This window comes from Coptis chinensis, chromosome 1 (assembly GCF_015680905.1).
Source record: "Coptis chinensis isolate HL-2020 chromosome 1, ASM1568090v1, whole genome shotgun sequence".
Taxonomy (NCBI): domain Eukaryota; kingdom Viridiplantae; phylum Streptophyta; class Magnoliopsida; order Ranunculales; family Ranunculaceae; genus Coptis; species Coptis chinensis.
Genome location: NC_141456.1, coordinates 87962612 through 88034700, shown reverse-complemented (window position 1 = coordinate 88034700; position 72089 = coordinate 87962612). Strand labels below are relative to the sequence as shown.

General features: G+C 36.8%; 2 protein-coding genes, 1 long non-coding RNA gene and 1 pseudogene across 7 annotated transcripts; 2 read left to right on the top strand and 2 right to left on the bottom strand.

Annotated features, from left to right (window-relative positions):
• The first annotated feature begins 23822 nt into the window (after window positions 1–23822).
• Window positions 23823–48491, top strand: LOC147525675 (F-box family protein). 2 transcript variants are annotated; one of them, XR_015192992.1, is made up of 10 exons: window positions 23845–24027; window positions 24124–24318; window positions 24405–24478; window positions 40392–40467; window positions 43252–43362; window positions 43666–43840; window positions 43942–44060; window positions 47635–47795; window positions 48114–48168; window positions 48250–48491. XR_015192992.1 is itself a non-coding variant. In XM_086557223.1 (9 exons), exons 1-9 carry the CDS (start codon window positions 23830–23832, stop codon window positions 48318–48320), a joined length of 1074 nt encoding a protein of 357 aa, XP_086413349.1. In that variant the 5' UTR covers window positions 23823–23829; the 3' UTR covers window positions 48321–48491. The 2 variants fall into 2 exon arrangements, 1 of the variants encoding a protein (XP_086413349.1); XM_086557223.1 differs by lacking the exon at window positions 47635–47795 and having other exon boundaries at window positions 23823–24027.
• A 687-nt stretch (window positions 48492–49178) lies between these two features.
• Window positions 49179–55312, bottom strand: LOC147525674 (DNA glycosylase superfamily protein). Of its 4 annotated transcripts, none has more exons than XR_015192977.1 (3): window positions 53639–55312; window positions 49638–49902; window positions 49179–49554 (listed from the first exon to the last, which is right to left on the bottom strand). XR_015192977.1 is itself a non-coding variant. In XM_086557203.1 (3 exons), exons 1-3 carry the CDS (start codon window positions 55211–55213, stop codon window positions 49449–49451), a joined length of 1878 nt encoding a protein of 625 aa, XP_086413329.1. In that variant the 5' UTR covers window positions 55214–55312; the 3' UTR covers window positions 49179–49448. The 4 variants fall into 4 exon arrangements, 2 of the variants coding, with proteins under 2 accessions (XP_086413329.1, XP_086413337.1); XR_015192988.1 differs by having other exon boundaries at window positions 49638–49895; XM_086557203.1 differs by having other exon boundaries at window positions 49638–49834.
• Window positions 55313–58883: 3571 nt separating this feature from the next.
• On the bottom strand, window positions 58884–59792 carry LOC147525673 (uncharacterized). The gene is made up of 4 exons (XR_015198390.1): window positions 59718–59792; window positions 59420–59614; window positions 59228–59320; window positions 58884–59091 (listed from the first exon to the last, which is right to left on the bottom strand). It is a non-coding gene; the product is annotated as an uncharacterized LOC147525673 (long non-coding RNA).
• A 9105-nt stretch (window positions 59793–68897) lies between these two features.
• LOC147525672 (U5 spliceosomal RNA) lies at window positions 68898–68986 on the top strand (annotated as a pseudogene).
• The last annotated feature ends 3103 nt before the right edge of the window (window positions 68987–72089 follow it).

Sequence of the window (72089 nt, the reverse complement as noted above, 5' to 3'; positions counted from 1 at the left end):
TCTTGTGTAACATGGAGACACTCCTTCAAAACCACGATGATCGATCGCATTATCTGAGATGAAAGCAAAGAATGGAAGCACAACGCCTGTTCCAAGTAGAGATTCTACAACGCATGCCACCCCTGGGGGGTTCTGTTTCAGATGAGTCTGAGAGGCATGAGCGTCGTCGTCAAAGGACGGATGGCTCGGGCCCATCTTCATCCCAGGCCCAATCTCCATCTCAGGGTCCATCTTCATCACATGGCTAGGTGTTTCGAAAAATTTGTTGTTTTGATGTTATTTAGTTGTTTTCTTTAGTTGTTTTTATTAGTTCGGATGTTAAGTTTTTTGAATTTAGTACTTAGATTTGTATTCGTTAGTTAATTGTATTTGAATTTGAATTTTAATATAATTTGGTTCTTTTCAAATTATGCATTAATTTTAGTGTCAATCCCACCTTTCCGAATTGTTTGGGGGTGGTATTGTTTCTTTTAGCATGGTTTTTTATATGATCCAAAAATTTATTATGTAATTTTGCAATGATTGTTGGGAATGTTGCCGATATTGCATTGGCATAGCTATGAGTAGATATTATGGTGGGATGAAATCTCAATGAGTTAGGTAGTTACTATCCTAAATTCAGCCTAAAAGATATTGGGTTTGTTTTAGAATAGAGAATATGGGTTGTTTCCGTTTTCGGTTTCGGAAATATTTTGTTTCCGGCAATTGCCTTAAAACTTTTTGGCAACTTGCCGATTTGTTTTGGATACTCAAAACCTATATAAACTTCCTTCATTCTACACTCACAACCCACACTACATCTCACTTTCATCTCTCACCTTTCACTCCCAAGTTTCCTTTTTTTTCTTCTTCACTTTAGCACTTCAGCTGCACGGAGCGCGCCTACACCTCAGTTGAGCGCCACCTGCGCTTGCCCACCTGTAACTCGAAATTCACCTGAGCGCGACCTGCGCCCATCCCAGGCAAAAAGTGAGCGCGCCCTGCGCCTATGTGCCTGGAACTCGAACATAGCCTGAGCGCACCCTGCACCCTACCCAGGCATAGTTTGAGCGCCCCCTGCGCTCTGACATCCGTAGTCCAATTTTTTGTGGGTTGTTCCAGGATCGGTTGCAGCTGTTCTAGAGAGTAGTTTGGTGATGGCATCCCCTCATATCATACTGGAACAGTCTTTTGAAGACTTGTTCCAAAGTGACGCTTATGGTGCTTGGTTTCGCGAGGTTATCATACACGTGAGCATTACGGGGTAGAAATCCTGTGAGAATAGAGGACCAAGGGGATTATAACGTCGCCCTTGGTAGCCTGTCTATGAACGTGGGCACTTTTATGTTTTGGATCATGCTAAACATTAGATGGGAATGGCGTTATTTTTCTGTGAATGACGAAACTTGTGACATTTCCTTTGCTTTAGCTGAGGGACGTACACTCTATGATATTCCCCAGACCCTAATGTCTAGTTTAGCTCGAGCCCATAGCAAGAGGCATAAGTACCTTCTTATGCCTGTTTTAATTTGTCGTATTATGCTATGTTTCTTCCCTGTTTTTTGTGCCCGCTTCACGGATTGGGTTGGGGTCGACATTGTGAGCCAACCAATTATATTATTCGATCTTTCCGTGCAATGACTTGGCAAGGGTCCAGGATACAACCTCATCAGGTTGAACCTTACACCCCATCCGACCAAGTGGTGATTGACAGGTTAGCTATAGTAGATGATAAGTGGGGTGAAGCCTGGCAAATTATCATGGCATGGCAGGACGCGAAGGAACCTCATTTCTTTATTGATGAGGAGAAGGATGATTAAACGGGAGTTAAGGTAAGTTTTTATTTTCAGTTAGTGTCTGCTTATGTCCCAAGCAATTTGATTCTTGTTATCCCCATAACGGGTGGAACTCATATAAAGTTGTGTCTATTTTTCTTTTTCTATATTAGTATGTTTTAACCTTGTTTTGTAGATGTTCCAGAATTTCACACGTTTCCATGGTATGTCTCTACCCTTTTTATTTAAATACTTTGAAGACAAAGCATGCTTCTTGTTTAGGGGGCATAGAAACACGTGTAATTAAGGCATATGTTAGGATATAGATATGTACAGTATGCACTTATTTTCTAGTAAAAATTCAAAAATTTCAAAAATATAAATAAAAAGTTATGCTATACACTTAGGAATATTGGTATTGTTTTCTTTCTCTATGCTCTGAATAATCTAGAAGTCTCACGTAGCTTTTGCATTAGAATAATTTTTAGAAACTTAGGTTAATATGTAGGTAATAATCTTTGCATCTATCTATAAATATATTACATGAGTATCTATGATTGTTTGGCAGTAAGTTTCTAAAATCTAGGGTAGAGTACTTATTCTACAAATCCTGTGAGAATATAGCCTAAAGCCTTATATAAGTGAAACATTTGAGAAATAACACAAGGGAGAAGTAAAATCCGGATAGAGAAATCACACGTCCACTTGCTTGATCACTATACCATATCCTAAGCGAGAATTTAGGCCCTCTTTGGATCGATATAGCCAGAAATTCAAACCTTATGAAATTATTTTCCGCTAGTCGCCCCTCTAAGCCTTTATTTAGCCTTTCATAAACCGCAAATCCTTTACCCTATTACAAAAACAAAACAAAATAAAATAAAATAAAAAAAATCAGCCTACCCATTCTTTGAATGAGTCTGAGAATAGAGATGAAGAATAGAAAAGAGAAAGACTTTTGAAATCAAGAATTTGTTAGTCGCTTCAGATAAGAAAAGAAGGTTTCCATCCAAATAAAAATAAATAAATAAATAAAGAGTTAGAACTCCAAAAAATAGAATCAAAGGAGTCAAAAGCCAAATAAAAAGAAAAAAAATATGGCTAAGGATGGAAACAAAGTGTAGAAGCAAAAGTAAAGAACAAGGTTTTCTCTAGTTACATAATATGAAGAATCTATTATCTCATACTTGTCCGTTTTGAATATCCCTTTCCTTCCTTCTTAAACCATCTCCTAATCCCCACAACACCTAATAAACACCTCTAGCTCAATTAGAAATAGGTTAGTATGATAGTAAGTGGTAGATGTGTTTGATCGACTCCGGCTTCCTTGTGTGTCATTAAGATTGTAATGTAGAGTGTGCCCAATCGCACATTGAGTAAATAAACTTGACTTGAGAAAAAAATCGAGTGGTTTTGTCTTGACATTTATGTGAGGACCTACTTAAGGACGCTATTCCGAGTTTTCATAAACGAACCTGCTAGTGAATTTCATAGTATTACTCATTGTATATATGTTTATTCATAGATGATTGATTATTATGCATATATTAGTTTAGGTTTTGACTTGATTATTCTATATTCATTGCTAGTGAGATATATAGAAAATTGGGAACATAAAGAAAGAAACAATAGTTTTATTTCTTAGTCGTTGTAGTATAGATGAAGTTTGTGAGTACCTTCACTGGAAAACTCTCACGAGGCTATAACTCGTTCACTAGGGAATTCTTAGTGGTTTAAGGCCTTATTGCATATGGTCAATGCAATCGCACTCGACGAAATGAGAGTAGTTAGAACTCCATTTTTTGTCACTTATTCTAATTTCTCATATTTGCTTGAGGACAAGCAAAATGCTGTTTGGGGGTGGTTTGATAAGAGCCCAAAACTGTAGTTTTAACCCCCTAACAATAACACTTGTAGACCAATTATGCGAGTAATAAATAAGAGTTAATGTTGATTATGTGCTTTTATGTATTTCAGACATTTGAGTCAATTATGTGCAGAAATGTGTCACTTTGGCGAGATAAAAGAGCAAGGGTCAAAGTTATGTGACAAAGATTCAAGGAGAAAAAGCCTTTTTAAAGCCCGGTCAAAGTTGAAAAGTCAAAGTCACGCGGGCAGAAACAGAGCACAAAAGTCAGCAGAACTTCCGAAGGCCGTATCTTTGGACTCAAACCTCGGAATTGGGCCTACCTTATGTCAAAATGATTGGATCGGAAATAGCTTTCCAATGGTCCAAACCTTGACCCAATCAGAGGAGCAAAAGTGGATGAAAAGTCTGTTGAAGGAAAATCCAGCTGAAAAGGCCTCTATGGACTAAAGAAATTAGGTTTTAGGCTCGATTTTCCGGCCCAAAACATGGCTCCTCAGCCCATGCACGAAAATGTGGATCTTGTCTCCTCCATTTCAGCATACAAGACTTAACTCTAAAGAAAGTAGAAAATTAGGTAGCCATTAGCCAATAATTCTAGATCTAGATTTAGACTCCATTAATTAATTAGTTTTTTATCTTGTTTTAAATTCAGTTATTGAATTATTGTTATTGATATTCATTAGATCAATAAAGTTAATTAGTTCTTCATAATCTAGTTTCATTTTCATTAAATCATTGTAGTTTTAATTCATAAATTTAGTTATTTATCATTATTAGTTTCAATTAAATCTTGCATGAGTAGATTTTCATTTAATTCAAATAAGCAAATTTAGAATCTTTATATCATGTCTTGTTTAAATTCAATGAGGAATAAAAGTTTGATGACTCAAGGCTAAACCTCCATTAGAGGGGTTTGATGAAAACTTGATTGTGTAGTGTAGAAATAGTTGTAAGAGTCTATTCCACTCTAGAAGGTAGTTGATTCGCCATGAGAATGGGTTGAACTTCCTCACATGCTAGTCATTAGTTGGTAGAGATTGCCATGAATGATTAGGGATTAGAACGACCAATTCTTATCGTAAGAACGTAAGAATTGGATTACAACAATCTATGCTAGTTTATTAAGTTGGATTCAAGGTGGATTCAATCCCCCCTAATTCTTTATCTATCATCAATTTAGCATTTCGTAGTTGAGTTATTCGTATCTTGTTAGCATAATTTGCATTGTAGCATAAATTCCATCATACTCTCGTTTACTTTGGTAGGACCGATAATCTTAGAAACATTGAATACTAAAGAACTAGGAGTGGAACGAACTTTCTACTCCAACTCTACTGCGATAGCATTCAAGAGTAGAAAACTTTGATAATTAGCATCGTAAATAGCTTTAGTTTTAGTTACGTTTGAGTCTCGTTACTTATTCGTAGGTAAAACTATCGTTTTACTTATATCAGTAGCCATGGCATCAGTGTATGAATCAGCGGAGGCCGCAAAGATGGGGTCTTTCATAGCCAAAAAGTTATTCACTAACTGGAGAAGAATATAGGGTGTGTAAGTAACACAGTGAGAGAAACCGAACATTTAACAAAGAAGAAAGTCTTACCTTGGCAAGGTGAACAGCAGAGCGACTATAGGACAGGTCCAAGGTCTCAGCTATATTGGCTTCAGCCTTGTCAAGTGGAAGTCGCACAGCTTCCAAAACTCCAAGTGCGATATCAACATCTTTAACATAATGTTTGTTGGTAACAGGTTGTTCATCAGTTCGTCCCCAATGCCTCATCTCCCTTTCAGGGGAATCTGGAAATCGAGGCGAGAAAGGGATGTCATCACTCTCCCTCCTCCTATCACTAAATCGAGGAGGGGGGAGAGCGATAATCACAACAGTGGTTTCAGCAATACTCTTCCCCTTGCGATTATCAGAGAGGGGAGGGTCAACAGTCAAAAGGACATTATCATCAGTTTGTTCAGAACTTGTAGAAGGAACTAGAACTGGTGGAGGTACAGCTACATTCTTACAAGACTTAACAGGTGGGGGAATACTAGCAAGAACTTTAAGAAGTGTATCTTCACTAACAGAGAGAAGGCAAAACTTCATTTTCTTACCAGAGGGGGCAACATCAGAAGCAGTATCAGACCTCTTCCAATTTGAACGGTTGGACGCACGCACTCTCTTTTTAAGATTGTTGGCCGCCAGCAGTTCATGAGGCAGTTCAGGGCCCCTCCCGCCAGTGATCACACAATCACTACCAGTAGGCTCCTAAACTGAACCCGACATCGCAGCACCACTGGAGACGGCCTCCGAACTCTTCTCCTTGCGGTTTCCTCTTCTTCTAGTAATCAGAGAGGATTCATCTTGAACTAGAAGAGGAAGAAGTCCGGCATCCTGATCAACAGGAGGAGGAAGTGTTGTGCGCCCAGAATTCACAGTATTTATCCCAAAGGGGGAAAAGCTAGGAATAAGTTGCAGCAATTCTTCAGTAGACATGTTGAGATATTCAAAAAGACGAGTAGGATTAGGAACTATCACCTAAGGCATCCTCTTTTCCTTGGGGATCTTCTTGATAATGTCCACCGTATCAGCATCAGTTGCAGTTAGTTGATTCCAGGGGGAAGAGTCATCTAAGGAATAATAACAAAAGATACTCAGGCAAAAGACTCCTATATCAAGTTATAAAGTACCTAAGTAGGAAGACTTACTGGTTGGAGCATGGGTGTGCTTTCTGGGCACAGGAATTCCCATGGGATCACCATCATCATCAGAGGGGCGAATATCCCAAGCATCACCCAATACACGAAGGTGGTGATCAGCCTAGCCTTCGTCACTTGGCTTCTCCTCAAAAAAGACGATCGAAGAATTCTTGTCTCTAGTCATGAGATAATAGTACGATTGGTCTCAAATACGCCAAACCTTATAAAAGTAACCGAACACCCAACGGTTGAGAGCAAATCCATGTCTCTTGGCGAGAAGGGTAGAGTACATAACAGTTCTGTGAAATAGGGGTGCTGCCTGACTAAGAGCAAGATTAAAGTGAATCAGACACTCTCATAGCAATGGGTAGAGGGGAAGAGTGAGTCCGGCCCTAAGTTGACCAATGGTGATGAGCGCCACCTCCTTGTAGGCCAACTCATCAGATAACCTCCCCCACTCCAGGCCAACATCTTCAGGGATGTGAAATTTTGCGCGGATTAGTTCTAGGGAGGAAAGATCTTCGAAGTTTACAAGTGACCAGTTGGGATTCATGGTCAAGAAAGATGAAAAGTTTCAAGCTTTGGATAAACCCTAACGGGAGATCAAAAGGTTCAGTATGCAGAAAAAAGTAGCAGAAGAGATAATGCAAGTTCTCTCACCATATCTCTTACATATAGATAAGATGGACGGTTAGGATGAACCCAAGCGGTGCGTCTTTTCGGGATTGAACTGCTATCATTACCTTTTTCAGGAAACGGCATGTCTGTTCGAGCCGTCTTTTCAGAGCTTAATTAGTTGGGTACGTCAACAGTTCCCAACAACAGTTTTGGAAAAGGATTCTCGCGCCAAAAGCAGCGTCGCTTCAAGCGCCCACGTGCTAGATGGCACAAGAGGGGGCAGCTGTAGGGGGGATTTCCCGTCACTGAACAGATGACACATGTATGGGAAATAACCTAAGACTATAGATGTCCAGAATGAGATGAGGACCATCGGATCAGTTCTGTGAGTAAGTGATCTCGTGCGTAGCACGAGTGTTTAGTAGACATGTGCCAGGCACATGACTGACCGCCTTCCAACATAACAGTTACCCTAGTTGTTAGGAATTGATGTAGACAATTCCTGAACAAAAGGAAGCTGAAGATGGCGATCTTTGATGATAAGGAAGGAATCCTGAAGACATATCTTAGGAGTTACCTTGTAGATATAATCTTCCCATACACGATGGGACATTATAATCAGCAAGGAAACTTACCTCTCATAAAGATATGGTCTAGATTCAGATTTCCATAAAGAGGGAATTCCTAATAGGAAGATAGAGTCCAAAGATGGAAGGGAACTCACAAGCGGTGAAGACAGCCCTAACCCTAGGACTCTCAAAGCTCTTCCTATATAAACCATAGGGATTTTGCTCTTAGGAACTACGCAAGATAGGGTTTGATTCTCCATAATAAACATGGAAATACGTAGGCAGCCATCAAACAGTTCAACCCTAAATTCACAATCATCTCATCCCATCTCCATTCATTCAAAGGTTCCAAGATCACAAGGCACAGAGGAAGATCAGGGAAAACTTGAAAAACCCCCTACACTGATTATGAGGATTAATTTTGATTTGAACTAATTGTATTTGATTTTCTCTATTTTGTGAGCTTAACCTTTATATGACAGAGAAAGATCAAACTATTAATATTCGGCATCAATGGTAATTTCCTACCTTTTTCTCATCCATTTCATTTACTTCTTTATACATTGAGGTCAATGCCTGCATAAGTAGGATGAAGGTGTACTTGAGAAATGAATTTCGAAAATTAGTTTTCAAAAACAAAAATATTTTTGTTTCTATATTAGTAGCATGAGAAAAATGAATTTTAAAGATGAGTTTGGGATAAAGATTTTATACTGCTTAGTGTTGAGTTTGATAGATAGTTGATATTATTGATTTCATTACCGCTTAGACTATTTATTATGCTCAGAGATAGTTCTTGTTGATAGAATTCTTTATCAAGACACCACCATAGTACTTGGTCAGTTTTGTGTACTTTTGCTAGAAGAGAGATTTAACCCCTAGTAAACTGGAAGTAGATTTTTTAGACTTAGCCCGTAAGACTTGAGCTTTATACCCATTCTTTGGAGAGTTCTTACGAAAAATCTGAGTCTTAGTGACTCAACATCTTTCAGTTCTTTATGTCCTTGTAATATAGTCTCATTATTCGTTGATTTGGTTAATCACGAAGTGACATCAACTGGGAAGATAGCTATTAGGTCTTATAATATATTCAAAACAGATTATCATACTGATAAGTCAAGTAGTGAACCCATCCAGCCTTTATCCCACCTAGTATGACCATCATGTTAAACCCTTTTAAGCATTACAATAAGTCATTTTCTTTCAAAACCCTTTATCCTTTGCCCAACTCCAGACAAGGAGTACAACCCAAAATCTTTATCAGTCATACCCATATGTTTATGAGAATACGAGGAGCACAAAGAGGAAGAAAGAGCAAAAAAGTAAGATTACAAGGAAATATCATAGAGATACAATGAAAACCATTATTCTGTTCGAAGTGAAAGAAGCTAGTGGAAAATAAGCATATCCAATACTAATCAAGGATATACCAATGAGCTAAAGAAAAAGAAAAAAATAATAATAAAAAGAAAAAGAAAAAGAAAAAGAAGAAGTTGAACATAATGGATGGAAAAGCTAAGACAAAGGAAGAATTTCCTCTACAATACAGAATTTGAAGAAATCTTCCAAAGAAAGAAGCAAAACCCTTAGTGTTTTCAGAAACAACCTTTGAATCCTTTTTACCTTTCCTTCATAAACCAATACCCAAGCCAAGTTATAACCCATGACTTATCACTACAGTATGGTACGAAGTCTAAAATAGGTGAGAGAATGCTAAAGCGAAGGACCCGACACTTCATATGTGATTGACATTCTTTCCATGAGACTACTTTCATTCAGAAGTCCATTTTCAAGGTAGTATGTGGGATGTTCATATTCATTATTCTTTTCCCCGCATACATGAGGTAAAATAGTAGTCCCTCTTCTGAGAGATTCTTTTCTGAGAGTATGACCGGTAAGGATTGAAAGTTGAGATTATCTATCTAAAGATAAACTAGGGATTCCATTTCTTGGATAGGAGAGTATAGGAGATTGACTGAGTACACACATAAGCCTTGATTGAGAATTTTGTCAATATTTACTATCTCCCATCATAATCTATGAGTATTTGCAACAATGTAGTTAGCAATAGAGACCGCCTGTTGGAGTAAGCACTAAGTGGGTAAGGAATTTCTCTCTCTGAAAAATATTATCATTCTTGAATATGCTATTGATTGATTTTGTAGGTATATCACCGGAAAACCCTCACGAGACTATAACTCGTCCTTTTTGGGGAACTTAAAGGGTTAAAGCCTTGTTGCATATGGTAAATGCAATCGCAATGCCTGTGAAAGTGAGTTAGGATTTTATTTTTGTTATTAAGATGTGATTTTGATCACTTATCTCTTTTTATCTTATTTGCTAAGAGACTAACAAAAGGCTAGTTGGGGGTTGTGATAAGTGCTCAAAAAGTGCATTTTAACCCTCGATTATACCTTTTATTTAGCCATCTTAGTGGATTAACAGTGCTTGTAAGTCATGTTTTATGATTTCACAGGTGAAAAAGAGAGTTTTGAAGAATATTAGAGAAAAAGGTATAAAACGGAGCAATTCGGAGCATTAAGAATCACATGAGAAGCCCGTGGACAATCATGGAGAAGGCCAAGGAATTGAAGCTATGAAATATGCAACTTGGACTTGTTGTAAAGCCTATTTGAAATCCCAAGGAAAAATGATTTATTGCTTGGACCAAAGCCCGCAAAAGAGGAAAGAATAATAGAGCAAAAGAGGAAAAATAGACTCTTGTGTCTGGGACGCAAGGTCCATGCATCCAGAGCGACCTTTGCATCTGGGACACAAGGATCGTGCCTCCAGACGCGACCCTTGCGTCTGAGACACAAGGCCCATGCGTCCAGATGCGAGAACCGACACTGTATCCCACCTCTTTTACTATTTCAGAAACGAAGTTGGACTCTGAAAGAAGTCGATTTGTAATAGGAAACAAACCACGATTTAGGATGTTTCTAGAACTCATTGTAACCCCTATAAATAGAGGACCTAAGTGCCTCATGAAACTCGCCAATTCAATTACATTCTTGTCTCTAGAACTTGAGGCAGAGAGAGATTAATAATAAAATATTCGATTTTCACTAGTCGAGTCTTAATAAATTAGTCTTTCTAGTCTTATGTTCTTCGACTCTTCTTCTTCTCGTTCTTCATGTTCTTCCTTCTTTATGGAAGGCTAATCTTCTCCTTCAAGGGAGAAGATGAAGCTGGTGCCTAGGGTTTGATTCTTCTGGTTTATGGTGTTCTCCAATCAAGTTAGTTCTTTATGTTTTTAGTTATTAATTCCATTGCTCACACCAGGGGATGGAAGTATAGAATAGGGTTTATGTTTTGCAATATTAATATCATGCTAGTGTTCTTTACTTTTCTTCTAGTAGTGCAGTTCTTTAGAGTTAGAGAAGTATTCTTTGTGTTGCCCTAGAAGGGGTAGCTCAGGGAGTGGCTACCTAGGGAAAGTATTATTTGTGTTTGCCTTAAGTGGTGATTCATTGAATGGCCGCCCTATTAGGAAGTACTCCTTGATGTTGCTCCCGGTAATACATTGAATGGCTGCCCGAGCTTACATAAAAGGAAAGAAGATATTAATAGCATAAATATAGGAACAATCTTAAGTAGAGTTAATTGTTAACGATGTTTCGTCCAAGAGGGCATTGGCACTAGCTTAATTGCCTAAGTGTAGTCTACTTGTGAGAACAACCACAGCAGAAGGTCGCAAATTAAAGGTAGCGGTGGATTCTAATATCTTAAATTCCCTCACTTATAAATTCTCAATAGTTTAGTTTAGTTTAGTTAAGCAATTCACAATATCTATAATCATAGTTTTTAATCCCTCAAACCCCCTTTTCCAGTTCTGTCTTTCACATAACATACACTTAAAAGTGGAACGATATCTGTAACGCTCGTATTTAAAATACGTATTTAGTTATTAATTTATTAATTAAATTATTTATTTAAAAATCGGCTGTATTGGGTTTGGGATATGTGGGCCTGGTTTTTGGGCCCGAGTCTGTTTTGGGCTTGGGTTTCAAACCCAAGTATATAATCACATTGTTCTAGATAATAGGGTTTTAGAAAATAAAAAAAATAATAAAAATGGAGGCAGAGATAAAAGTTGTATTGCTAGAGGGTGGAGCGCGACGATTCGGATTAGGAGGGATTCGTCAAGCTGTTCATTAAGGTGAGTAGTGCACATTCTTGGACATCCTTTTTTGTAGTAATTAGAGAACACAATGTTAATTTATCTTATTCTCTCTCCTTTTATATATTGATTATTGTGATCAAAAGGGCTTTTGATTTCGTTGTACCCTGATACTATGTTTTCCTGAATTTGCATTTGACTTGTTCATAGAAAATTCATGTATAATACAAAGCAATTCACTTCTTTTTATGATCCGGATTTCATTTTTCAAGACTGTGAAGATCAGGGATTTTTGGGTGGAATATATAGAACTCAATTTAGTCATAAGATGTTCCAAGCATGGGGAGAAGACATCGGCACATCCACTTCAACCAGGCTTGACCGTTATCTCACTAGTCAAGACCTCGTCCCCTTTGAGAACTGGATGGATGATCGATATCTTAATACCAATGTTGTTTATAGCCTCCAAATGATGACAAAAGTCTGTGTGAGTGGGTCAAGGAATCGACCCATTCTTTATTGGTTAGCATGGAATATACATTTCTAGTCCTGTTTCTAGTTTTATGTCTAAAAGGTGAAACATCACATTCACAAACTCTAGCTGATAAGTAATCTTCTTCACTAGTATAGAGATGTACTGTTGGAAGCTTGAACCGTTGTTAATGGCGGCCAGAGAATCCCCCAGGGGATTTGATTAAATGAACTGTGGTAGTGTTGGGTTGGACGATGTGGGTGGCTAATGTAGCTAGTGTAGGGTGTGAGGGGTGTGAGTGCTGTTGAAAGCTCCAAGAAACTGTTAATGGCGATCCGAAATTGTTTCCAGATCTAGTTTTGGGTGAGGTTTGGATTAAATGATTTGGGGTTTTTGTTTTCATTAAGGTTGTTTGGGTTTTTATGGGGATCAAAACCGATTTGATGAAGTGAGGAGTGGGTGGCCGGCGCGATTTGGTGGCTGGTGGTGGAGGAGAGAAGCTTGAAGAAGATGACACTGTTTGGTCAGTTAGGCCTTGGGCCGAAAAGTTTGTTCTGTTGGGCCGGGCCGAAATATTTAATTTCAGTTTTTGGGCCGAAATCTAATTTCAGCTTTTGGGCCTTAGCTTGTTAGTTGGGCCAGTTTATTTTGTTTTGTTTGGGCCCGATTTTATTTTAGTTTTTGGGCCGGTTTCAGTTCAATTTTTAGACCGAACCACTTAACTGTTTTGGGACCAGTTTCTAATATTGTTCGGGGCCAGTCCATAGGACTTAATAGAGATCCAAATGGGTCTTTCAACATTTAGACTTTTGGGTTCTAAGGTTTGGGCTTGGCCAGTTGGGTCCAAACCATTACCTTGGTCATGCGCCCATGAGCCATGCACCTTAACCTTAGCCATGAACCATGACTATGACCACGCACCTGTTGAACATAGAAACGACAGTTTGACTTCGACCATGATGCGTTGACTTTGACCATTGACTTTGACCGTTGACCATTGACCATTGACTTTGACCGTTGACTGTGGAATGTTGACTTTTTCCAGTTTTTCTCATATTTAAGAATATGGACAAATATAATAATAAAATATTGTCGAAAATTATATAACGTTGTTTGTCATTATTTAATTAAGATTTGACGTGAGTAGTATGTAAAGCATATATATATTGGGCTTTGATTGCGGACTGTGGACTGTTTAATTGTGCTACATTTTATGTTGTAAATTGTATGGACAAATCAAATGCTAAAATCCTGTGGAAGCTTGTATATATTTGGTTGTCATTATCTAATTAAGAGTTGACGTTGATATTGTGACATTATATAATATGTTGGGATATATATATTGAATGCAATAGTTTTGGAGACATAAATGTATAAACACTCCATTATTATATATGTGAGATGCTACTATGAGGTAGTATAGTATTGGTGAATGTTTGCCCACGGGATTGTGGCTTAGTGCAATAATATATTGGCACGTGAAAGAATGAAAAGGGTTATGAGATATTTTGAGATATTTATAAATATTGTGGCTTAGTGCAATAAGGTATTTGACCTGCACGGGATATAGTGGAATTACTATGAGTTATAAATGGATGACACTTGAATAAATTACGTAACGAAAATCCTAGAACCTAGCTACCACAACTCATGTGATTTGGCCCTTCTGGCGTTTCAGTGAATCTGGCCTGGCCCTAATGTGATTGGCCCGAAATAATCTGAATGGCCCTTCTAATTATTCCGGCTCACATTAAATACAAAATAGAACGAGGACGCTATATTTTATGCCGAATAGTGGGATACTTTACATAATGACTTTCGTGTGAGGGTTACGGTGTCGCGCATCCCGCCGGGGTAGTTACGCACGCGAGTGGTTCATTATGTAAGGGAGGCATGTGGATGTACATGTTCGGCGTTGGGAAGTGATTGTGGTAGCCGGGAAACTAGGTAAGACATAGATACGACGTGATTTTAGGGACACGCAAAGAAAGCCTTAAATAATATAATTATGGTAATATGTTGGTTATTTGTTTAGTTCGAACCTAAGGCGCCTCGATGGAGGAACTACATGCCTTATTTATGATGTGTATAGTTTGTTGTGTGGTTAGTGGGAAGTTAAGGCGCCTCAGTGGAGGAACTACCTGCCTTAATTATTATACTTAAAGATGTTATATTAGTCGTTGAAAGTTAAGGCGCCTCGGTGGAGGAACTAACTGCCTTATGGATTGTGTATATATTTGTATAAGAATATGTTGTATTTTAGAGCTACTCACACCAACATTTTTATAATGCTAACCCGATTTGCATGTTTGCTTATCGGGTGTGTTCATTAAATGAACATAGTTGATAAGTCTTGACAGGTTTAGTGTTGAAGAAGATTGGTTGCTGCTTGTGGTTTGCGTTAGCGTTGCATTTCAAGATAGGCTTTGTTTTCCTTTGAGGTGATATAGATTTTCAATTGAGATAAGGTTACGGTATTTGCATTTTCATTTGTTAATTTTTGTAATGAAGAGAACTCTTGTTTAAGTTAAAATTTTTATTGGTTTTTAATTATCTGCATATTTAAATTGTTTATGGGTTTTTTGGAAGTGGAGAGTGCGTCACACCTCGAAAATCGATGAGTCGAGAACAAATAATGTTTTTTCTGAATTCTGTCGAATTCGGGGTGTGACAATATCCTACTCATTCTTTACTCATTGAGGGATAATTAGGTTTTGATACGCTTCTATTTTGTTCAACGACTATCATCCATCTACACATTCCATATACACACACAAAAGGAGCGCGTGTCAATGGGGCGGTATGCAATAGGAATCCTATGCAATATAACAATATCATCAACAGAAAGTGCTACTGCTTCAAAAAATAAAAAATAATAATAAGTAAACCAAAAGCAAGTATGGCCATGTGGGCTGAAATATGTAATATTAAATATGGTTAAAAAAACATGATATCTCTTTCTTATGTCGCTTGACTCGCTTCCTTATTTTCCATGGAACCAAAGTATTATTAGCCTTTGTTGTTACATTTGACTTTGTCTTTGCAACATGTATTTATGGTACTTTAAGCTCTACTTTCATATCAATGAAAGCAAGAAATAGTGTGTAAAATGCATGTCGATTGAATTTGGATACATCCAATTTTTACACCAACATATCACTAAAAAACAAAAAAAAAACAAATCCCCCCATAACAAACAAAATGTGAAACAAAAACACAATCATTCAATAAAAATTGATTTTTTCGGTACTTGAAGTGCTTTCATGGGGTAACATAATGAAAATCAACTTGAAGGCTTCATTGGCATAAAGAGTTCCTGAAGCTATAAACCATAAGAAATTATAAGAATATATATAACCAAATAATTAAGAATACAATACAAAATTAAAAGAAGCAAAAGAAATAGAAAGATAATAGGAGAAGCATACCTGACATGAAGAAGAAGGTTAATTGTCAAGGTAGAGAAGGAAAATAAGGGTTGGTTTATGGGTTTTACACATGTGGCAAATAGAGAAACAATATATATAGGTTTGGTGGCCAGGAGATGATTGGGTTTTATTGTTTGGGACTCATTTTTCATATGATTTGTTTCTATTTTTGTCATAACTGTTAATTATTTTCCCTGATTTTTACATAAGCCAAACTGATGTGGAAACTCTAATAAAGCTATTTAGAGATTCGAAACGCGCCCATTATCAAATTCTTAATACTCCTAAAAGTACAACCCAAGTTCAAGAGTCATAACATGATTAATTAGGTTTATTCTATGACATGCAATTAAAGGGTTGGCTGGTGGCCAACAACACAATCTAATTAATCATCTCAAAAAACCCAACCATTTGCAATAAATAAAGAAAACACTTTTATGGTGGATGATTACTTTGTATTTAAAGATCAAAACCAAATTTGCAGTTGGTGCGTATGAAAGTAGTGGAATAGATTACCTTAGACCTTAAAAATCATATGTGGCAATAACGTACATCCATAAATCCAATCAGCGCTAGCACCCCGCACTGATGCACATCCATGTAACCTTGTACATGATGACCTTACAGTTACTCTAAATTAAATGATTAGCTTAGAAGACCATCATTGAATAAAATTGACTTACCATTTAAAGGATAAAAATGACATACTTACTTGTTGGACTAACCTCGTACAAAATAGAGAACATGATAATTTGGAATCTCACCATAGAAGCCTTGCAATGATTTACCTGTTATTGATCAAAATTAATCATAAAATGAACAATTTCTAAATAAATACAGCAGTGCAAACCAAATAAATATGGCATCACAATTCAATTGAATCATAATGCAGTCAAACTAAGTTTGAACATGACAACCTTGCAGCAAAAATAATCAAAACTTGTGAGCACATGTAATTTTAAAGAAGGTAGTGGCTACTGTGGCATTGCATTAATTTGGAATATAATCAAAATACTGATATGTTAAACCACTGGGAAAACAAAAAATGGAAATACAAAGAATATAAAAACCTGTGAAAATTGAATGGAAATCGAAACCCAAATCCATTGATTGAAAACTATCTAATACCTAAGTTGTAACTTTTTGCTCCAATATATTCTACGTTATGGCAACCCATAATGTATTCTTCTAAAATTTCAAAACAAAAAACACAATTGGAACAATCAATAATATGGACGGTTCTGTCTGGCTCAAACCGGCCATTAACAAAATTAAATGTCGAATGGGAGAAAATGCAAAAAAGAAAAGCATATTATAGCTACCTTAAAAGTATCAATGCCAATGTTGGTTCTTTCCATAATCATGTTGTGTCCACGCTTGAGTATCTAACCATTTGACAAAACCATATTTGTAATGGGGAGAAAGTTTATAGAAGAGAAAGAAAATCATAAGTTGAATAAACTGATGATGGATCATCTTAATGGTGAGGGAAAGCGAGATGTATATGAAATGGGGAGATATGAGTTCTCGTATTCACATTTAATTGGGGAGAGAAGTTGTTTCTATTCTTTAGGGTGATTCTTTACATTCTAGACATCTTAGTGAATTGAAGAGCGATAATATATACATAAATATATATTTTCAATTGATTTTTTGGAATTTCGAAATTTAAATTTATTTTTTCAGACTTTAGGGAGGTGTTTATAATTTTGACTAAAACGAAAGAGAAAGTAACAAATGAGGGGAGGTGTCTCTAATTATTTAGCCATCCTTTTTTAAGGAGTCTCTAATATTACTCGGTTTGGAAAATAGAGCGATATGGTGTGGAGAGATAATATGCACGAACTTTTATCAAGTGAACGGAGCGAACGTTCTGGGCTAGGTGGGGGTATGTGGCCCAAAATGTCATTTCGTTGGTTTATGTCTGTTCGCATTCTCTCCTTTCTCTCTGCCAAACTTAGAACTCTTTTCTTCTAAAAAAAACTCCTCTCTCTCAATCACTCGACTGCTTCTCCTCTCCCATCTCTCTTAATTACTCGGGTTTGCTTTGTAAACGCCCCAACATCACAGTTATTTGCATTGAATTGTTTAATTTTTTGTATAGATGCTTGAAAAGTTTGATGAGGGTTAAATTGGTTGCTTCTCTGTTTGGTGCACCAAGTTATCACTTCATGGATTCTTAGAGAAGTTGCCTGCACCTTTATTGAAGAAAATTTCACGTGAAAGTTAAACAATATCATGAAAAGATGAAAGTTTTCATCCTTTCATGATATTGTTACTTGTACATGGAATGAAATTGGTTTTTAAGAGATGGGTATGCTTGGTGGGGGTTTTTTTTTTAATGTTGTTTTGATGTTGGAATTTTTATATGAGTTCTTAGTGTGATTCATATTTCTATTATGTTAACTCAATGTTATTGATTAGTTTGGAAATGGTTTTGGTTTGATACTTTGATTAGTTTATCTGTAATTGTGACTTAAGTTATCATCATTTCACGATCCAATTATTTATGGGGAGACACAAATGTCTGGTTTTTGTGTGGCAACTCGTACTTGTAATGATGTTAACCGAGATTCATTTTCTCACCCTTTAGTGATTAAATACATTATTTACGTTGAGACCAATGGTTGCATTTGTCAGACCACGTTTGATCGTGAGTCGGATTGAGATTGGTAGTACGATTACATTTGTCATTTTTTATTTGCATTTGAGATTGCGTTTGTCATTTTTTTGTTGGGTGAGATTGAGATTGAGAATTTTAAATTATGACAGATCAAACACAAGCTGAGAGTGACATTCAATTGAACAACCATGGCATGCACAGAGCTCCGCTCACTCCCCACTGCAATGCAGTATATATTAGTCAATGTCAGCGTATGTTTCAAGACAGATGATACTTCATGCCAAAGAACTCAGATTCCTCTAGTTTTGTGTTGGGCTATAACAATTCATAAAAGTCAAGGGCTCACTCTTAATCAGGCTGTGGTAGATATTGGTGAAAGAGAAAGCCTCGGTTTGACATTTGTTGCTTTGTCACGTACCATAAAGTTGTGTGATCTGGCATTTAGCCCTATGTTCACTTTAGATAGACTGCAAAGAATTGGAAGATGTGCTGGTCTTAAAGGCCGATTGCAAGAGGAAAGTCGTTTGCTTCACATATCCACTACAAGCATTAGTTGAAACTACACTTATCTTGAGATTTTGTTTATATTCTCAGTATGTTAATTCGTGATTACATCTTATAGTTGATTCATCTATATGTACCTTTAAACATCTATAAAGTTAGACAAAATATGTTTCTTATAATATCATAATTGAATCTTAAGTGGGAGGTCGCACATATTGGTTTTCCATAGTTTGACACTTACTAATGTGTTTCATAATGATTCTTATTATCTTTTTTTTATTTCCTAATGTAGGGACTCGGCAAATACCAACCATGAAGAACATTTTTTAACACTTGCTAGTGTATCTCGTCTGTTCCTACTGGACTTTGATTCACCTCCACCCGCATCTTCTTTAAGCTTGGTTACTAGTGTAAATCTGCACCATATATGTTTAGGTGCAATTATATAGTGAAAGCTATGTAATGAAACAATCTGTAAAGTCTTATGCGTATTTTGTTGTATGTATTATGTTTTTGAACTTAAATGATGTAAATTGTTATGTATTTTTGTTTTGGGATGATGTTTTGTAAAAGTTGAAAGCAGGTATGATGTGGAGATATGACTTAATGTTGAAATTACAAAGGGGGCTCTGTCAAAATTTTGGATGATGTTGTACATTTTAGTTTGTTGTATGTATTATGTTTTTGGATGGTGTTTTACAGGTATAACGTGGAGATATGATTTAATGTTGAAATTACAAAGGAGGTTATGTCAAAATTTTGGATATTTTGAAAAGAATCGGGTATTATAGATTATTCATAACATAGTCCAAAAAAAAAAAAAAAAAAAAAAAAAAAAAAAAAAAAAAAAAACAGAGAAGTAATGATGTGAAATCCAATTGAATTTTTTCATTTGCGAAGACAAAATATTAAATTTATAGCCACAAAATTGCATACTACACTACCAATACAATGACCACATTAATAATTGCTGAGACTGTTAAAGGGATTTGGGACATGATAAAATAAAAATTTCTCATTATGTAGAGTTGGGTTTAATTATGCCAAAGTGGCACTCTGGACTTATGATTGTTTTTCTAATTTCAAAGTGTTCGAGTAATAGGATTACATGGTTGGACTAATCCGTGAGCGTAGCGAACTCTTGATGTCGCTTTTCTAAAGTCACCCAAAAAACAACTTGTTTCGTGTCGCCCTCTCCTGTGTCTGACCGTACCCCCAAATAACACTTCTTTTGTGTCTGACCGTACCCCCAAATAACACTTCTTTTGTGTCACCCCCCCTCTTTTCTCATCTTCCTCTATATCTTTGCCTCCAATCTCTCCTCCATCAAACATGTTCTCACAATCTACCTCGTTGGATCTAACTCTCCCAATCGTCTCTCTATTCTCGCTCTTGGAATCGCCGCTGCTGTTAAAAATCTGCAAGTTGGAATAATCTGATCTGCTAAAGAACTCAAATCAGATTATTGTCAGTAGGTAAGAGATTTCAGTATATTCGGTCACTCTCTCTGCTGTTAAAAATATAAATTTGTAATACTATGGATGTAGATGTTATGGTTCCTCAATTTGTTTGTGAACTTATCCACAGAAATTGGTACGGTTAGATATATACGGGCACAATATAGGAGAAGGCAGTTTGAAAACAACCTTTAACCAACCATACAGTATTAAAGTGAAAGTGAGAGGCGTAAGAATGTTATAAAAGTTGTGTGTAATATTATTAAACTGTGGGGTAGTCAATGATTATAGACAAATTAACATAAATTGTGGGGTAGTCAATGATTGTGCCTATATGCTTCCAAATTATAGATATATTGATTCATTGATATATGATATGATCGGGTCATTGGTAACTCTTTGGTTTGGCAAATACTCATGCTCTACATGCTAACCCATTTGTTACTCTTGATCCTAATAAAGTCTTAACCTCTGCTGCGGGGTTCTTGTTCATCATCCATTTCGAGGTCCGAACTTCAAAAGTTGTGCGGTCAGTTCTCTGGTTGGCCTTCCGAAAAGACAGGTGCTCCTCATCGTTTGGAAATGCTATTTTTGACAAAAAAAACCAACTATGCATGTGCTTATCTTGTTGGAGTTATATATAATTGCTTTTGGGGCTTAAGATGAGTGTATTCTTCCAAAGATTTCGAGAGAGATTTGAGGCGATTTGCCATTCAGAGAGTCAACATCATCGAATTGAGTCCGACTTCCAATCGCAAGAGGTACTTATATTTTGAAAATTTTGGTAGCTTAGTTGTCTCATGTTTGGATGACTTGATCGTGTTCGCTCGTCATGATTTGGAACTCGCACACTTGAGTCTTGACACTTCAAACCGCTAAACTATTTTTTGATATATATTATAGTTTCAGTTTGTATATATGGTTTTGGAACTATTACGGATGGATGTGCTAATAAAATAATAATAATTGACTTTGTTCTATTTGAAGTGTTGGCGATTTCTTTAGTTTTTGGTTATTGTGCAAGTTCCTAGGGTTCTCGACATTTGAGTTAGACCGTTCTTGTTTTCGACAACAATCATTGACTTACTTAACAATGTCTTCTTCATTGTCTTAATAACACAGTAATTCCCTAATGAAATCGATATGTTGGAATTTAATCACCAAATTTAAGAACATGCTTTTCTATCCTTTTTGTTGAAAAGTTTGATGAAGAATGAAGAGTAACTTTATGCATCAAAAGTTTGATTTAAAGTTTTTCATTCGAAATCAACCTGATTGGTAGGGATCACGACAAGTAACATCTAAGCTATACAAGTTTGTTGTGGGTTGTGCTTTGTGTTATTGTCAAATTTGAAAAAGAAGAATTGCGGAGTATCTTAAACCTCCGATAATCCAACTTACAGAAAAAAAAAAAAAAAAGAAAGATGTAGGCTATGTACCCTTATAATAAAAGTATAGGTAGTTGTTGAAAGATGAAGGTAGAAGATTCTATATGGGGAAGAAGTAAAGGGAGGAGGAGAGAGATTGTTCACACTTGAGTGTGCAATATGTCACTATGAAGGGCCAACCCAAGTTTGTCACGAGAGAGCTAAGTAAGTTGAGAGAATTAGTCGATTAACTCTTGTGCTAGCAAAAGTGTTTGCGTAGCATCATCACATATGATGTTGGTGGTATCTTGGCGTGTCTCATGGTATCTTGATTCTTTCTTTGTGTTGTTGCATCGGTTTACACACAAGGAAAGAGTTATTTATTCTAGAGACAGAAAAAAGAATAGAGGAGAGAGCGAGAGAGCCGAGAGGTGGTCAGGGATGGTTCTAAGGGGGTGCAACTGCTAGGAACTAGCTAGAAGTATGCCCAAACAATAAGGACTTGCACCCGAAAGTTCTTAAGAAGTTCTATTATTGCTCCCTTTTTCAAAAAGTTCCACTACTTTCGCACCTCCGAGTTAGAGTCCCGGTTCCGATCCCCGGAGGTGGTTTGTGGTATTGCTTTCTTGAATAGATCGAGTTACATTGTAGAATTGGCTCTGTTTCACTCAGTTCCCGACACGCTTTAACAAGTTTCCATATCTCTGAAAAGGATGAACAAACTAACATACATTCCTCTTTCTTTGTAAACCTCCATGTTTTTCATTTCATATTGCTAATATATCTGAAAGAAGATTACTATGTAACTTGTTTTCTTAGAATCTGTTGAACCTATCTGCGAAACTAAACTGGATGATGATTGTTCTTAGCACGTATTTTGGATGTCTTAGTGCTTACATATACAATTAGAATTTTAGAATGGTTCAAGCTCGACCATGGGTCACCGCTTTGATGAGTCTTATTTCTTTCTCACGACTAGTGATGATAAACATGGAAGAAATTGAAAGAGTTCACCTCATAACTATCTTAATATCATGTAGACTTGTAGGCTAGCAGAATTCAATATCGCTTCTGCAGGTAGTAAATTAGTAATACTTACTGTTTTGTTAGATTATTTATGTTTTCCTATTTTCAATGTTTATCTCATTTAATAGGAAAATTGATAAAGTGGGTGATCTGAATATTTTCAATAACTTTATGATGTGCTTGCAGATGAAACTTGTAGGTTGAACTGTTGAAGTCTTGAAGAATACACTCCATAAATTAGTGTGTCCTAAGGCTCATCTGCCGCTAATCTTTGCTATATATATGGCCTATAAGAACGTGGGACTATTTGTAACCATTGTAATCTTTTTATAAGCTTCAGACAAGCAGAAAAGTGTGCATCAAAATATCTCAGTCATTCTTTTTGTCAATTGAGAGAATAACAAGCACAATAAATTTATGCATACAGGAATACGACCATCTTCACTTATATAAAATTAGTCAAAGTAATTGATGTTAACAGTTAACCAAAAGAAACAACCTAGAAAAAAAAAGGTAATATAATATATCGAGAAATATCGATACATTTTGAATCATAGTCGTAAATATTGAGAAAACTGATAATTTTGACATTTACGAATAAAAAGTATTAAATTCACTCTCTGTTAGACCCTCGACTGCTACTTGCATGCCATTAGGTGTAATGGTTCTGAGATCCCCATGTGAAAATCGCCTCAATTTCTCTTTTGCTATTTCACTTAGTAACATTTCAATAGATTCGAAGGTAGCATTGGCCTCTTTTTTTAAAACTTTCACAATTTTGAAATTGTCAATCACTTTCCTATTAATAGAAATAGTATTTCAATATTTTAACTAAACATGGTTACGTGGTTTGTCTAAATCTGAACATTTTGAGTTTTTTTCAAAGTCTTTTAATTTTAGTCCAACTGTGGTGATCAATTTTTTTTTCAAAAGAAAATTTATAATTAAATAATAAGATAAGATCGTATTTTAGTCCAATGAAGGGCTATGCTTCGCTCACGCCTCCACTGCTATGCAGTATACTAGTTTTAATAGAATATAGTATTTCAATCTTTTAACTGAACATGGGAACTTTGCCTAATCTTTAATCTGAAAATTTTAAATTTTTTTCAAAGTCTTTATAAAACAATTTATAATTAACGAAATGCTATGCTCCGCTCACGCCCTCACTGCATAGCAGTATACTAGTATATATAGATTTTGTGTTTTGCCGTACCAGACCATTGGACTCAGCCTTACACTGCCAATTAGTCTGGGATTTGGGTCGTGGGCATTTTGTTGGTATGAAGTATCGGCTTCGGGTTGGGCGAGGAATAAAAGAGAAAAGCCCATGCGGCCCAGCGTGAGATTAAGACCAGTGGGGTGGGTGGAGAGGCAAAGGTCGGCTTTCCCTCCCTCTATCTCGCACAAGGGCAACAGCGATCGATTGGTGATGACAACAGTTTCGGAAGAAGACGAGGACGAAACCTTGGCTCATTTCCTTGAATCCGAAATCCTATCTTCTGATTACCCTGATGATAATCATAAGGTACGATCATCATCATCATCATCATCATCATCATCACCTCTTATTAATTAATTAATTAATCAGCTAAAAATCCTGAATTCTTTCTCTTTTCTGCAGGAACACACTAAAACAACAGCAACGGATTCATCACCTCCGTTAAAGAAGAAATTACGTCTCAACGATGACAAAGACAAAGGGGTGGGGGATGGTGCTTCCTCCTCCAATAACATTGCTGTTTCTGAGAGTGGGAAGATTTTCAGCATGATTCCTCCGGAAGTCTTCCATCACATCCTCAAGTTCCTTTCTTCAGAGGTATCAAAATCCTTTCCCATTTCCTTCCTTACATTGCTTCTCATGGTCCAATAACTGAATTCTTTGTTATCGTTTTTGTTGGACAGGATCTTATTGCTTGCTCCTTGGTTTGTAAATTTTTGAACCTCGTTGCATCTGATGAATGCCTTTGGCACCGTCTGTGAGTGCTGCTACTGCCTTAAATCTGTTTGCTTTCTTTACCGCTTTACTCTGCATTCTTTTATGCAATGCTTTCTTTGTAAACTTAGTGTATTACGGAAATGTACCGAACAACTAAATTTTTAACCACCTAACTCTGTCTTCTCTCTTTTATTTTAAAGAACAAACGTTTAATCAAGTACGGTTCATACCCATATACAGTGCAGGAGAGTTGTTCATGATGATTTACGTCAGCTTGTTGGCAGGGCGAGCACAAGGCAAGGTGAGGCCTTAAGTGAAGACGAAATGTGAGGCCTTTCAGTGGAGTAAATTATCTGAAAAAAGAAACAGCTCTGATAGCTAAACAAATAGTAAATATTTATAAAAAACAATTGGTATGTGCAAAAATTACTAATTATCTAAATACTATGTGTATAATTCTCATCGATAAATTGCTATGTTATATGGGCACACCATATTTTTGTAATAGTTTGTGTCGGATTTGTGTCCGCGTTGGACACGACACACGCACTTATTCAATGGGATATACCTCAATTTTTGGTATTTTTTTTTATGTCGGACATTTTTCATCCGCGTCGGATACGGACACATGAACCCGTGTCAATTTAACTTAGATTAATGAAATGATAAAACCCCTCAATTTGGCATACAAAAACAAACTACGAGATTTAAAGATGATCAAGAACACAAGGAGTGAAAGTATAGAGGAGAGAAGTGAAATAGAGAAAGAAAGATAGAGTAGTGGGAATTTGGAGAATAAGGGGAATGTGGAATTTTTATTTACAGTGAAAGGTTATTTATTACCTTTTCTTTTAAGTCTTTCACTAAAGAATTTTACTTCTACTTACATGAGACACCTCACAAAAAATTTAAGACACCAAACTCTTTTGCAGCCATTGAATTTCAAGATAAAACCCTAGATGTGACAATTGCTGTAAACTACTAGATTTGTGTACCCATAACAACCAACTTTCTCCGCAATATAGTGTGCAGACGTGGATTATAAGAATTTTTCTATAGTCAAATTACTGTTGTGTCTTTTCTTGACTACTATACAAAATTGTTAGTAAATAGGAATTAATGAATAAGGATAAGGACAATTTACAAATTCGGAAGCCTTCCAAAATATGAGGCCTTATGAAGCCGCCTGAATTGCCTAATAGATGAGCCGGCCCTACTTGTTGGGTATTGTTTGGTAGGTATCTTAGAGTCACTCATCTAGAAACATTGTTTTTGCTTTAAGAAAGACCCATTTTGCTATAAAAAAAATGGATCAAGCCGCAAAACATCTTCGTAAAATGAGAACCCCCAAACTAAGTTACGAAGAAGTAATGATCAAACTTTGGGCAAATAAAATAAACATCCCAAAATTGATTATCAATTTTTGTTGTTAAATTCAAGAAGCAGTCAAGTTCTAAAAAGCAGTGGGATGAAAACCTTGAATGGAAAAGAAACCTTGATGAACATGAGATGAGAACACCAAACCAAGTTTTTCTTACATTTTTTTTCTTCTCTAAACCCACCCCAGTATCCCAAATTTCATATAATCTCCTTTCCAGGCGTAGATTGTATCCTTATAATATTTTATTTCATTTAAATGTTGAGGATTATACATCATATAATAATGCATAAATCACAATAAATAGACTAAATTTAACGGTGAAAATCAATGAAACTAGAATGGAATACAAACAGATATAAAATGGTGGTGTAAGTATGGGATGTATCTTACACTTGGTATACTCAGTTGTTGATGGTGGGTAGGATACACTGGAAAGGCGCCGAAAAGAGGAGAAACGGTTGTGAAATTTATGCCCTGGCCCACAACGGATGGGGACTATTCGAGATCTTGGACAAAAGTACAGTTTGTTGCATACAACTAGACAAGTGTCCAGGCCTTTTCATGAGCATGTGGTTACAGATTCCCATAGAATTCTATAGTTACTTTGTGCTCAAAGCTGGAAAGAGGGTGATCTCATAGGAAGTCTCGCCGGGAACAAAAACCCCACGCTACTGGAAGTCCACAATGGCCAACTAGAGATAAGACTGATGAGGGGCTTGAGGTTTTAAAGCCTTATTTTTGAGAGGGAGAACATAATCCAAAGTATGAATTGATGTATGTCATTTCAGTTAACAGGGTGAACATCGTACATTATTTTGGTAACATTGTAATTGTTAGAAGTTAAAGTTAATTAAGCAAAGTTCTTAATAATAATACGGTTCATTTGTGTGTGGTTAAAAACTCGACGTTTAACAAGTTATAATAAGTTACATTAATGTAGGAGTTGAGCATTATTTGGGGTGGTCCAATAGCAACTTATAAATAGAATCATGTAATCACTATGAAATCACTGAATTGAATAAACAATTCTTTTACCATTAGTAATCATTATCCTTCAATATTTGTGAGTTTGTATTTAAGAAAACAAGTTTCTTCATTTTATCTTTTGTTGTCTTAGTTACTTTTTTTAAAATCCATAGCTAATTCCAACAACAATATGTTGCAACCCCACTTTCAAAGTTTAGTGGGAAGAATTATAGTTAGTGGAGCATACAAATGAAAGTTTCATATGCGTCTCAACATTTGTCGGAAATTGTTTGAGTCTAGTTTTGTAGAATTAGAGAGTCAAGTTGAGAGAAAAACGAAAGAAACATGAGAAGGCGTTGTTCTTTATCTACCAAGCAGTAGATGAAACTGTCTTTGAAAGAATCACAACTGCTACATTTTTAAAGCGAGCATGGGATACCCTTCATACAAAAATGAAGAGAAAGTAAAAATGGTGAGACTACAAACTCTACTTCGCAAATTTGATATGTTGCCGAATCAGTTGAAGACTACTTCAACCGTGTAATTGTTAATCAACTGAGATTAAATGGGAAAAGATCAAAGGGGTCTCGAAAAAATCCTTAGAAACATGACCTGCAAGTTTGAATAAATTGTGGTGGCAATTGAAGAATCTAAAGACTTGTGTATTTGTCTTTAGATGGTTTGATTGGTTCCATTCATTCTCACGATTTACGATTAAGGTAGTTTGACTCTTCTCGGGCTAAACAAGTTTTTCAATCACAGGGAATTCTAGAGAAAGAAGAGGAGGATAGATGTATCATTATTAAGAAGCTAGTTTAATTAACTTCTAACAGCCCACCCTATAAGCTAGACTTCTTTCAGTCCCATCAATGTTTTCATCTTCACGAATATGTCCTTCAACAGCTGCGACTAAATCCGCCGTTTGATCTTGAGACTTGCAGTATACAACTTGATACTTGAATGAAGTGATACTTGATCCTTATGCGCTTACTTCTTCCATGAGAATTGGATTCTTGGAGGGAAATAACAGTTTTGTTGTCGCACAACATTTTCATAGCTTATGTTTGCTTTAGGTTCAATTTCCCAATAAACCATCTCAGCCACCCAGTTTGACAACAGGCAAAAGCAAGAGCAATATACTTAGATTCTGCTGTATAGAGAATCACAACTTGTTGCTTCTTTGAAGACCATGAAACCACCCTTGATCCGATGTTAAAGACATAACCCGAAGTACATTTGCAATTGTCAACATTTCCTGCCCAATCACTGTCATAATATCCAATCAAGTTTAGATTTTCAACACCAAAGTAATGGAGACTATGGTTTATTGTTCCTTTCATGCAACTCAATTTTTTTTTTCCAAGCTCTTAATGAACATCTCTAGGGGTCTCCATGACTCCTAAAAAAGCTTACTGAATAGGTGAGATCCGGTCTGGTTGTGGTCAGATTAGGGGTGCAGACGGATAGGTTCAAATGCGGATATGCCTGTATCCGAATCCGAAAGTTTGTACTTACATCCGAATCGGATAATATCCGAATCCGATCACAAAAAACAGATGAGAATAAATACAAATCCGATCACAAAATCCATTATCCGAATCCGAATAATATGTTGACATTTGGAATTTTTGAAGAAATAACAATATCATATATCCAAACAAATCATACAACCTAACAACCATATATTGTCAAACCAACCTGTTAAAAAGACTTGTAATTGTTAGCATTAAGGAAATAGAATAACCATCCAAATCAACTTATCAACCGAAACAAAAGAAGTAAAGAACACAAGATGTCTCACTGACTCACACACTCACATAATAGTCGTGGAAACTGGAAAGTGTAGTGTAAAAATACCACATAACAATCTTACAAAAGTCTCAAAGCTACAAATTAGAGATCCAACTTTGAAAATAAACATAGGGTTTACAAAATGACATGACTCAGTAGAGTTCTTGCCCATGCCCACATGACACTTTTCACATCCATATCGATTCCAACCTGCAACATCCTTTTGAGTACTTCAATCAAAGAAAGTAACACCTGCATAGAGGAGAGATAAAGACACATAATCACTAATTAGATAATCTATCTTAAAAAAGAATTGAATGCTTTCAAAGAAGATATAAATTAACCTTGCTAGTCCTATTCTTACCTCGTTTTATAGTGTCAAGACTAAAAGTTGTTCTATCACAAGTCAAGCATCCAAGTCAACAGCAATCGGTACTAATGCATAAATGAATTAAGATATAAAAAAAGTTAGACACGATGTAATTCTTCAATATATATATATATATATATATATATATATATATATATATATATATATATATATATATATATATATATATATATATATATATATATATATGGATATGGATAGAGACACATTCATTATGCGCACATTATAGCCATATTTTCGACATACAAATGAATTAAGACTTAGTTTTTTGTGAAGATGATCTCCCCACCATGAAGATCATTCTCACAAAAAATCATAATATTTGGATATGTCTAACCATGTAAAAATTAGTGTTCATTTTTGAACTTTTCATCTAACGGTCTAAAAGTTTTGTGAGCATGTTCTAATGTTAGACTTCTTTGAATGAGTTGAATTTTTGTGAGCACGTTCTCCATGGTGGGGAGATCATATCTACAAAAAATCAGTCCTTAATTCAATTTTTAACTTCATGATTTTGCTTGGATTCATTTACAATGTGGCTATATATGTAGCTATATATACATTAAATAAAGTTCAAGAGAAGGAAGTTACCATTAAGTTTAGGCAACCAATCCTTCAAACATACCAACGCCTCCACAGAATCAACACCCAATGATGAATGAGAGTCGGTAATTATTCTACCACCGGAACTAAATGCAGATTCTGAAGCAACACTCGACATAGCTAGAAATTCACGTGCCATCCCCGCTAATATAGGAAACTTCAGACCATTGTTTTTCCACCAAACCAATATGTCACAACCTTTCCCATTAGCATCAAATGGGAAGAAATCTTCTTCTAGATACTTCTCGAACTCTGTTTTCGGAACTTTTGAACTTTCTGAACGTTGTTTCATGAAATTTTGGAACCCTTCATCCGTCTTAGAACTCCCTTGGTCACCAGAAGATGAATTCAACCGACTAGAAGGTGATCCGACATCAACCATAGAAGAATCGGCATTGCATACATGGTGTACAACTCATTCAAAGAATTTTTTTTCACATCTTCTTCTTGTTTAGACTCCTTACCATAAATCATAGTAAAAACATACTCAACCTTATAGCAAGGATCAAGTACAACACCAAAACTCATCAATAAATTACATTCGCTCTAATATTTATCAAATTTTTCTTTCATAGCCTTTGCCATATCACGGATATAATAAAAATCATAGTCTAACCATTCAAGAATATCATGGTGAATATCACAAATAGATTTAAAATGCAAATTTGCAGTTGGGTATTGGACGCTGGAGAAATGAAGTGTAGTTGAAAACTTTCAAACACTCACAAATGTTAGTTCCCATTTCCCACTCTTCAGGAGAAGGTAAATGCTTATAGTCGGAAACTAACTCTGCCAAGCGCTCAAAGGCTCTACGCACATGGATGGCACTACAGAGCATATCATAAGTAGAGTTCCATCTTGTAGGAGCATCCATAGAAACCCCTTTCCCAGTTAACCTTGTCTGATCTAATGCAGTCAAAAACTTTTCATACCTACTCTGAGAATTCTTGCCATACCTAGCACTCTCTCGAATCTTAACAATAACAGGAGCAATCACATCCAATCCATCTTGCGCAATAATATTTAAAATATGGGCACATCTTATATGAAACAAACTACCATCAAGACATAAAACCCCTTTCCTCTTAAGCCAATCCTTGAACTCCTCTACCATAGTGTTATTGTTAGAAGCATTATGAATGGTTATGGCAAATAACTTTCTATCAACATTCCATGCCAACACTTGAGCCTTGATAACCTCACTAACCTCACTAAGAACAACACCACTATGTGGCGTAGGGGCAGTAAGATAAGCGATGATTTTTTTTTGCAACACCCACTCATCATCAATATAATGACAAGTAACACAACAATAACCAACATTTTGATAGTCAGGGGTCCACATATCGGTGGTAAAACTAACTTTTGATGGCAACTTATCAAAAAAATCTTATAACTCAGTTCTTGAGTCATTGTAAAGCTGCATGACATCCTCTCGAATAGTGGTTCTTGAGACCCATTTGAACATAGGACAAATACCATTTATGAAAACTCTAAAGTATTCATGTTAGCCATAAGAAAAGGGTAATCATGCTTAGCAACCATGCGTGGAAAGTCAAGTCTACTTGTACGTGGGTCATATTTCCAACTTGCTAATTTTGGAGCTTCATTTGAGCTAAATGAATTACACAAAAGTTTTTGACCCAAAGTAGAATGTTTCTTTATCTTGCAAGATTTCAAATGATTTCTCAAATGCGTAGTACCCAACTTACTACTAGGATCAAAACTCTTTTTGTAATGTTTACAATAAGCTTTAGAGGTTCCATCTCCTAATTTTTTAATTTCATAGTCTAGCCACACTTTTGAACGTTTACCTTTCAATGGATCATCAGGAGTTGTTTCTTCATCCGACGATATACTAGCAGCAGCAGTATTGGCATCAATAGGCGTAGTCTCGTTAATAGGCGTATGGCTCACACTACCACTAGGTGAAGGAGCTGATGCAGCACTGCTTGGGGCTGGAGTAGCCATTTCCACCTACATAATACAATAAATAGAGTCAATATTAAGGACAATACTAAAGACAGACAACGCCTCTAGCATGAGGTACAAACATGGATACATCTCTGACAAGTAGTTGCAAGAAATTAGATGTACAAGTTATTACAAGATCTTGTGTAGACCGTACAAGATTCCTATTGCACAAATCCTAAACAGAAATTTTCACAAATTATGAATTTTCACAAGAAATACTAAGAAACAGGAGATATATATATAATGGCGTATCTTGTGGAGACTACTTCCTCGTGGAGGTACAAACATGGATACTAAGAAACAGGAGATATATATAATGGCGAATCCGAAAAACTGTCACAAATGTTACATGGGCTCTGTTGGTTTTTGTACTTTTGTTCTCTGCTCAAAAACAATACTTGGTAATCAGTAATTGTAATGGCCGGCCTTCACATACCTTTGCTTGGAATCCATGGATATAATTGCAAACTCCAATTTAAGTTGGTACCGTAGAATATTAGAGAGGATTGGGTGGATCGTGATGTAAATATTTAATGGTGAGATCACGTGGTGGTGAGATTGTGTGGTGGTGGTACTTGGAAGAAGAAGAGCGGTGGTGGTGATTTGAGATTTGAGAACTTGAGGAAAAAGAGGAGTGGTGGCAGCGTTGAGATTAGATTTGAGGAACAAAAGAAGCCCTAAACTAAATTTGCATTTATATTTTATAGTTCTAATATAACAATATATTTATATTAATTAAATCGGATTCGGATATTATTTGACAGATAGTACCAGCATCCATATCCGTATCCGAAACCTATTCGGATGTGAAATTTATCCGAATCCGATATCCGAAAATTTGGATAATATCCTATTTTTCAAATACGAATCGGATTCGGATATGGCTATCCGTCTACACCCCTAGGTCTGATACATAAGACCTCCAATGAGACTTCCATAAAGTGTTAGATTCACCATTAACTTTCCATCACTTTTACTCAGTTTCAAACTAGCTTCTATTGGAGTGCTTATTGGTATAGCGTTCTCCATTCTAAACCTTTCCAACAATTGTTTGGCATATTTCTTCTGAGAAATAGAATTACCATCATTTTGTTTTACTTCAATTCCGAGAAAGAAATGAAGTATACCCAAGTCTGTCATCTTGAATGTTTACATCATGGACTTTTTGAAATCTTCAAACATGCAAACACCATTGCCAGTAAAAATCAAATCATCAACATGTATGCATGCAATGAGGATCTCACCTTGTGAATTTTTCTTGGTGTAGAGTGTTTTCATGTGGGCATTTGAGAAACCCATTCCCCTTAAAGTACTTGCCGATTTCATTATACCAACTATACCAAGACCTCGGTGCCTGCTTCAGTCTGTACAAGGTTTTCTTCAGTCGGCTAGCTTCGTCATTTTTCTTCACATAAATTGGAGGTTGACCAACATTAACTTCTTGCACAACACCATACAAAAATGTTAACATCACATCCATCTTGATAAATTTTCTATTGATTCTGAGCTGCTAGCGTAACACCATACGGATCGTATCAAAAGCTGCAATGAGGGCATTAACTTCATTGTAGTCAATTCTGTGCTTTTCCTTGTAGCCCTTGGTTACTAATCGAGCTTTATACCTTTTTCACATGGCCATCTTCATTCAACCTAGTCTTGTAGACTCAGTTCATGCCAATGGTCTTCTTTCATTTTGGAAGTTCAACTATCTTCCTAAGTCTTGTTCTTCTCAATGGATTCATTCTCTTGGTGTATAACCTTGATCCACCTTTTATCTTTTTAGCGTCCTCAAAGGTAATTGGGTCGGTAACTACGAACAAAACAAAATTCATACCACCAATAGTAATCATGACATGTTCACATGATAGATACCTCATGGATGGCTGATGTGGACGGTTAGTCCTCCTAGGCATAATTTCTTCTCCCTGCTCCTCTGTATTCTCAAGATCCTCATCATCTGATGACGACGATGGTGACATTGGAGATAATGGAGGTGAAGATTAAGGACTTGTAGAAATTGAGGAATCGTAACTTCTCTTGGCTTTTTTCCTGCTTTTCACCTTCCTTTCAGCTCCATGATTCTTCTTCACTAAATGTCACATCTCGACTAACAATTACTTTGTTGTCACTGGGTTGAATAGCTTGTATGTTTTGGCCTTCTCACCGTATCCAACTAGGATGCATTTCTCTGACTTGTCATCCAACTTCTTTCTTGTCTCACCTGGAATGTGAAAGTAGGCAATGCTGCCAATTATTCTCAAGTGGCTAACAGGGCTTGAAACCACTCTAAGCTTCTTGAGGAGTCATCTCTTGAACGCTTTTTGATGATGTGCGAGAGACACAGATAGATAACACACGTCACAACTTTAGTCCAAACCTTATTAGGTATCATCTTGGCTTTCAACGTACTCCTAGCCAATTCCATAATAGTCATGTTTTTCCGTTCCGCCACTCCATTTTGTTGTGGGGTACCGAGCAGAAAATTAATGCTGAATGCCATTTTCTTTCAAAAATTCTTCGAACTCGTTTGAAGTAAACTCACCACCTTGATTTGAACACAATGTCTTTAGCATGAAACCACTTTGCTTTTCAACCAAGGCATTAACGGTCTGGTCTTGAAAGTCCCAAATGCTTGCTTCAAACTCTTGTTTGAGAAAGTACACCCAAGTTTTTCTACTGTAATTATTGGTGAAAGTAAGAAAGTAGCAGTTACCTCACAACGATGCTGTATTCATGGGTCCACACAAATCAGTGTGTACTACCTCCCGTAAATGAGACGCTTGCCAGGCTTCCCCCTTAGGAAAAGAGCCTTTACAATCACACATCCTTCACATACTCGCAGTTGTCAATCAATCATACGCATACCTCTCACCATATGATTTGTGTTCATCAATGACAAAGTGCTGAAACTCAAGTGTCCAAAACGAAAGTGCCACAGCTAGGAAGGATTCTTAATCAGCGCATTCAAGCACACCAAAGAATCATATCAAATGTTCAACTAGAGAGTAGCCTTGATTAGGTTTGCTATTGTAGCATTGAACATTAGCTAGAGTACTCTTACTCTATTACCTCGACCTCTGCCTCATCTTCTTGTAGGACTGTAGTTGCTTGTATTTCTATGAGAATAATATTCTCTTTGACCTCTTTTTTCATTATGAGAACTCCATCCTCTTCCACGATTATATACTCTTTCATCCTCTAGAATCCCTCTAAAAGAGGTTTGTGGTTGAAAAGGCTCAATCGGAGAAGAGTCAAGTTGCTTCAATCATAACCCATGAGATTGAACAGAACCAATAAGACCATCCAAAAACAAGGTAGACAAATCATTAGATTCTTCAATTACCACCAAAAAATATAGTCATGCTTGCAGGTCATGTTTTGTAAGGATTTTTTCGAGACCCTTTTGATTTTTTCCCATTTAATCTCAGTTGCTTAACAATTACACGGGTGAAGTAGTTTTTAACAGATTCGGACTCCTTCATCCGCAACACATCAAACTCGCCACACATAGTTTGTAGTCTTGCCATATTTACTTTCTCTGCACTTTTGTACGATGTATGAAAGGTATCCCATGCTTGCTTTGATGATATAGCACATGAGATTCTTTCAAAGATAGCAGAACATCGTCTTTTATTTTTCTTCCGTCTTTCTTTCAACTCAGTAAGTTGTTCTGCAGTGAGGACTATGGTTCTATAAAACCAGACTCGACAATTTCTCACAAATCTTGAGATGTATACAAAACCTTCATTTGTATGCTCCACTGACTATAGTTCTTCCCGGTGAACTTTGGAAGTTGGGGTTGCAACATATTGTTGTTGCAACTCTGGCATCACTATGTTACCAACAAGGGTAATTTAACATCAAATGATGAAGAGAAGAAACTAATTCTCTTAAATACAAGCTCGCAAATATTGAAGGCTAATGCTTACTAATTGTGAGAGAATTGTTTATTCAGTTCGACGATTTCAAATCCATTACAAGACTATTTATATGTTACTATTGCAACTCCCCATTAATGCTCAACTCCTACTACATTAACGTATGATTTTTAACCACACACAAGTGAACTATATCATCATTAAAAAGCTAGCGTAATTAACTTTTAACATTGGGATGAAATTGTCATGCAACTAGTACTAGGACTGAGTTGTTGTATTGAGACTATTAATTTGAGACGTTTAGCATCTCGCTAAGGTGTATCTAGCCTTTTAATTGTAAAACGTTGTATTTATAGAGTTGTAAGATCGGAGGACAATTAAAAATTAAACTAAATACAATTATTCTTATAAAAGAGGTCTCTTGGAGACAAAACTCAAGTGTAGTGGAATTGAAAGAGGTCCAGATGTGTACCAAGTACTTCGGCGAAGGCGAGGGAAAAAAGAGGTGTTATAAAGAGGATAGGATAGTCCTTGCAAATCATGCAGCGGAGTTCTATGAGATGCTTTAAAGTGAACCGGATAGATGGAGACATGGATAGGATGGGATCAAGCTCAATAGTGTGTCCTCTGGGGATAGACACAGTTTGGAAGCACCAATACTTTAGCAAGAAGTGAAAGAGGAGTTTGGATGCACTGAGGAGGTGATAAGGCGACCGGTCCGGATAGGTTTCCATTAGCATTCTTCAAGAGCCGTTGGCATTTCTTGAAACGTGTTGTGATGAAGGTGGTGTAGGGGTTTTGTAAGGAAAGTTTCCTTGTTTGGCTGCTCAATACCACGTTTGTCTTACTCTAATTCTAAAGAAGGCGCAAGTGAGTTAAAAGAATATGGACCAGTTAGTCTTCTTTGTTCTTTGTACAAGATTCTCACTAAAGGTCTAGCTACAAGGTTGAAACGGCATTGGGAGGTTTTGTTCTAACTATCAATATGCATTTGTCTGAAAAATGCAAATTCTTGATTGTTGCTTGATTGCAGATTAGATTATTGATGCTAAGGAGATGATGGGGGTTGGAGGTATGGTTTTTAAAGTGGGTAACGTGAAAGCTTATGATTATATTTTGTGGAACTTTATTCACTTTGTGATGGAGAGATTGGTTTGGAGTTGTATAAAGAAGATGGGTTCTTTTATGGCATGACTCTACTCTTATAAATGGGGGGTTCCATACAGTTTATAGTGGAGTTCTAGAGGTTCGTAGTAAGATGACGAGTTCCTTGGTGGGGGAAGGTATCATTGGTGGTTTTCAAGTATCAAGTATGGTGGGGTCTATCTCTATCTCACATATTCGATTTGCGGATGATACAATGTTCTTTATTAGTGCCACTTAGAGGGCGTTCATGCACTTCAAAAATACTTGGTTGGTTTGAGTTTGTTTTCTGGTTGGAAATAAATTTCTCAAGTCGAAGATTTATGGAAGTCGAAGATTTATGGAGTGGGGAGGGTGGAGAATTGCGTGAAATTACTAATGTCTTGGGTTGTGAGGGTGGAATATTTTCTGGCATTAATTTTGGACCTGTCGTTGGGTGCCAAAAGTAAGTCCAATGCTATTGGATGAAGGTGGTTGACAGGGTGGAAAGTTAATTGGCGGGTTGGAAACCTAAAACTCTCTCAACTTGGGGTAGTTGTACTTTGGTGAATTTGATTGTAGTAAATATTCCTAATTTCTATCTCTCTTTATTTCTGATTCCCACAGGTGTTGCTAGACACCTGGTGTAACTTTCAAGAATATTAATTTAAAGCGACGATGAAGGGAACGTAAAGTTGCACATCGTAAAATTTGATAGATTTTGTCTATCAAAAGAAAAAAGTGGTTTAGGTTGTAAACATATCTTGCTCACGAATAAATCTTTCCTTGCAAAATGGCTTTGGAGATCTGGCGATGAGGAGCAGCATCTTTGGAGAAGATAGTGGTCGTAGACAGGTATGGGGAATGGGTGAGCAAGCAGTTGTTGAAGGCACTGAGGAATCCCTTCGGTATGATTGTTTCAAGGGGCATAACGAGTGGGTAGGTCGGTTTACTGATGTGGTGGTGTATTCTAGTGTCAGCAAGTATATTTACTTTTGGGATGATGTACGGATGAGGGAGACACCTAGAAGGAGCAATTTAGTGACATTTAGATTGATCACGAATTATTTGAAGAGGAGGGAAGGGTTGATGTGTAAATATCCTGCTTATAAGGGTCCTTATTGATTGGGGATTGGAGACATTGAGACATTCTTAGCTTCCATTTATCACATGGCAAATGCATTTGGGGAGGTGTTTCAAGAAAATCAATTTGGGTTGAGAAAGATGGTTTCACGGTTAAGCCCTCTTCTTTGGTCTTGGCATGTATTTCAATTTGACAGCTTCACAATAGAGAAATTATGTATAATTTCCCTATAGAAGGATTTGGAGGAATTCTATTCTCTTTAAAGTTGGTTTATTTAGTTGGTTTTCTTTTTTGGGAAGGATTAAGACAATTGGTAATCTTTACCGGAGAGACCGGAAAGGTATGAATTTGCAAAATCTTTGTTCACTTTGCAAAGCAGTTGAGGAAAATGCGGATCATCTGCCTGTGAGTTGTCCATTTACTACCAATGTACATGGAATATCTTCTTTAATTTGATTTGTTCGAAAAACCTTGGGTTCCACCATCAAAGGTTAAGGATGCTTTGGCATAGGATATTATAGTGGATTTACTCTCTAGTAAGGCCGAGTGTGTGGTGAACTATATGGACACTTTGGAAGGAGCGGAACTCGAGGATCTTCGACCACAAGGAAAAGGGTCTCCATAAGATGGAAAAGAGCTTTCAGGGTATGGGATTCGTTGCTTCTATGTGTAATTGGGATACTCTTGTAACTTGAGAGGTGCATTGAACATGGTCTTGAATCATCTTGGCACTTATGATCATTCTTTTTAACTTGTTACAATTTGTACAATTAGTTTTTGTGAACAAGTTGAATTTTACAGATCAGAAGAAAATTTTGTAACATGTTCTTTGGAAAGATTCAATGAAATTATATTATACTGGTAAAATAAAATAAGTAATATGTTTATGTGGTGTGTATTATCGTAGTGTTTTATTGTGATACGTTGTGCTCCTTCTCTCCCTTCCTAGGGCCATTTGATCGAAGGAAATGGACGATCATATTTGGTCAAATACCTGGCGACCAACTCCTATTCTCTTTTCACTACTGTAGTGTGGGGTATGTCATTGTAAACGTGTGGATCAAAACGATAAGTGCAATAAAAGAAGCAAGCGTTGTTGGGATGTCTTAGCCTCATTTATCTATCCGGTCTCCCCTTACCCTCTCTCTACCATATCTTAGTATGTTTCAAGTATCATATTAGTTGCCATCCTCAGGGTGAAAGAATGCTTGTTATTTTGCTTGGTGTATAAGTTTAGTATTACGCGATGTCGTTTGTCTTTGAGAATCTTTCTAAATAAATACACTGGATATTGGGAATCTATTTAAATAAATAAATTGGTGTGGTCACTCAAGTTTGTCCAGGTTGGAGGCTTTTTTTTCAGTTGGAGGCTTTTGTTCAGTTATTAGATGAGTTGGCTCTTAGGCTTGAAGTTGGTAGAGTTTTCTTGCATTTTCTGTGATTTTCAATACACCACTTCTCCATCTCTCTTGCTGGTAAAGTTACATGCTATGCTTGTTGCTTCGAATTCAAACTATTAATATTTCCTAATTCTCTTTCGACAGTGTCTAAAAAGGTCAGATTTGCTATTCTTTTGTGATGATTATTTCTTTGGTGGTATGATAAATTGAGAATCATTGAGAAATATTAGTGGCAACATACATACAAGCATAGTACAAAATATCGTGATATATCATGAAATATATCGAGAAATCAGAGATGGATGTATAAATATCACTATATCCCATTGGATAAATTCCAGTGTAAGTATCGGCGATATTTCTGGATATATCGTGATATTTCGATGATATGGTGGATATGACAATATATCACCACACAGTTGCATTTATCGCGATTTATCCACGTTATTTTGATGATATAACTTGTTTTTGTTTCTATCGAAGATATTTGCAGACATTGGTGGTGGACTGGTGGAGGTGATTGCAAACCAACGAATTCAGAGAAAGTAGAGAGTTGATTGGAAACCTTCAAATTCAGAGAGGCTACAAAAATAACTGAAAAAACAAGTCGAGAATCATGAAAAAGCTAATTCAGAGAGACTACAAATATCTCCTACACTCTCAGTGGAGAATCATGAAAAAACAAGTCTGAATCCCTGCAGTCGTAATTCAAGCTCAAATGTGCCTTATGGGCCTTTTCTCTGTTTCGTGAATCAGTCCAGAAATTTTTGTATGCATCCCACCAGAAGACTTTCTCCATATTCTTGTTTAATGAAATACAGAAATTGCTAAGAAAAAGAGATGGGATTGTGCACATTAACCAAGCAAGAAAACAAACCCAAGCTGAGAATACTGATCCAGTCACGCTCGATATGTCTTATCCTTGTTGGGTTGTTGATGATGGGATGGGGGAATCCGAATGAACAAGTCCCTACTTTCTCTTATGTTTTTATTCTTCTTACCTTAACGAATAGTGTTGGGTTGTTGATGAATAGGGTGGGGGAATCTGATTGAATACTAGTTGCAGATCTAGATCTATGATAATGTCATAAAGTATTGCCAAAATATCACAAACTATCGGTGATTGTTTGATATTTATTGATATATCGATGATATCAACAAATGCTTTTATGTAAAATATCCCCACACATATCGACGATGAGATTTTGGGGGTCGATATATCCCCATATCCTGATATTTTGTACTATACATACAAGCATGTGGCAGTCATTGTGAATTTACTGGGAAAATAAAAAGTAAAAAACATTGCATATGTGAATTATGTGTGCTCCCTATGTCTTTATTCACTTGTGAAGTTTCTCAGGTATTGTATGCGGTGGGGTTTGGCGTCTCCTACTAAGAAGTTACGTGAATGCACTTGGAAGGAGCTTTATATCCAGGTGCCTTTGGTTGTTGTAGTTTTCTAAATTTCAATAGTTAATAGTAATAGTATACAAGTCACTGCATATATTGGTAGCATCCGATGTAGTGATGTATTTACGCCATATATTTTATTTATACCATGTAATTTTGTCCTAATCAATTGTAGTGCTTTTAAAAGTGTCAATAAAAAGAAATAAGAAAATTGAAGTTTCGAAGCACATGTTCTGAGTTATGTTGAATAAGTAGGTTCAAGGTCACAGATAGCTTAGGAAACTTTTAAGTACAAGAATTTAATTAGGATTTCTATTATGTTTGTCATAGTTTTAATAAGTTTTTATTCTTGTTATAGGAAATCTAGAGTTTCAGCAAGTTTATACTTGTTTATCAAACATCATTGGTGTATCTTATAGAATTGCTTATTGTTTTATTAAATCTCTCTTCCCTCAGAATAATTCTTTTCAACATTCCTCTCCCCTTTCTTCTACATCTCTCTTGAGAACTCTGATTCTTTTTTTCCAATCTATCTCTTCAACACTTTCGTTCCATCATATGACTTTCATTATGCTATACAAGTGTACACTTAGGTTTTCTTTGGTGGAGTTGATAGGACATTGTAACCATGGGAACTTCATAACCAGGTCTTAGCCAATCTCCCGAAGGACTGGCAGAGGTGCATTTCATGTAGGATCAAGCCAACATAGTTCTCTCATCCCCTTTAAGGCAATCAAGAAAACGCTAATCAATGCCCCAAAGGGCCAATGATCCTCAGGGTCACGAATTTATTTAAGTATAATGAATTCAACCTTTCAAATATCATCTCCACTTCAAAGCATGAGTCAATTAGAGATGTTCCAACATGTTCTCCGGGAGATGTTTCAGTACCCTAAAACCTTACATGGTTATTAGCAATAAATGACTTCAGAGATCCACTTTCCATAGAGTTTCCTGGATTATAAATGCACAACTGATCACACAAAACATCTATTAATGTGCATAGATGCACTCACTTGAAGCAAGGATTGCATTCAATTATATATTCTTGAGTATGACTTGAGTTAATAAGCACATCATGGAAAATGATGTAACTAACAAATAAAAGTCTAATAATTTGTAAGGTGCAAATGAATAAACTACACCCTATCTGAAAGATATTTAAACCTATAGATGTACCTGAATTTACTTTCTTCAATAATTGAGGTGTATTGCAAAATAATACAAATGACAACAATAAAGGGAGTTAAAAAACTGGTGTGCAAAGAACAGAGTTTATCTCTTGATTTATTGGTTGGATAAGGCTGCACTTTTGATGTTATTGAGAAGAAAGCAGAAAGGAAAAGGAATTTTACGTTCTTCTTTTGCTGGGGATCTACTGCGTGTGCTAGAGGTAAAAATTTTGTATAGTTTACACACACTCGGACACTCTTTAGTATTTCCTCTTCTTACTGGTGACCTGAATGAAGCATTGAGGTGGGTTCAGCAGGAAATGGCCATTGCTACTTGAGCCGTATGCGGGGGAACTCGCATGTGCCGTTCTTCGGGGGGAGCTAGTGGGAGATCTTGGATGCATAACAATTTCTGCTCTGGGGTTTATATCGTAATGTTTTTGTAGTACAAATTTCAGGACGTATCCACAATGATAACACCACTGAATGTAAGAAAAGTCGTGACCGTGCTGTGTAGGACTACCTGATTTTGGGGATATTGGAAATGACGTTTTTTCTCTGTTATCTAAGGATTCGAAACTCACATTTTAAGATGCTAAACGATAAAGGTTATAGCTAAGTGAGCACTTTGAAGTAGCATTGAATTTCGTTGTTCCTGGTAATAATTAATGAAATATATCAATTAAATTTAGACGCTATGTTTGAACAAAGAGCGAGCGAACTTAAGAATACAGAGACAAAACGGTCTTTAACGTGAACAATTTTAGTTCAAATCAAGCAAAACTGAAACAGGGAAAAAGGAACAGGGAACACTACTTGCATTAGCTTAATGCTTCCTTCCCAAGCCTCTTAAGAACCCCTTGGGGCAGATTTGTTCCTAGCAATTGCAGGCCTCACCTATCAGCTTTACTTCTGAAATTTACCACAAACATCTTCAATTGATGTCACTTTACTGCTTATTTTCTTAGTAGTATCTCTGCTTACTATATCAGCTATGCTAGAATAAGTGAAAGGTAAAGATCATGGATTTCATGGAGATGTGCACGAAAGAAGAAAACCTTAGGGTTTTTCTTTCTTTTTACTAGGGGTGATTAGAAAGGATGAGAAAATGAAGGCTTTTAGCGAGAGTGTCTTTCCAAATAACAAAGACTCAAAGAGTCTAAATGGTTAAAAGTAGCGTAAACAAAAACTAGAGGCCTTGAAAAAACATGGTAGTTTTTGCCAATAGCATTACAAATCGCATACTATTCACAGGTTTTCATTATTCTTTAGCGCAGTATAATTTTAATTTGAACAAATTAATAGTTTATGGATATTAATTCCACAAGATCTACTTATTTTCTATTGATTGATCATCGAGAAAACAACTAGTTGACTAGTCTAGACTTGAACATGACAGAAGATCACAACACATAAAGGCAAGCACCTTTCGTTAGATGTTTCCTTTTTTATCGTACAGTTATTGTATAATATCAGCTATGCCATGGACGGCCTAACACTTTATGTAGCATCCAAAGATGTTAATCTGAAATTCCTAACAAGATTTCTTGTTAGCAGTAAAGACGAGCACTTTTCGTTGGATGTTTATTTTTTTGTTTATTTTTTGAACTTTGTAAGGAGCTTCCACTTTTCTTGCAGCGTGATGAAGAAGACATGTTTCAGTTTGTTCGTAACACTCCCACTGAGTTTAAGGAGTATTATATTCAAATGCAAGTTGCTAAGAGAAGCCAGGCACCTCTTCCTTCACAAGTAAAGATTAATTCGAACACCTTCTCACTTCCTTACAGTTTCTTCCTGTGCATAAGATGATAAGCAGTTATTTAGAAGTGTTTATAGCCTATATTTAAGTTATAATAAAAGTAGGAAGTTACCTTAATGTTATAGGTGGCTTAGGATACATATTTTTTGGTAAGTGTCTAATTTTTCCTGAAGGAGCTAACTATTAAGGAGCTCCAAGTACGTATTTTGAATTTCTCTTGATCCTGTATCTGTTTTTCATCCCCACATAAAGTCTGAGGATGTTGTCCTTGATCATTATTTTCATATGTGAAGGTGAACGATGACCGTATAATTCTTGACAAAACAGTGGCTGATCAAGTGTCTATGTGGAGAGTCAGCAGGGGTTTGACCGATGAGGTGGTTGCCGGCCATGCTTGCTCTGGGGACACTTGTTCCTACTACCAGATCGGAAATGTTTTTTTATGTGAGAAGACTGGACGGGTTCATGGTAGGAAGTACTGCCCCATCTTAACTTGTTTCCTCTTCTCTTGCACAGGTCTGTAGGCCTTTCTTTTTCCTCTCCACTTATTGTATCTTCTTGTTTTGCAGTATGCGGTGATACATGCAGGGAGGTTTTGATGGATACCAATACTGGTCTTTGGGTGTGTACTGTTTCTGGTCACTGTTTTGATACAGTGCTCTCACCTACAGAAACGGAACCAGATGCTGTGAGTAAAATATTTTTCAATGAACGTTTTCTACTTTTGGATATATCTGTCTGCTAACCATTTCAGTGCTTTTTAACATTATGGATTTTTTCCTTTTGTTTTACTACTCTGATTCGTGCTGTACTCTTTTACCAAGTGATTCAACCACATTCATCTTTAGAATGGGAGTAACAACCACACTAGGGGTGGAATTCGAGCTTATTAAGCCGAGCTTCACTATGCTCGGTTTGTTTATTTAAATGGGCTTTAAAAAAGGCACAAGCTTGGTTCATATATTATATGAACGAGCTCGAGCCACGTCCGAGCCGATACCGAGTAACTTAGTTATTTTACACTATGAGGATGGTATACGAGTTTATCAAGCTGAGCTTCATCATGGTCGTTTATAAAACGAGTTTTAAAGTAAGCTCAAGCTTGGCTCGTTTAAAAAATGAATGGCCCCAAGCTGAGTCCGAGCAGCTCGGCTTGAATTCCACCCCTAAATCACAAACAATGGAAACTCCTTGTTCTGAAAATGGACAATGAGTAATACTCCGACATTTATAGCAGATGAAAATTCAAATTAAGGGGGCAGTGTGCAATCCGTCCTGTCTCAGCAATTACATAAGCAAGCAAGCAAGTGATAGTTATACCCTGCACTGGGATGTGACTTCGTAAAAGTTATCTTGGCTGGGAAACACTGCTAGAAGTGACTGTCTCGAGTCAAATACAGCTAGGGTGTGCAAAAGAACCTCCAGCCCATGAAACAAACTTAATCTGTCCGAACAGCTGGTTATTGTGGTTATCAGCAGTTCAGATCTGCTTCACGGTTTCTAACCAAAACTGAGCAAACCCTAGTTTGGTTCGCGGATTGTGCCTTTGATTAAAACCGAACTTGTCTGGATAGAAGACATGTTAACCATTGTGATGCAATCGCAATTGCAATTAAACGAATTCCACGAATCCTCAATAAAATCGATTGAATTCAATCTCTAAAACTAGCTTGGCCAAAGGCCTACAACTCCTTATATAGGAAAACAACTTTTAAATCTATTAAAACACCCTAAATTCGGAATTACTAATAACCCCAAAATACCATTATACTAAATAACCTCAAAATACTAACTAACCCAATTCTAGTACTCCCTAATGACAAAGAAACTAATATAGGACTCAATTATTAATGTGAAACCCTAATTCGTATCATACTCCCCCACCCCCACTTGAAGAACTCGACTTCGACGAGTTAAAAGTCTTCTTAGATCTCCAATTGGCACGATGATGAGGTGGTAAATAAGCATTCTTCCCAGCTTGAGCAAGCACCATATGATGAGACGACATCTTTCGCAATGGCTGATTGTGCATATTAAAAACATGCCGACCCTGAGAAATATGATAAGTTTGCTCCCATGCACGATAAACAGCTCGGACACTATACTGCCAAGTGGTGCCTAAGACCAAGTCAAATGCATCAAAAATTACTCACATGACAAAGAACAGTCATTAAAATCTCCCATGCGAACATCAACTCGACTATCTTTGCCAATTCCTCAAAATCTCCAACTCTAAAAGAATGTATTCCTCGGTCGCCGGTCTACCATAGTAGTCAAACCAAGTGTATCAACCATACGACGAGAAATCATAGAAATAGTACTGCCATTATCCAAAATCACATGAGCCAAGTCTTAGAAACCAGTGTATTATATAAAGTAGCACTCTATCGAAATACATTATCACGTGTAGACTCTGCAATAGGCGAAACATGTTCCATAAGCATAGGGAACCCTGTATCTGCTGGAGTAAGAATTCTCGAAGATGTGTATCCTTGCGCTTCCTCTTTCATCTCAAGTTGAGATGTCTCCATATCAATAGTCAGAACCGGCTTCTTAGGACAATTTGCTTGAACATGACCTTTTTGACCACAACTGTAGCACTCTTCGGACCTATGGGAGTAGCTTTGTAAGATGACATGGAAGAAAGGTAACTTATTTTCTTCTCAAACTCACTAGCAAAAACTATAAGCTTCCTCCAGAGTATTAATTCGAACATGGACTAAATCATAATGAATGTCTCCCCTAAGACCATGCAGATAACGAAAAATGCGGACTTCCTCACTCTCTGGTAGGTTGCAACGTGACTGTAGACGGTAAAAGGACTCGGTATACGCCTGCATAAACTTAGACTCGTGTCAAATCTTGCAACTTCCCGTACAATTGTTGCGCATAATTCATAGGCACAAACTTAGTAACCAAAAGCTTCTTTCATGCGCTCCCATGTAGTGACTTGACCCAAATTCTGGAGCAGGTGCTCTTGGAGAAACTATGTCCACCAAATCAAAGCAAAACCTTGAAGCCTAGTAGCAGCCCAAGCAACTTTACTGTCCTCTGACGTGTTGATAAACAAACGTATTCTCTATCGTAGCAATCCACTCAAGACAAACCTCGGGTTCCAATATAGTTGTGAACTATGGAATGTCAACCGTAGGCTTGAATTCACGCTCAGTCGGTGGAAGACGTTGCACAATAATGGGAGGAGGCAAATTATCTCTACGAGGTTCCTTCCCATTCGTTAATAAATCTTTTAATTTGGCAAAACGTATATCAAGAGAAGTCGTCAAATCCACTTTCAATTTCTCAAAATTTTCATCTAAAGCAATGAATTCTCATCATAACTAGATGTTTTCTCAATTTATCATTCACACTCTTCTCTAATGCCTCAAACTTCACATTAAGTTCTCTAATTGTCGTTGGCATAAGATTTTTATTTTTTTTTCACAATGAATAACATGACCAATAACACAGTGACACAATGTCGATGAACAGCAATGCAGTGAACAGTACTGCGCTTTTTCTATAACCCTAAAAAAAAGTTGAATCTTGTTTTCTTTTTTGCAGAAGAAACCACAAACCAATTTATCAAAAGTGTTTTCCCTAATTCTTTTATCTTCTTTAGTGATAAGACAATTAAGCAAGACTTTCAAAGGCAATAGAAGCTTTGAAATCTAGCTCTTGATACCAATTTGATGCAATTACAATTGCAATTAAACAAATTCCACGAATCGTCAATAAAATCGATTCAATTCAATCTCCAAAACTAACTTGGCCAAAGGCCTACAACTTTTTATATAGGAAAACAATTTCTAAATCTATTAAAACACCCTAAATTCGGAATTAATAATAGCCCAAAAATAACTTTATACTAAATAACCTCAAAATACTAACTATTCCAATTCTAGTACTCTCTAATGACAAAGAAACTAATATAGGACTCAATTATTAATGTGAAACCCTAATTCACATCACATTAGATGCTATGATACTGTCTTGTAGTAGATGGTTTGATATGAAGTATATATCCCAAATTTCCAAGTCTATGTGGAAGATTAAGCTGAATCTCTGATTCCAGAATAAGATAGCTCACTGATTATATGGCATGTTGAAGAGTGTAAGAGGACCATGTAGATCATAATTGCCAGTACCGTAATATCAAATCCTTGACTAATATGGTTGTTGTAATGGGGGTATTTTGGGCCCATTCTTGGCATCTTTTAACAAACTGTGGAGGTTACCGACTAACGTCAAGGAGGTACTTGCAGGGAGGTTATCTCTCAACCGCTTTCTAGCAAGGCCACGTGGGTAGTAGAGCATCTCCCTGGTGCTATTGTGTGGATATTGTGGAAAGAGAGAAATACTAGTTCTTTGAACAAGTCAAAAGAGATTTGCACAAAGTGATGGAAAGGATAAAGAGGAGTTACGGGTAACTTAGTCTCAAAGGGGTGACCTATCAAGATTTTATTTGTAATTGGAACACACTTTCATTGTGAAATGGGTTGGGGTATTTGGGGAGGCTTGTTAGTTGTAAATTGTTGTAAATTTTTGACATGTTAATTAACGAATTTCATCAATCATCAAAAAAAAAAAAAACTGAAAACAGAGGTTGTTGTGATTACCCTTTTTTCCAGTTTTCAAAAATAATAAAATGGGTTAATTTGAGATACCCCCTGTTTTAATTGTATTTCGTTTGACCTGCGAAAGCGTTCACTATCCTTATGCTTTTTACTTTTGTTGAGTTTAGGAACAAGGGGGTGTGACTGATGAAACAGAGCCATTCATGGGATCTGGCAGATTTGGTAATGCTTCTCAGCTTTGATAGTTCTTATTATGGAATTCCTTTGTACTTATCAATGTTTATTTTTTATGGATTTGGACAGCACGGGCTTATGTACTAGGGTATGACTGTGTGGATGAGAAGGAGCTGGAAGCCGCGTTGAGATTTTGTTGAACAGAATTGGGAATGTTGGACTCTCTGTTTTATGATGGGAAATAGTGCATGTATTTTTGGCTCGACTGGTTTAGATGCCATGCAGTTGGTCACTCGTAAAAGCTTTTGAAAATGTACCATCTAGATATTTATCAACTTAATGTAAAGTTGTAGATCATCTCTTTTCCAAAATTTCGAAATGGATTTTCTTCATTAGGTTTTTACTTTTTTAAAATATCCATTCTAAGGCTGCAGTCAGTTTCAGGTTTATTAACTTATTTAGATGCTTACAAATGAAAAACTTATTTAGATGTTCTGTTATAATATAATATGTTTGAAAATGAAGGTAGTATACCTCATATGCGATTGGATAAAAACCAATAATATATGTAAGTTGAGGACGCATGAACAACAGAACAAGTGGTGTAATAAAAGAAGTCACGTTCTTCTTTTCTCAACATCACAAGAATAATTTCATCAAAATTTATGATAAAAAGGATGGCTAAATCTATGGGACTTTTCATTCCAGTTTCTAACTTTCTACAATGAAAACAATTTTCTCAACTCTCCTCTCCCAAGTCGTCAATGCGAAGTGGAGTAGTTTACGCGCGACTACATTTGCATGAAGTTCAAGATTCCCCATTACACGTGATATTCACACTCACCACAGTTGTCTATATTTGCATGCTAAAGTTCAAGATTCCCCATTAACTAATATCATTATTAATTTACCGATTAATTAATGGATTTTGCTGTCCCAGGGTATTAACTTATCGAAGTTCTACTGTATAATTAGTCAGTCTAAGCATAACCAGGTATTTATGCTGAAGAAGAAGAAATGCCCTCCATTCATTAACCATAATTGGACAATTGTTTATATGCCTCTCAAATTGAACGATAGTCGCCTCCACATATCATATTAAAAGTTACGGTCATAAAGTTTCTTTTCTCTAATTCTTTAAACGGACAAAAAAGAAATACGGGTCTGCTTAATATCTGTGTCCACCTACAATTCACCTTCCTTTTTAAGTTCAGTACAAACAAACCCTGGCACAGAATGCTTGATACATGACCTAAACAGACTTTGCATTTTGTCATCATCACTTGCCATAATTTACCACCTGAAACAAAACCACTTCCGCAATTTTCTCATAACTTACATAGAAAATCCCAGTATTCATTCAGCTTGTGATCCATCGGTTTCACTCTATCCCATTTCCCTGTACAGAATATTGCATATGCATCTGCTGCATACCTGACAAAAAACATTTAAACACCTTAAACCAATGGGCCAAGAGAATTCAAAACATTCAGCTGACCAAGATGGCGCTCACTTACTTGCCAACACCATGAAGTTGGGTCACATGCGTCCAGCCATCCTCCAAATACTCTTGAGAGAGGCGCTGAATCATCTGTGCTCTTTTCCGGAAAAGTCCTAAGCTCTTTATCACCTTTTCTATGTCCTCTGTGACAACTTCCATTGCCGTCTTGGCATCCGGACATAATTCGAAGAGATCCGAAATTACCCTTCGAGCCTGAGAAAGATCCTTAACCCTATTAGGGTACTTGCAATGTGGACACCATGAAATAACAACCCTGCAATCTACTTCTCTTCAATAACTGAACTGTTTATAGACAAAGCGTCATGGTGTCCCAACTAGATGGGTACTTGAGCAATAATCTATTGATTCACTACACAATCAAAACGCATGCACCAAGACGATTTCTAGTTGTATTCAGATACAATAAAAATAAGATAGAATAAAAAGAATAAATACATAAAAATGTATTAAGGGGGTGATGAGTTGTTTATAAAATATTTTTTTGTTTTTGAAATAAAACATGTTCCATTTAAGATAATCAGGCTCAGTCAATTACAATTAGGAATATGATTTTAAAATTCATTTATTGCGTAAAAGATTGCAGAAATCCAAAAACTAAAATAGAACCTCATTAAGTTAAATTGATACGTGATAAATTAATTATCGCACTTATATAATAGATTTTTCTGGACTTGGGCCAATGAACTAAATTAATAATTTCACTAAATCTGTAAGATAATAGATTTAAAAAGTTGCCACGTAGAGTTCTCACTAATTCCACGAATTAATATAAAGTATATGTGACACCAACTATGATGTGTAGTGTTGTAGGTTGGTAGAATAGGATGTGTTTGATTAACAAAGGCCAATTAAATACCATATGACAAGGATTGTATAATATCACTTCGATCTGTAAGAATTTTCTAGCTTCTACATAATAGAACTTGTTTTAAATGTATAAAAAAATTTCTGTTAAGCACTACGCCTCTCGGCCTGATCTTAGGCCCTAGTGACGGCATGCTATCCTTAGAACTAAAATGTTGCACATTTATCAAGAAAAAAAAAATGTACATTTACAAGTTTAAAAAAAACGAAAAATACTTGAAAAAATTAATAACTAAAACTTTATCGATTAATTAATACATTAACAATTTACCAATTAATTAAAACCCCACTTAATTAATGGATTTTCCCTAGTCCCAAGAGTAATATCTTATCGAGATTCTATTGTAGAAAGGTTGGGCACAAATATTGGCTTGAACCTAGGTTCCACTTCCATAAAGCATATCAATGCCAAGTATTCGTATGCACCTCAGAACAAGCATCTGATATAATTCATAAACAATACAAAATCTGGCCATTATTTTCACCGTGGAAAGAAGACATAGAAGATGTGTAATCAAAACAAGTGAGACATAAATTAGAACCAAAGGAAAGTAAGAAAACTACTACAGAAGATGGTTCCCCTGTCGTGGGGGCAGCAAATAAGGAAGCTATACAAAGCTCGGTCAGAAATGATATTAAAGATGAGCACTACCCTATGGAAGTACCGGAGAGGTCAGATAAGCACGGATGATGACAACGGAAGTACAACTACTGCCGCATCAGGCCCTGTTCCAGATAATACGGTAAGTAGAGAAATCAGTCATAGTGGCTAAGCCAGAAAAAATGGCTTCAACGAGAGGGGATGACCATCATAGGGTTCCACACCCTTGATTTATTTCCAAATCGTTAATATATTATGGACTATAGAATCATGTTTGGATGCTATTTTGATGTGTTTAGCATAGGTTATTTTTAAAATTAGATGTTTTTAGTTTCCAATTTGAATTAGAAGTCTAGCTTCTAATTTAATTAGTTAATAAACTCTATTTCGAGTTGTAGGTTTGACCAGCCATACTTGGTTAATAAACTTTGTATTCGTGTGAGATAGGTTTTCTCGTGTGTGTTTGTTATTTATTGTTTGCAGGGTGGTTACATAACTTGCCATCTCCCATCTTCAATTTGTGGGTTTCAATCCCGGTTGTCGCGGACAACAACAGTGGTGGTTCACAATCTAAGTTACATTGACACGGACAGGTGTCCGTATCTGATATGGATACGAAATGTCAGATACAGCGAAATATCAAAAACTGAGGTATATCAAACAATGTGTCCGTGTCTTGGACACGTGGATACATATCCGACACGGATTATTTTTAAAATACAGTGTGTCCATGTAACATAGTTCACAATCAACCAGTTCACATCTCCTATTGCATGCAAGTGCATTAGGTAAATGGACGCAACAAAGAAATTGTACAGGTGACATGACAACAATTTGTTCCCTTCTCCCTAGCAGAGAAAAAATTTCACCTGCTCGACCAAATTTTTTATGGTCACACAAGTGATAAGTCAACTACATTCAAGACTGAATATAGCTTCGAGGAAGGACGCATCTAAAACAGATATGAAAACAACACTAGGCATGACAAAAGACCAAACCAGATCTCAAATAATCAAGAACGGCGGAACAAGGAAAGCTGAAGATTGATGGCACTGCTGTAGATGCATTAAACACTTGCATCAGGAAAATTGAGGATCGAAATATGACTGGAGATATGGGTGTGGAGCTTGCACAAAAGTCTTCCATGATTCTGAGGTTCTGCATAAGTACCAAAGAAAGAGATGATCTGGGACTCTGGGAGTTTCCAAATTCAGAAGAAATCAGGGAAGAAATCGAGATTGCTACAAGTGCATTACAGTTCAAAACAAGGAGTCAAACGCGAAGCTCAATAACACTTGTAAACAAGGATGGTGATGGGATCGATATCGAGATTGTAGATGACTAATCAAATCGTCAACCACGGACTTCTTTGTGTTTTATAAGAGACTTCATGTGTTGTTTTGTTTAATGCCGATAGTGGATTATTAGTGATAAAATGTGGCATATATGTTACTTTGGAAGAAAAAATCTTATCAGAAGAAATGGCGGATTCAGAATAAATAGCTACTTCCTCTTCAACCACCAACTAGTAGCCGATTTCTGATTCAACAGCCAAGCTACTCATAAGTTTTGACAGATGCCTCTAGTTATTCACATGCACAACTCAAGAGCATGTAGTCATGAAGATGTCATCACGTCTCTCTCCTCGTCACTTTTTTCAATCAATCTCTTTTCTTTTAGTTTTAACGATCTAAGGCTAGCTTAGCACAACCTGTATAGAAAAGCTGATTTATGTCTTCAATCAAGAGGATAATTGGACGGAAACTTGAGGGGTTCAAATAAAAAATCTTGCGGGTTCTGGGTTCTGTACTTCTTGCATAAATAACTTAGGTACATTGAGAAACTTGTTCCATTATACTCTGCAACTTTCATCACGTCTATGAATGTCTTTTGGTAAAATAAAACAGTCTTCAAGTTTGCTTAGGCCCTAGAGGCTTAAAAAAAAAAAAAAAAAAACATTTCCAGTATACAGTTTATACGGTAAACAGTCCTCAAAGTCATTGTGTTTGTTGACAATACTGATATATTTTTACCATTAACCAATTCAATTCTAACCAAAATTAATTGATAGGTCTAGATTACAATACCATTTTGGGGTCCAGGAAGTGCCTAAATGATTGTAAACCTTCCACTATGTTTGGTGTGTGAAACTGTGACGCAAATCAAACAGAGGTCATTCCCCAAGGGATTTTCCAGGGTAAACAAAGGTTGTATCTCACCAACCAAATGGGAAAGCACAGATAGATGCATCCAAATAGTCAACATTCAGCAACTTTGAGGGGGTTTGTCAAACGTGTCTTGCAAACTAAGTACTCAATTTTGCACTTTACGACATTTTAGTGCAACTAGCAAACACTGAAAAAGGTACATTTAGATTTTAGTTATCTGGCTGATAAGCTCTGAACCTAATCCAAGAAGAAAATTAGATATGCATTCTGAGATTATCATAGAACACCAAAACTAGAATTCAGTTACCAGTAATGCAAATTAAGTTGCATACGCAAAGAACAATGAGAGAAGTAACACCATACCTGTGTACCGGTAGTGCGGTTAAGTAGCAAGCATATGATCAAAACCCTCCAAGGGTCACTAAAATGCTGCTCTTGGAGGAGCCCAATTTTAGAAGGCGGAGGTTTCCATGTGTTATCGGGATCTTTTCTTCTGTAAGCCTCATCTTGCTTTTGAGCAGCCGAAAGAACAGGTGATTTTATTGGACACTTTCTGCACGTGTTTCTCTTCTTGCTTTCCACAGAGTTGTCGTCTAAAGTTTCTCCTTGTTCTGAGTTGCTCAAGTAAACAGAAGGAGCCTTCTTTGGTTTTTTTGGCTTTGGGGTCACGACTACTTCCTCCTCGCCTTTAACCGTAGTGGATTGAAGGAAGTAAGGAGAGACAACCCGAAGGTGAACCTCTTTCACTTTTTTCTTTCTCTTGGAATGCAAAATCTTCTCCTCCTTTGGTTGCTCCATTTCTTGACGCATTTCCTTCTCATCAACTCCATTATAAATGGGATTTGAATAGGACAAACTTTCTTTGGAGTCATTCTTTTGCAGGTAAGAAGAAGCCTTGATTCCTGATTTTCGCTTTGGGGATTTCAATTTCTCCGGAGCCACTACGTCCTTGTCGGTGTCTTTTACCTGTACCTCTTGGTCACACAACTTTTGATGAAAGTAAGGGGAGACAACAGGAAGTAGAACCTGTTTCTCTTTTTTAAACCTGTTTCTCTTCTTTTTCTCCTCCTTGGAATGCCCCATTTCTTCAAGCAATTTCTTCTCATGAGCTCCAGTGGGATTATCTAATTTCGCATGAACTTCACTTTCCTTGGTCAAACTTCCATTGCATTCGTCATGTTTGTTTAATAAAAAAGGAGTAGAAGGAGTCTCGTTTACCTCTTGGTCGTCCAGGGTTGTATCGGATTGAAGGAAATAAGGGGAGACAACCAGATGTTGGTGAATCTCCTGTTTTATTTTTTTCTTCCTTCTCTTAGGAATCTTCTCGATAATTTCCTCCTTTGGCTGCTCCTTCTCCACCATTTCTTCTTCATGCACACCCATTCCATAATTATTAGGATTGGAATAGGGTGCATTACCGAACCCACTCTTTCTCTTCTTCTTCTTCAATGATCCACCGCCGTCTTCCATACGAACCACATTGTTGTCTTTGCTCGGAGGAGTGGGACAGTAGCGATACCGGGCTAGGATTTCATCGAAATTCTTGGTCGCCGTCGTTGACAATTTCTCAGAAACATTACTATTATTATTGTCCTCCTCCTCCCTTGCTTTGACTTTTGGCTTCTCATGTTTCGGAGGTGTGGACGTCTGAAAATGGGCTGCTTCTATGAAATCGGGTATATCCACATTCTCATGTTTCTTCTTCTTCTTTTTCCTCCTCTTATTATTTGGGGGATTTTGGTTGTCGGGATTGATGATGGTAGGAAGATTTTTTTGGTGAGGAAAATAGGGAGAAGCAACTACAAGTTTGGGTTTCTTCTGGCTTTCACAATCAACGCTATTCTTGCTTCTCTTCTTTTGCTTCTTCTTCTTCTTCTTCTCTGTGGTGGCTGCTGATGACGAGACTGAAATGAGGAGGGCTTCGGCCTCTCCCTCCATTTCTAACCCCCTCTCTACTCTTACTGTGCGCGTGCCGAAAAGCTTCTGATCTTAATTTCATATGTGGTGCGGACTACACAGTACCAACGAAATTCTACGAGCCCAATATGTTTTATGCAAACTATTTTTTTTCTATTTTTTCTTTGGCCCAAATGGGAGGGGAAGGTGCCACGTGTACAACCAAACAAAACAAACAAAAAAAAAAAAAAAAAAATAGTTTTTGTTGGGTATTTTTGTTTTGTTTGGTCGTACTGGTACAGGTCTCCGATTGCGTTTCTGGCACGACCCATGGTGTTCGAGTCAGCCGCTTTGGGAATCAACAGTTGCGAGAAATTCATTCGCGCTGCCAGTTGATGCAAATGTTAGTGATATTCTGAATCAAGGTAACTGGTCTTCTCTGGTGACGACAATTTCAGATAGTTCCTTGAAAAGTCTCATCTTGGGTACTGAAGTGAATTGTTTTCTAGATAAAGATGAAGTTATTTGGTCACCGAGTAGCTCGGGTGACTTCTCAGTAAAATCAGCCTATGTAGCTCTACGAAAAGAGAGACCAAAGGTAAAATGGTACAGAGCGGTCTGGAGAAAACTCTCTATTCCAAAATTCTCGTTCACATTGTGGCAATTGCTTTCAAATTGTCTTCCTACCCAAGATAGATTGATACAGAAGAAGACCTTGCAATTCTCTGAATGCAGTCTCTGTGGTATTTTTTTTGAGCACTCAAAGCATTTATTCTTCGACTGTCACTACTCTAAACAGGTCTGGGCCACGGTGAAAAACAATCTTGGACTAGGGGAGCTTGTAAAAGATTCTACTTCGGAATGGTATAGCATTTTTAGGCTATGTCGACAAAGCTCCACATGTGTCGATATGTTTAAAGTCTTTGTTGGAGCCACTGTTCACGAACTCTGGAGTGAAAGAAACAGATGGAAGAAGAAGAACATCTTGATGACATCACAACAGCTAAGCTCAAGGATTATGGCCTCAATGAAACTTTACATCCAGAAAAATCTGACAGATGTCAAAGATTCTTACTCCCTTTGAGCACTTGTTACTAGGCTGGGGCTGCAAATTAACTTCAAACCACAGGAAGTACATTGGTGCAAGTGGAAGCTAGCGGAACAGGAAGCTTTCATGCTTAACACTGATGGATCAGTCCAGCAAAATGGAAATGGATATGGAGGGACTATACGTGATGGCTTGGGGTTTGTTGTTCGAGCTTATGCAGGTTGCTCGTCAAAGAATTCTTTCATATATCAGGAGATTCAAGCCATTGCAGTTGGGCTTAAGTAGGCCCAAGAGTTAGGTATTGAAGATCTGGAAGTCAATTCTGACTCTCTGGGGGCCATAAACATCTTAAATGGTAATGAGCGATGTCCATGGTAATGGGATACAAAGTCTATAGTTCTCTCTCTCAGATTGTTCGCCATGTTTGCATTTGCCAAATTTAAGTGTAAGTTTGTAACATAATTTCCCAATTTTCTTACTTGAAAACCACAAATGGTGTCCGACTTTAGGTTTTACCAATAGGCATTAGAATTTGAAAGATGATGAAGAAGAAAAAATTGGCAAAGGGAGATTTGAAGATGGAAGCTAACTAGTATACTGTATAGCAATGGGGGCATGAGCGGAGCCCCTCGTATGCTACTAGGGTTTGCCCATGCTGTACGACACAGATACGGCCGCCTTCGGTGCAAAGGTCTCTTTAAACAACAAAACATACCAACACCAAGCTAAAGCCAACGTTCAAAAACAATGGAAATTATTTTTAGCTGCGGTCATATCATGAACAAAATATCATATAGAATTTGACGTTGACAAAAATAAATTTATTTTTTGGTTTCTGTATTTGGGCATAACCTACCTGTTATTCTTGAATTTTGAATCCTATCGTAAACCTGCAGAACTCCAAAAATATGCACCACAAAAGGAAAAATGAAATAGAAACATTACAAAACACAAAAAGAGACCATGAAGGTCTCATTCATAATCTGTGTGTTGCCATGATGAAAAAAGTTAAATAGTAACAGGCAAAGTTAAGCCACAATTAATTACATAGAAAATGGTAGCAACATTCTTTTCTAAAATACAATACATTCCTGTCACATACATAGAGAACTCGATGTACCAAACTTTCAAACAATAGTACATTATTCGACATAGAAAATAACAACATTGATTTACAATGAGACAAATGGAAGGATCTTCATCACAATTGAGATTGTCCCAAAGACATTTTCCATTTTCCAAGCGGCTCTATTCCCTGCAAAGATTAAGAATCTTGATAAGTGTTTAGAACTTGGTGACCATCAACCAACGGAAAAGTATAGCTCTCAAAAAGTGCTACCTATAGAATATATATTGCCCATACATACGGTAATAAATTATGTTCATCTAACAAATTACTCCTCTTGTTTTGTGATTTAGAACTATTTGTTTAAGCTTTGAGTGTGTCATACTATATGCGTAAGCAGTACGCTATAATATGAAACAGGCGCAATTAAATACCGAGTAAACCTTACGTCTGCCTACTGCTTTGTTTCATTATCTTTGACACATACTGCTTTAAAGCCCATGTGATGCAAGACTTCTTCATAACTTCAAAATGATGGAATGTGTTAATAAAAACTACTAAGATCCCTAAACTTATAACAAAGACTAGACTGTAGAGAGTTACTCATGCAAAAAACCAACAATCACATACATATGCTAACATTAACCTTACATTAACCTAACGTTGACAGTAGAAAAACAATTGGAATAGAACAATATAATTTATTTATTTCTAGCTAGGCAATCAAGTGCAACTCTTCACTTGATAGAAATTACATTATATCGAAGAGGAGATTGAATACTCGCTCATTCTTATGCATTTTTGAAAGTAGCCATGCGTTTCACAAATTATACAACATTATCACAAGTAGGATTTGAGAGAAAGAACATATGGTTCTCACATTTTGCTTCCATATATTCCACCACTCCATTCCACCCACTCTTTCCCAAGTTCTCATGAGAAAACTTTGCCCTAGGCATCAAAACATCTTGATTAGGTTATAGGTGTGTTAGTTATAGGTGTCAAAGAGATTCTATATTGACGACACCATCTTATGCAGTCATAATGATGCTAGAAGACCTTCAGGGGCAAGTACATTTCATTCTGCTGGATTTTTTCCCGTCATCACACTATTAATTATTGGCACAGAAGATATAAGGAGTAGCTTATTCACCTTGATGATGATGAGATCGAATAGTATCTCGGCTACAACCGAGGAGCTATAGCAGCAAAGAAAACTCCAAGAGGAAGCTTTGCTAAGGGAAACTCATCCATGACCTCAAGGAGACTTCTTTGACTTGCAACTATCAACTGTGCATATTAATCCTGCACAAAGAACGGTAAGTTAGCTTCAATGTGTAAAAAGTAAACTATCTCACCAATTAGTTGTCAAGTTTCAAAATGCAAACCTTCCCAGCAGGAGATGCAAGATTTCTTAATCGATCAGCTTCACTTGGATCAAATGCATGGGCAGCTAGAGCCAAGAGAGCAGACTGAAGAAAAAAATATTGTTATTACAAGTAAATAATCTCTACAATAAAACTTTCAGGAACAAATATGAAAAAGGTAGCATGAAAACGAAAACTGAAAGAAAAATAACCTTTTTAAGAGAATTTAAAAATCAGCATATCGGATCAGTACTGTTCTCAAAGTGCAAGGAGATGGGAAGGGAGGAGCCAAGGAGCTTCCAGCACGTGGTGTTCCATCTTCATTACCAACATGGATTGAAAAGTAAGTATATGGTGAGTAGCCTAGCAACTTTTCTGCCTCCTCCACAACTCAATACTATTTTCAGCATAAACACCAACATGGTCTCCTGTTTCATACCTGAGAATATAAGGAGGAAACATTATCCAGTTCAGCACCCTTAATCGAAAACATAAAATACAACAAAGTAAATGGTAAAGGGATGCAGTTGTAGGGCAACACATTCACATCTAAGAGATTTAATAGCATAATTTACCCTAGTCCGGTGCCAGAGATGTCGAATTCCAAATTAGTACAAGAGCGATCTGAAGCTGGAGTATGAAGCTCCCTCCTCACAACCACATTGGCCCTTCATACAACCAATAAAAACTATATTTGTAAATCATTCTAAAAAATATATGATTGTGGGATTAATCTTGAAATCCAGCTTACATAACGTAGTTACTACCTGCATGGATGATGAATATCAGGAGTTGTGTGACCATTTGCCTTACTCCAGTTCTTATCCTGTGCTGCTGCATCCGAAATGGCATGAAATACAACCCAATATTCTAATACAGCAGCAGTATACAGCGTGGAAACACTTGTAGTGTCATCTTCATCCAGTAGCAATTTATCCAATTATGGCCACACCAATTCCCGCCTAGCACATCAACGGTCAGGATAAGAAAATTTTGTTAACACAATTTGAAAAGAATTGATCCATTTAGAATCATTAAAAGAGTTGATTGGAGTTCTTCAAATACCATGCCGTAAAGTCATCCTCAATGCATTAATCATCATCGCCAAGACCAACAGGAGCTAAGCGCTTCCCACCTTGTAATACGCATAAAAGTATTTGCATGTTTGCAAATTATGAAAATATTAAATAAACGTTGGTTAGAAATAAGAAAAACTTACTAAGCCCCCAAAATGAGTGACTTTTGTGCGTATCCCATGACTCGAGTAAACATATCCGAAGATGAGTCAGGTGCCTATTCATATGTTATGGAAGACATTAAGTACAAGAACAAAAGTGTCCACTTATGACAACAAAGCGAAGGGAAAACAACTAAGTGGGAAAAGGAAAATTACACATTTGTTGTTGAAGATGTTTATAGCAAAACTTCTGGGTATACCACATTCGCGGTTTGACTTTCTGCATTTAGAGGTAGAAGAATGTTGATCCTGTCCGCTGAAGTGCATCTTGAGAGCGCCACATACAATTGACCATGACTAAAACTTTCGTGCGGAGGTCAATACCAACATACTTCACTGATTGTCCTTGAGACTTATTAATAGTCATTGAATAGGCCAATCGAACTGGAAATTGTCTTCTCGTCATAATGAAAGGAAAATCGGAAGATGACAGTGACAAAGATATCCTTGGAATAAAAGCTTCATTGCCCTCTTTTTCACCAGTTAACATTTTGGAAAAAAGAACGTGTGGTTTGCATTGTACCACCACCAATCGGGTTCCATTGCATAGTCCATATTTGGGAGCAATATTTCACAACAACATTATAGGACTACCAACTTTAAGGTTCAGACGAAATGGTGGCAGACCAGTTGGATCAAGTGTGTTTAGGTACTCATTTGGGTATTGATTAATATTTCTTGAATTATTTGCTTCTACATCCTCCATCTTGTCGGCAGCTAGAAAGAGAGTAGTTTCTCCTGGGAACATATTCAAAGCTATTGCATTAATTTCATTGACATCATTATTGCGTGCTGAAAGAATTGTACGCTCAGTTAAATATCCTGGGGTGACTGTGGCAGCATGACTCAGCTGAGGGTATGTAGCAGAAATTAGTTCTCGAAGATCTGCACATCGACAAATTGTCGATGGCAGTTCCACCGACTCACTTGGATCACTTCCAATCTAAACGAAGGAAGACAGAAAAAGATTAATGGATATAAGTTTGAAACAAAGGAGGAGAAAGCAGAATACATAAGTGGTTACCTCTATCAAGAAATTCGCGAAAACCATATTTGCAGAGTTCCCATGTTCTAATCTCATGTTTTGTACCAAAGTTAGAACCCGAATATGATTCCAGAGGAAAGAACACCGCAAAGAAGCACACACAATTTGTTCTTGCACCCTTTTGGGTATAACTGGAAGGCATTGGCAAAAGTCACCACCCAGAACAATTGTAATTCCACCGAAAGGCTTATTATTGTTGCAAGTATCCCGAAGTGTCTGATCAACTGCCTCAACATAGAATTTATTTTGCATTGGGATCTCATCCCAAATAATAAGTTTAGCTTCCCTGAATAAGTGGGCATGCAGTGAATTCTTATTAAACCCACAAATCGAGGTATCAAGAATGTCTAATGAGATGCAAAAGGCTGAGTGGGCAGTCCGACCGCCAGCCAATAATAACGAAGCTATTCCAGATGAAGCCACCATATTAACAATATGTCCCTCAATCCGACATGTAGCAGCAATGGTGTTATAGACAAAAGTCTTGCCTGTCCCTGCTGCGCCATTCAAAAAGAAGAGTGTCCCTTGATTTCGGAAAACAGAATCCAGGACTGCTTTATATGTCGAGTGTTGCTCAACATTTAAATGAACTCTGTTGCCATGTGCTTTTTCAGTTTGTGGATCATATTGAAATTGTTGTTGGTCCCATATAAGTCGGTTTCCAACGACTGAGTTCCAATTGGTGGTTGATAGTGGCATAGGAGGAAAATTAATGAGCAGTTTTCCTGACTCTATGAGAATCTCATTTAGAAGAAATAAACCATAATCTTGGACCTCAGCTTCGGTAGGTTATGGAATGTTGAACATGGTGCGAAGTTTGTGTGAGAGGTCGTCGCAGATACTCTCCCAAAAATCATGCCACAATGTTTGGGGATATAGAGGATTGCATTTTGCGAGAATAACACATAATAGTTGACGAAGATGATAGCCATTTTGCATGGTTGGGGCCTCTTGCAGACATTGCACCCATTCACTATCATCCTCAACAAGTCTGCACGCAATACGTGCTTCTTTGAAAGTTGGATGTAAATTAGTACCAGTCCTTTTTAGATCATTAAAGGACTGTGGCCCTTTCACGATGGTTAGAAGCAAGCGTAAGTAAAACCTTTCACCAGAATTAGGACTCGCAAAATACATTCTACCAATAGCAAACCCCTCTTCCCAGAATTTCCAAATTCGGTGTTGCTTTATCCAAACATAGTGTTATGGCACTTCTTGATATGTGAGCCCCCTTGCATGCACATCTGAAGTGCAACAATCAAAAAATGTAGTAAGAGTTAACCGTTGCCTCTCTGCCTTTGCCCGTATATCATGCATGGACTCATTAGCATTATACACAACACGATACATTCCAGGGAGATGAAGGGCTAATCTCATAACTGTTGGAATCTCCTCGTGCAAAGAAATTCCTAACAATCTCACAGCAGCTTCAGGTGGCCTAATATATCTCGCATCCAAATATTGCTTGATCTCATCCAATTTATTCAACACAATTGTTGTCCTGTCATGACCTTTAAATATGTACTTGTAAATGTATTTCACACAAGTAAGCCCTGCACAAACTTCAACATTAATATGGCAGTCAAACATCTTAGAAAGGTAAGGATTGTAAGGAACAACATTTCTATTATCAACTGTATGTTCTCTAACAAAATAAGACTTCCCATTGTCACGACGACGGTAGAGAGCATATCCATTTGTATCTATAGTTGTACAATCTGTGAAATCTCGGGGATAGTGATATTTACATTGACGATTAACCATGCAAGGAGAGTTTGGATTTTTAAGCCCACATGGGCCATGAACCATACATTTTAGTACAGTACGAAATAATTCAGGGTCAGTGTCAGGATCAGGAAATTCCATAGATACAATGCGATCCACTTGTGCAGGCACTCGGATCTTGTCTGAATGTCGAAGATATATAAGTGCATGCATATATGGCAGACCACGTTTCTGGAACTCAATGGTGTAAACATGAGCAACTGCAACACCAAGGACACCACGCTACTTGATTACTTTTATCAAAGCTCTTCGTTTCAGTTCAAAAGCACGGGCAACCACCTCCGGGAGATCATAAGCAGTTTGGTTTGTAAACAATGCTTCAAGAATTTCCGTCCACTTCGGGTTTGTAGTCATTGTGAGGAATATGTCTAGATGGTGGTTGTAACGTGCAATTTCCATGGAGTCTTGAAAAATTTCAAACATATGCTTAGGGCTGCCGATACAGGATGCTGGTAGTACGACTCGCCTTCCAATCTGATTTGGATCGAAAGCATCAGCTGATACATCAGTGATACCTTGATATAGTTTTGCACGAAGCTTGTCTTGGTGTTGCCTATAGTAGCACATTTTGTTTTGCTCAGTTGATGCCCATCCGTCCACCACAAACTCCTGAAACAACTTTCTCCCTCACAAAATAGCTGAGTACTCTGTGGGGTGCTCAAACAATAGGTAAGAATAAAAATTAATCTGTGTTAAGTGATCATTAGTGGTGGTAGCGGTTGAAGAGTCTCAACACCACAATTCAGGTGTCCATCCAAGCTCCCCATGGGCAAACAATAGGACATAATGCAATGGTAAGTAAGCTAGATGACACTCACTAATTTGCATGAATTCTTGCCCACCTTTCAGATAAATGACAATGTCTCTCATACTTGCTCGCTCACTGCCATCACATGGTAAAATGACATCAACCTCATCTGTTGTTGGTAAGTTGTACCAACGACAATCTCTTGAAGCAGTGTAATGTAAATAAGCAGGTACATTGAAGTCCTCACCATGCTCAGAAGAAGACGATCTAAGAACATCATATGCGTGGCAATATGTATCAGAAAAGCGGTTATATTGGAGCATAGTAACTTGAATGATTTTCAAGACATCTGTGTTGAGCTTAGGATTACGAAGTTGACAGACAGCTAGTGCAGCACTGGGATCATAGATGTAAAGTTGAGAATAAGTAGCTTGATATCCCGCGTCAGGAATTAAAGCTCCTGTGCAATGTCACAGTTCACCGTGAATAGTGAAAGGCCTTGGACCCTGTCCAGCAAATAAGTGTTCTTGTACTCCAAGACTTGTAAATGCAAAAGCTTGATTATATTGTCGCATATATCTTCAAAATGACTTTGTCTTCTGATCATTCCCATCGTATAAGGCTTTAAGGGCAGGAGGCAGTGGTTGCAAAGGAGGACGCTTTATCTTTCCTTGTAAACAACATCTCCCAAAAAGAGGACGTGACAACGATGACTTTGATAATCGTTCATCCATCCAATGAAGTGCCTTACAAAATAGACATTGAACATCCATTTTCTCCAAGTAGTGTCTTCCTTGTTCAATTGGGCGGTTAGGATTAAAAGTCATGTGCACATCCCCATTGTAGTCGAGTGCATCTTCATCGTCATCTTCACTCAAGGCATCAGTACGTTCAGAGAACGGTTGTGCAGTATGCTGGAATGACTGTGGTCTACGCAAGAATGAAGTTTTAAAAGGATTTAGACTGAGGCATAACCAATTTGTTATTATTACAAACATTTTGGTGAAGAAATTACCTAGAATTTTGGTCAGCTGATATTGACTTAGAACCCAGACTTGGTAAATGTGGTATTGCATCAATGAAGCTTGATGTAGATTGAATGAGGTTACACGCATTGCAAGGGAGCTTATATGGGTAAGAAAATATTAAAAGTTTGGTACTGAAAAGTAGAAAATATGAAGAGAAAGTTGTAAAGAGCTCTGTGGTGCTATATCTTGCATTTTGGTAAGACGACGTTGATGCGAAGGACTCATTTCTGAAAGTTGGAATTGCATTATTTTGTAACGCAACACCAGAGCTAAGAATACATGTGCTGTAGAAAGATAATAAGGGTGAGGTGTGAGTTGGATTGTAAGGAAAACCAATAAAGTGACATACGAGACTCACCTGTTGCTTACAGGCGCTGAATCAACATGAGTACATTCTTCAGGCAGTGTAAATAGCCTAATAGGATTAATAACAGAGAGAGATGTTTGAAGAGATTCCATAGAATTGAGTCGTTTAGTTGATATGGTATGAGGTGTGATTGGACTATGCTGAGGTGGAAGCCTGACAGTTTGAGGTGGAGTTCCTGGAATTGGAGGGTGGACATCCACCACAAAACCAGACAATCGATGGGCCATTGCTTGATGCCCATTTTATTTATTTAATTTTTCCTTTTCCCTTCGAGCACGCTGTGCAATAATTCTATTTGTTAGGCGAACGTCTTTGATAGGAGAAGGGGATGGTTGTACCTGATTGGGCAAATTGTAGTAAATTGGCCGAATTGAGATAAGTTGGTGTAATTGGATAAGAGCATAGAGGATACGAAATAGAAATTGAAATTGAAATAGAGATAAACATAAACCAAATTTCCAAAGGTAAAATCTATATAACTACTATATGCAAAGAAACGAAGATAAATAATATAAGGTATATGAAATAAAGATAAAATATATGATTTCCAAAGGTAAAATCTATATAACTACTATATGCAAAGAAACGAAGATAAAGAATATAAGGTATATGAAATAAAGATAAAATATATGGCAATATTTGTATCGGCGAAGTCCCATATGTAAAGAAAGACCCGAAGATAAGGTATACAAGTGACATAGCAAATAGGTAAAGGATAAGAAAATAAAAAAAGAGGATAATTGGGTAGAGAATGAGAGGGAAACATTGTAGGAGTATTAGTACCTGAAAACTATGAGGTTGGTGAAGGGTAAGTCTATCTTGTGGAGGGATAGAGACACGTTTTTTCTTGTTAAGAGGATCAAGAGAATGGTCCAGTGGGCGCTTTCTATTTTGTAGGTTTGGTCGGTCTAGCCATTATATAAAGAACAAAGAAAAAGTTAGAGAAGGAGAAAATATAAAGCAAACTTGATGTGCAATGTCAACAGTAAGTATAATAAATTACATAAGACGGCAATTCAATTACCTGAAAGCCATGAGGTGGTTGAAGGTTGAGTCTATCTTGGAGAGGGATAAAGGTGCTTTTCGTCCGGTTTGAAGGATCAAGAGAAGGGTCCATTGGGCGTTTTCCCTTGTCTAGGGTTGGTCGGTTTGGATGCTATATACATAACCCAAAATAAATAGAGAAGCAAACATATAAATCATGAGACCAGTAAGAAATAAGTACCATGTGGATTAACGAACCAATGTAATAGAAAAGCAAGAATATCTAGAAGCTAGGAGGTGGTTGAAGGTTCAACCTATCTGTTGCAAGAATCGAATATTTAATTTTTTTGTTTGAAGGATCCTTAGATGGGTCCATTTGCCGTTTTCCCTTTGTCCACCATCAGGTTCAATCCTTCATAGAAATTGTACACTCAAAATTTAAAACAGAGAAAAGAGAAGGAATGGTAATTAGCTATAAGAAGCTATAAGAAACATTGATTTTTGATAGTGCAATCCTTAGAAGATGCAGTAAGATGCCACAGAAAGAATACATGTCCAGCAAGGATACATGCCTACGTAACATAGCTTTAATTACATGATGTGAAAGCTACAATGAGGATAATTTTTCATATAATGCATGAGTATAAAAAAAAATTGAATAATAAATGTATGTCGTTGTGATTTTTTGTTATTAATTTGGTTATATATGATTGAAACTACAAATACATTGAATAATAAATGTACGTCATTGATAAATGGAAAAACGATAGTTTTACCTACGAATAAGCTACGAAACTCAACGCAAGTAAAACTAGAACTCTTTCACGCTTAATGGTATCAAAGTTTTCTACTCTTGATGCTATTGCAATAAAGTTGGAATAGAAGATTCGTTCAACTCCTAGTTCTTTAGAATTCTAAGTTAACTACGATTATCAGTCTATCAAAGTTAATGAGAGTAATAATGGAAATACGTATTCGAAATGTTCTAAATACTACAATGGCAATTCAAATACTAAGGTTCGAATCTAGGTAAAGAATTAGGGAAATTTAATTCCACCTTGAATTCAACTTAATAAGCTAGCATAGATTGTTGTAAACCAATTCTTATGTTCTTACAATAAGAATTGGTCATTCTAATCCCTAATCATTCATGGCAATCTCTACCAAATAACGACTAGCATGTGAGGAAGTTCAACCCATTCTCATGGCGAATCAACTACCTTCTAGAGTGGAATAAAATCTTACAACTATTTCTACACTACACAATCAAGTTTTCATCAAGGCTTCCTCAAACCCCTCTAATGGAGGTTTAGCCTTGATTCATAAAACTATCATTTCTTTAGGAATTAAAACAAGACATAATATAAAGATTATAAATTTGCTATATTAATCTACTCAAGAATTCAAAACTGAATTAACAACTAAGAAAGGATTAATAACTCAATAATTGAATTTAGATCTAAGTGATTTAATAAACTAAAACTAAATTTATGAATAACTAACTACTTTTATTGATCTAATGAATAAATAACAGTACTTATTCAAAACTAAATTCAAAACAAGGTAATAAAACTAATTAATGAAGTGTAAACTAATTTATTTTCTAATCTAGGTCTAGCTAATGAGTCCCCTCTTTTCCTCCTTTCAAGAAGAGAAAGAGATCCACAATTTCGTGCACGGGCTTGGATCCATGTTTTGGGCTGAAAAATCGAGCCCAAAACCCAAATTCTTCAATCCACAGAGGCCTTTTTAGCTAGATTTGACTTCAACAGACTTTTGATCCACTTTTCCTCCCCTGATTGGGTCAAGGTTTGGACCATTAGAAAGATTTTTCCAAGACGGTCGTTTTGACATAAGGTAGGCCCAATTCCGAGGTTTGAGTCTAAAGATACGGTCTTTGGAAATTCTGTTGACTTTTGTGCGCTGTTTCTGTCTGCGTTGACTTTTTAGCTTTGACCGGGCTTTAAAAAGACTTTTTCTCCTTGAATCTTGGCCTTTAATCATAGAACTTCTCTGCAACCAACCCTTGCTCCTTTATCTCACAAAAGTGACACATTTCTACATGTAATTGACTCCAATGCCTGAAATATATAAAAATACGTAATCAACATTAACTCTTATTTATTACTCGCATAATTGGTCTAAAAGTATTATTGTTAAAGGGTTAAGACTACAGTTTTGGGCTCTTATCAGTTATTGTGATTTTCAATTATTATTTTTGTTATTTACTGTAGAAACTACAAATATACATTGCCTAAAGCCCTCAACATAGAACATTCTTATGTTATTTACTATAGAAACTACAAATACATGTTGCCTTAATATAGAAATTTTTTATATTAATGAAAATTCACAACTGTAATATAAGGAATAAGGGTTTAGAAACTTTAAATCTATATAAAAGAGAAAAAGGGTCCATCGGTAGAGAGAAAGGTGTGAACGTATATTTGTGAATGTATAGGTGTGAACTAACTTATCCAATAGGTACGGTGCCATTTGGAAGAGGAACTAACACTTTGGATTGTGTCTGGTTGAGGAGTGTCAATCAGAAGTCAAGGTTTGGGTGATTGGGATGCTATAGTTTTAATCAATGATGTGTTTTTATCACTGATGTTGTAATGTTAGGAACAAATTTGGCTGGATTGACTCTCATAAATTCTATATATATAGTTTACACAATAGTTACTTCCATAAATTCTATATGGTTAACTGAATTCAACAATAAACTGTTTTTACAACCTGTGAGTGGAATAACAACATGTTATTAACGTGGAGGCAGTGTGTTTCTAATGTTATAGGAGCCTGACTGTTTCCACTCTCAGACGACTGATAATCTTAACCTTGAAAAATGAAAGAACTAGCTATACTTTTCAGAACAACTAACTTCTACTTTGGGACAATATAGTGGGCAATAGCACCATAATTTATGCCTAACCAAGTTAAAAAAAGTACAAGCTATTTTAGATTCTTAGGTTATAAACTCCCACATTTACTATCGTCTTTGTCTTCCTAAAATGGGGACTTATAAAAACCAAAGCAAATAAACTATGCAACTGCCCAGTGAACACAGAGGGAACTATTTTTTCACCTTTTAATAAAGAATACCTTGTGTTCGCTGCACAAAGCAGTATACGCCAAAAGCAAATAAACCATGCAACTACCAAAATATTGCTTTTGATATTTCATGTTACTTTTCATCCGCCAAAATCATGAACCCAACAAACTTTTAAAATAATATGGCAACAACCCCATTTGATCAAACACTCTACAAGTCCATTTCACCCTAAAACAATAGAAACCCTACTCTCCTACTCAAACTACATAACTCCAAATCTTTCCCCATTAATAAAAACCAAACGAACTTTAACAAATGCATGTATTAAAGTACTCCAAGTTTAAAAAATACAAAATAATAGAAAAAAATCCAAAGGAACTAACACTTTACATTATGCTGCTGTATCTAAGGTAATATCTTAGTACAGTGGATACTATTTGCTAGGAAGCATTTTCTTTTTTATATATAGTAGCTGAATTTTTGCTAGGAAGCATTTTCTTTTTTATATATAGTAGCTGAATTTTTTCTGGTCTTGTTTCCTTGTTGAGCGCAGTGCTGAATATCCTTGTCTATGAAGATTATCGTCTTTGGTTTGAATCTCAGTCAAGGCGCACACGCAAATATTATTAGCATTCTTTGCTTGGACTGGGAGAGAAACAGTTACAACTGCCATTGGAAGAGACATCACAACAATCAAACACTTGAACCACCAAATCAAATATTAGTTTTCACCAAACAGTGCATTAACCATTTGGTTACATGAACCGACGCCAACTAAAAAAAACATTATCTTTCAATTTAATTCTTACCTTTCCAAAACAAATTTAAATGGGTTAAATGGGTTCTAGAAAATCAGAGTAAAGTAAACATCAATTCAAAAGAAACGACAATTCTTTAGATGGATGAGGAATAGAAATTTGGAGTGTTCCACAAAAAAAAAGAATTTGGAGTGATGAGGGCGGTAGGGATGAGACTGATAGTTGGTTTGTTTGGAAAAAAGAAAAGAGGCGTTTGGAGAAAAGCACAATACTATGGGCCAGTCTGCGTTAACTAAAGAAACATACCACCAAATACCCTTAGATTCCGCCATGTCATAAGCAGGGTGAAAATCTGAGAAGGTGTTTGGACCCTAGGATTGGAGGCCCTATGGGCCCCACCCTTCCCTTCTTTGTTATATAGACTAGTATTTGCCATGCCGCATCGCATTATATCGCTCCTTCAAATCCGACGCCAAGCGATCCGCCTTCAAGACGGCACATACATATGCACCTTTTAGCCCGATGCGAATCCGCCTCTTGTATGGCACAGATACACGCGCCTTCGACGCCCCTAACACACATCTGCCCCCCGATATGGCACAGATATGCGCCTTCGGCGCCCCCGAATCGCATCAGCCCCCCGTACGGCACAAATAGGCGCGTCTTCAGATCCCCCAACGCACATCCACCCCCGGTATGGCACAGATATGCACGCCTTCGGCGCCCCTAACGTGCATCCGTCCCTTGTACGACCCAGATACGCATGCCTTTGGTGCCCTCGACGCATATCTGCCCCCGGTACGGCACATATACGTGCGCTTTCGACTTCGGCGCCCCCGATGCACATCCGCCCCCTACTCATGTTTCCAGAGTATGACACAGATACACGCGCCTTTGGCGCCCCTGATGCACATTCGCCCCCCCATCGGTACGACACAGATACGCGCGCCTTCGGCGCATCCACGCCCCCTACTCACTGTTTCCAGAGCCCAACAGCCCATAAAAGTTTAGCCCAAAAATAGTCCACACTTTTTTTGTGTGGGGTGGGTGAGGTGAGAAATTTTTTTAAACTCACCCCAAAAAGCTTGTTAACTCACCTCAAGAAAACAATCTAGTGGCTATGGTGAGGGGGTGGCATGACCAAATATCACCTTATGAGGTGCAATTTGTTGTCCCACTCCTCTCTTCTTTGTTATATAGATGGTTATTCAACAAAGTTACTCGTTGAACTATGGTTCAACCATTGGATTGGATGCTATGACAAACTCCCCTCAATATCCATAAGCAATAACTCTATTACCTATCCATCAATTCCAATCTAACTCATCGATTTGTTTAAACGTTCAATTCGACAAGTTGCATACCGAAAGCAAAGATAAAAGGGGTAGTCAATTAACCGACAAATAACTATAACACATTGATTTATCAAGAATCAAAGTAAACTGCTACACCATGGTTATTCGATCTTATACCCCCTCACAATTGTTTTCTTAATTCAAGTTGTACTAAAAAAATTGGTTATTAATATTGCAAATAAGAGTGAAGCTTTAAGATTGATCCTTAACAGGAACAACCCCTAAACACACTCTAAGAACCAATTCCCTAGAAAGAAATATGCTACTGTCAACTAAAAAATTAACATAAACCTAGAACATGCAATTTATAAATAGAACATCAAAGTGACAAACAATATAATTGTAGCAAATAGAATACAAGTTCAGAACAACCTAGGTATAAGTTTATTATGCAATTATTAACACATTCTACATAATCCCCAAATTGTTGGAAAGAGATGAACCAAACAATAATAGAATGCAAGCAAACAATGAAAACACTTTTCATAATTTCAATTACTTCTCATGTTTTTCATTACCACATAAATTTGACTAAAAATGAAATTTGATAACCACAATAATAGAATCATTTCTTCTGCTTAAAAATAATTCAATAAAATAAACACTTCTCAATCACTTGAAACACCTCTAAATCACCAAAAAAAAAAAAAAAAAAAAAAAAAAAATAACAATACAAAGGAAAAGGTAACAATATAACTTGGTCATAATCTTATACTATTCCAACACCAAATTCCAAGCAATTGTTATGTTGTGTAGTGCTATATCACTCAAGTAGTAGCTTCCACTGCATTTCTCCAATATTACCTAGCCTAGTTCATTTATAGACAATTCCTATTTCTTATTTTAGCAAATCATAAATCCATCTAACATTAACACATTCAAATTTCCAATAACTCTAAAATCCCCAAATACACCTATTCAACAATTAATTACTGAAAATAAACAAATGCTTAAATAATAATAAAAAATACCCAAAAAGTAGCTTTACTATCATCAATAAGAAGTCGACGAAACCGTGTTGAGAACATGAACCATTTTGACCTGATTCAACAACAACCCAACAATAAAAAAACCT

Coding starts and splice junctions, on each gene's coding strand:
- LOC147525675 (XM_086557223.1), top strand. CDS start 23,830: ATGCGGCCCAGCGTGAGATTAAGACCAGTGGGGTGGGTGGAGAGGCAA. Junction 24,319..24,404: donor TCAAGTTCCTTTCTTCAGAG/GTATCAAAATCC, acceptor TTTGTTGGACAG/GATCTTATTGCTTGCTCCTT. Junction 48,169..48,249: donor CATGGGATCTGGCAGATTTG/GTAATGCTTCTC, acceptor GGATTTGGACAG/CACGGGCTTATGTACTAGGG.
- LOC147525674 (XM_086557203.1), bottom strand. CDS start 55,213: ATGGAGGGAGAGGCCGAAGCCCTCCTCATTTCAGTCTCGTCATCAGCA. Junction 49,835..53,638: donor ACCGCACTACCGGTACACAG/GTATGGTGTTAC, acceptor GATCTTTCTCAG/GCTCGAAGGGTAATTTCGGA. Junction 49,555..49,637: donor CAACTTCATGGTGTTGGCAA/GTAAGTGAGCGC, acceptor GTTTTTTGTCAG/GTATGCAGCAGATGCATATG.